Genomic DNA, 72,089 nt, shown 5'->3' with positions numbered 1-72,089 from the left:
GTTGGACGTTTTCACACCAAACTCTTGTGCAGACTTTTCATAACTTCCATATAGAATTGGTGTTCACTGTATGGTCTTGAGGGACAAATTATGAGTGTGAAATCCGTTTGATGTAAAAAAAAAAAAAATAAATAAAAAAAGTGACAGTGTCTTCACGTTCGATTTCACTTGCCGAGCTTTTTCTGGACAATGTGGGCCAGTTAACTTCTACAGAATTGACTATAGCGTACTATCTGGATCATACCGATAGCACTGTTGCTCATCACCTGTGATGATTTTGCTGAAAAAGTTTAGATCGTCTTTGAATGTATCCTTCAGTTTGTGACAGGCTCAAACGTGATGATCCTTTTGATCTGTGGTGATAATTTTCAGCACAAACTTTGCTGCCTCTTTACACCTCCCCAAATCAACAGTCAAAATGCACTGAATTGAGCTCCAGGACAACCCTAGCATGTCTTCAAATTGGTCAGTTGCCTGCATAGATCTTTGTTAATCAGATCACGCATTTTGCTCACAATGTCCTCGCTTCGAGCAGTCGAGGGGCGATTGGAATGAGGCAGATCTTCAGTGGCCATTTCTCTGATTTTGAACTGAGAAAATTGTTTATACACTTGAGTTTTACTGAGAGCATGTTGTTTGTGCGTTGTTTTAATCATCACATCTGTTTCCGTTACTTGTCAAGAACATAGCGGAAACAGCTATGATGATGCAAACAGCTCACAAACAACATGCTCTCCGTAAGACTCAAGTGGTTATGTGAATTTTGAAAATAAAATGAAAATGATAGTAATGATGAGGAAAATAATAAGAAATGATAATAGCAAGGAAAAAAATGCATATGTTTACCTTATGTATCAGGAACGTATGCCTTTTAAAAAGCAGACATAATTAACATGAAAGTTTAAGTAAAAGGAATTGAAGAAAGTATGTTTAAGGTCAGAAACTGATTATTTTCCTTGACTTCAGTAAGTGTGGTAAAACTGCAATAAGCCTGATCTAAACTATTTGTACTGACATTGTTTCACTACTTCTGTGGACTACACTGCAAAGAGAGCCAATTAGCTGTTAGCATGTCTTGCTTAATCATTAATCTATGAATATAATAGATGGAAACATTCCACGTGGGAAAAATATATCTAAAAACAAAGATGATGTGACTTACCAAACAAAAGTACTGGGAGGTCGATAGACACACAAACAAACACAAACATACACACAAAATTCAAGCTTTCGCAACCAACCGTTGCTTCATCAGGAAAGAGGGAAGGAGAGGGAAAGACGGAAGGATGTGGGTTTTAAGGGAGAGGGTAAGGAGTCATTCCAATCCCGGGAGCGGAAAGACTTACCTTAGGGGGAAAAAAGGACAGGTATACACTCACACACACACACATATCCATCCACACATACACAGACACAAGCAGACATTTGTAAAGGCAAAGAGTTTGGGCAGAGATGTCAGTCGAGGCGGAAGTACAGAGGCAAAGATGATGTTGAAAGACAGGTGAGGTATGAGCGGCGGAAAATTGAAATTAGAATTTAGAAATTAGAATTTGAAATTAGGCCTTTACAAATGTTTGCTTGTGTCTGTGTATGTGCGGATGGATATGTGTGCGTGTGCGCGAGTGTATACCCATCCTTTTTTCCCCCTAAGGTAAGTCTTTCCGCTCCCGGGATTGGAATGACTCCTTACCCTCTCCCTTAAAACCCACATCCTTCCGTCTTTCCCTCTCCTTCCCTCTTTCCTGACGAACCAACGGTTGGTTGCGAAAGTTTGAATTTTGTGTGTATGTTTGTGTTTGTTTGTGTGTCTATCGACCTGCCAGCACTTTCGTTTGGTAAGTCACATCATCTTTGTTTTTAGATATATTAATCATTAATCCTTTAGTTAAACCAGGTTAAGCAGTTAATGTAACTACGTGAAGTAAGTTAAATTAACCTCCCCCGAAAATCCATACCAATTAATATTACTGCCACCCAGTATAAAACAGTATAAACCCAGTTTTGTCATGTAGCAGATGAAATATACAAAACCCATTTTAACTTATACAACATAAGAACTTCTTATGTAATTTGTTGTTGGAGAGACCTAATCATTTATTCACATAATAACCTTAACCTACACTTGTTAAGGCACCGACATCAGTAAATTATAACTACCTCTCATAGATGACTTAGAGGATGTTCCTTTTCTTCAAGCATTTTGATTACTGTTAGCATTACCATTTCTGGAGGATACTCCCTTCTGAGCAATTCCAGCCAAAAACTAGCCAGTGTCTGTAGCAGGGGAAAAAAAGGAAAATAATTGTGTCTCTGCAGAGAAAAAAGGGTTTAATTACTATTAGATACATGGGTAAGTCAATTGTTATCCACAATTTAGTTATATTTTTGTTTATTTTGGTAGTACCGTCATTTTATGTTGATGACGCATGCTTTGTTCATTGGCTGCTCCGCTGTCTATTTGCACCAAAGAAGAGCAACATTCAGTGATGCGTTTTTTGTGGTCAGAAGGCGTATTGAGCCGAAATTCATCGAAGTCTTTCAGTGCAGTACGGGAATAGTGTTTTGCCACAACGGAGTGTCTAGGAATGGATTGAAAAAATTCTGAAATGGTCGCACAAGTGTTACACACGATGAAGGAGCCGAACAACCGTTTACCGCCACAAATGAAGAAACCACTGAGCGTTCATGTGAAATGATTCTCTTAGATGGACGATTAACTATTGATGACGTGGGACATCGTCTACAAATTAGTCACAGTTCTGCCTATGTAATCATCCACAACAGACTTCTGTTTCATAAAGTTTGTGCAAGATGGGTCCCAAATTAACTCACACAGTTGCATAAACGAATGCGCTTGGACACCTGCAAAAAATATTTGGATTGCTATGGTAATGAAGGGAACAACTTCTTAGACAAGACCATTATTGGTGATGAAACATGGATGCATCATTACAAGCCGGAAAGTAAACAGCAGAGTATGGAATGGAAACAACCAAATTCGCCATGCAAGAAAAAGTTCAAGAGACAACCGTCCGCAGGAAAACTGATGCTTACTGTTTTTTTCGACGCACAAGGCCCAATACTGGAACATTATGGGGAAAGCGGCACAACAATAAACAATGTACGTTATAGTGAGATGTTTACTGCCAGGCTAAAGCCTGCAGTTCGAAGCAAATGCCCAAATGCTGAGGACTGCTGTCAAAAGGTGTTGTGTTGTTGCACGACAAAACCCTTCTGAATACTGCTGCCCACACTGCTGAAACGCTCCAGAAACTCAAATTTGAAGTACTGGATCATCCTCCATATAATCCTGATCTTGCCTGTTCTGACTATCACTTGTTTGGTCCAATCTAACAGGCATTAAGGGGCCGTCGATTTGCCTCGGATGAAACAGTGAAAGAAGCGGTGCATTCCCGGTTCACAGCTCAACTGAGAACCTTCTTTTATGGGGGAATCAGGAGGCTTATACAACAATGGACCAAGTGTGTTGAAACGCAAGGAGGCCATGTCGAAAAATGATGTTCTTGTTAAGTTTCCTGTTTGATTACAATAAAATTTTGTAATTACTTTGTGTATAATAATTAACTTACCCTCGTAGGTTCTTCCTTGTAGCAAGGGGAGAAAGATTTCGCACTACATTAATCTACACCAGGTAGGTGCTCACCCCCTCCATCCTTTTTTAATGAAAAGGAGGAAGAAGAAACATTACTTGACCACAATACTAATGTTAAGATTCGTCATGAATTTTTACATCATTTTGTTCATCATAATAGACCCTAACAAATGGTACCTTCTAATCAGGGTACAAAGTTCTTAGGCCACCATCCAGTCACACTTATACAGGGTGTAAATGATAGAAGCTGCCATAATTATATAGCAAGTACATGTCATTGTGCTTGACAAAAAAAATCTATTGAGGTATCACTGTATCACATTCTTTATTTTTGTATTACTAAAAGGCAGATATTTGTGGGTTTGATAGTTGATGCACTTCTGTTTACATTGTCATCTAACGGCATACAGCGTTTCTTGTCTATTACAGACATTGACACAGTGGTGAGAGAAAGGTAATGGATGAACCAGAGCAATGTAAGCATTGGACGTGTACAAGAATGCTGCGTGGTGTCTAGGTATTAAAATACTACTGAAACAAGCAGTTTAAACAGTCACTGGGTGGTTGACAACGTATAATCCATTTTACATAATCAATGAATTAAGTACAACCAGATTTTTCTCTTTTACAACATTACCGTAAAGGAGGTCATGGTAGTAAAGAAAAGCTACATAAAATAAAATGTGTTTCCCGTAGTACAAAATGAACAAATTATTATTTGTTGTGCATTAATTACAATCAACTGTTTTCTCTTTTTACAATAAAACTGCAATGAAAATTAAATGCAGGTTGTTTCCCTTTGCTACAATAGTACTGTAATGAAACCCACATTACTTTGTTTAGTGTTACACCAGTGTTCAAAATGCCCGCCATTCATTTCAACACATGCTTCATGATGGTGAACCCAGTCTTGTCACACTCATTCACACGTGTGCTCATTTGCCTTCACGGTATTGGCAGCATCGAAAATCCTCTGTGTAAGTTCATCCACACTATTTACTTTCTGGACATAAGTAATTCCCTTCACAGGGCCTGAAAAGGAAAAAAATCCAGTGGATTTAAATCAGGACTGCATGCTGGCCATCAATGTGCACAAAAACATCCTATCCATTGTCCTAGAAATCGTCCATTCACAACCTCCATACTGTGTGACCAGTGTGGGGTGGAGCACCACCATGGGGGAACCATGTGTTGTGACATATGGCTAATGGAACATTTTCCAATGAAGTTGTTAGCAATGTCTCCTCTAGATAGTTTCGGTAATTGTTAGGAATCCATCATGCAGGTAAAACGTAAGGCCCAATAATTAAATCATCGATTATACCTGCCCGTACATTTACAGAAAAGTGGTACTGAAAATGTGTTGCTGCTACTTGGCATGGATTGTGTTCATTCCTCTTGTGCACATTATTAAAATTAGTTATTCTGTCGTGAGTCAAACACGGTTCAATCTGTGATGAGTATTTTGTTTACCATGTGATCTGTTGTTGCCTACCTGTTTCCGATTCACTCTTGCTATATCTTTATGCGCAGGGGCAGGGGTGATCCTAGAAGTCGGTCAAGGGGGGTTTTGGGGGAATGGAATATCACTTAACTAAACGAGAGTTGGGGTCCTCCACCTACCAATTGTTAAAATTTGGTGTTGCTTAAAGTAGTTTTTGGTAATAGTTTTTGGTAACATGTCTACAGAATGTGTGTGCTCGTGAAAATAATACGATTTGTCCCAGATGTCCGGCAATTTCGAAGTTTTTGTCTGGGGTCAGCAGTTTGTGTTGGTAGGCATACCCAGCATAGGCCTATTTAGCTTCCTTGATTATTGTAAGTGGTATTCGTACATTAATATTCATCCAGTGTATATTAATAAATAATAAGATGCCCTTTTTAAGTTAAATGATATTGATTGGTTTAGATAGTAAGCTATTTGCTACTCTTATTCTTTTGTTGAAATGTGTTTGAAATACATTGCAACCTATATTGCTATATAATCATAAAAATGGTTGAATCTGTTGAAGTTATGTATTTGCTGATTTCTGAAGCCATTTTATCCAGTGTAACATGATACCCCATCGGGGGGGGGGGCTATAGCCCCATAGCTAACCCCTTGCCACCGCCCCTGCACAGCAGTAAATAATGCGAACCGATTACTTACATAAGCATACCTGTGTTGGCGGATGTGTGGGACAGGCTCCCTTAGTTTTTGATTCTCTTTAATGGATTCTTCCAGTCTACTACGCATAATGTTTCCACAAGTCACATCTAATCCATGTGCGCTGTCCAATGTCAACTTTTCCAAAAACATTGTCCTGAGTCGAACACTTTTTTTTTTTTTTTTTCCTGGAACATTTGTAGGAAATGGACAAACATTTTACTAGATGTTTTAAATCATTTGGTTGTGATTTACTAACATGATTTTTTTTTGGCAGCTTATACCAATTACATCTTGTATGTCAGTTCGTATATGCCTAAAATACTTTTCCTTAACTTTCTGCCAGTTATCATCTTGTTCCCATTGTGATAATCTAACTACTTCTCATCTTGTAGCAGACTCTTACAGTTAATGAGACAAATGTATTGTCATCTATGAAACTTCCAAAATAAATATAATCTTAAACCATTGCAGTGCCAGATGTTTTATCTGCCAAGTGCCTAAACCTAGTCTGAAGAGCCAGTAGTTACTCAGATACCCTGAATTTTGAAACTACGTTTTGGTCAGTTGATAAGACTGTCAGGTTTTCCATGATAATAGCTTACCCTTACTCTTTGTAGGAAGGTGCTCCCACAAATTGATGTTATTTTATTCCTTATTTGTCTTCCACATGTACACTACTGGCCATTAATATTGCTACACCAAGAAGAAATGAAGATGATAAATGGGTATTCATTGGACAAATATATTATACTACAACTGACGTGATTACATTTTCACGCAATTTGGGTGCATAGATCCTGAGAAATCAGTACCCAGAACAACCACCTCTGGCTGTAATAACAGCCTTGATACGCCTGGGCATTGAGTGAAACAGAGCTTGGATGGCGTGTACAGGTACAGCTGCCCATGCAGCTTCAACATGATACCACAATTCATTAAGAGTAGTGACTGGCGAATTGTGACGAGCCAGTTGCTCGGCCAACATTGACCAGAAGTTTTCAGTTAGTGAGAGATCTGGAGAATGCGCTGGCCAGGGCAGCAGTCGAACATTTTCTGTATCCAGAAAGGCTCGTACAGGACCTGCAACATGTGGTCGTGCATTATGCTGCTGAAATGTAGCGTTTCGCAGGGATCGAATGAAGGGTAGAGCCACGGGTCGTGAAACATCTGAAATGTAACATCCACTGTTCAAAGTGCCGTCAGTGTGAACAAGAGGTGACAGACACTTGTAACCAATGGCACCCTATACCATCACGCCGGGTGATACGCCAGTATGGCGATGACGAATACATGCTTCCAATGTGCGTTCACTGCAATGTCGCCAAACACGGATGTGACCATCATGATGCTGTAAACAGAACCTGGATGCATCCGAAAAAATGACATTTTGCCATTTGTGCACCCAGGTTCGTCATTGAGTACACCATTGCAGGCGCTCCTGCTTGTGATGCAGCATCAAGGGTAACCAGAGCCGTGGTCTCCGAGCTGATAGTCCATGCTGCTGCGTCGAACTGTTTGTGCAGATGGTTGTTGTCATGGAAATATCACCATCTGTTGACTCGGGGATCGAGACGTGGCTGCACGATCCGCTACAGCCATGCGGATAAGATGCCTGTCATGTCGACTGGTAGTGATACGAGGCCGTTGGGATCCAGCACGGCGTTCTGTATTACCCTGCTGAACCAATCGATTCCATATTCTGCTAACAGTCATTGGATCTCGACCAACGCGAGCAGCAGTGTCGCGATACGATAAACAGCAATCGCGATAGGCTACAATTTGACCTTTATCAAAGCCGGAAACGTGATGGTATGTAATTCTCCTCCTTACACGAGGCATCACAACAATGTTTTACCAGGCAACGCCGGTCAACTGCTGTTTGTGTATGAGAAATCGGTTGGCGGCTTTCCTCATGTCAGCACGCTGTAGGTGTCGCCACCGTCGTCAACCTTATGTGAATGCTCTGAATAGCTAATCATTTGCGTATCACAGCATCTTCTTCCGGTTGATTAAATTTTGCGCCTGTACCACGTCATCTATGTGATGTAGCAATTTTAATGGCCAGTGGTGTAATAAAATAATCTTCAGTCTTGATAAATTTGCTACAGGATCAAAGTCCATACAGAAAAGGGTAATAAATTCCTGTAGTAATTTCTTGATGCAAATACTTAGCCTCCTCATGTATTATAAGTTTCAGTACAGTCCAGATATCTAACTCCAAGGCATGAGATGACAAAAATATAGTAAATTTTGATTACAAATATGTGTAGCAAGTTGTTAGTAATTATTTCTATTTTAACTGTCAAACCAAATTTCTTCCATTCCAGATTCATGTTACACTCCAGGACTGCCATGTGAGAGAGTCTGCTGTATGTAAAATCCATTAAAATTTTGTTACTCATAAAGTATTTTCCTTTTCACTATATTCTTTACTATTATTTATCATTATTATTTATTCCTTCATACTGGGAAATAGTTATCAACAGAATTAGATAACAGAGTACCTTGTTATATGCTACCCCTGTATATACATCAGAGCAACTTTTAGTACTCACTGTCAGCTTTTCTGTACAAGTTTTTACAGAAGCATTTTTGCGTGTAGCTTTCATTGACAGTGTTAGATATCTCTTACTCTGAGGCGCTCCTTAAGACATCCATGTAGAGTTGGAACCTCTGTCGTGTACTTGGTGTGACATAAAGGCATTTGCTGACAAATTTCTAATGCCACACATCGCCCAAGGAATACCTCAAATAAACAATAATACAACACAAACAAAATATGTGTACTAATATGTAACAATACATGCAAAATGTGGGCCTATGTGCCTTACATTATTAATAAACTGCACAATCCCTCATTTTTAGAGTTCCCTATCTCAGCTGATAAAAATGGAACCCATACAAGATCACTATGTTATCCGTCCGTCTGTCTGCCTATCCATGCGGCCATTTTTATTTTATTTATTTACGCGTCAAGTTCTGTAAAACCAAATTGAGGAGCAAATCTCCAAGGTCCTGGAACATGTCAGTACATGACATTACAACATAAAAGTAATAACAGATAAAAATAAAATGTGTATGAACCTGAGAAACGTCAAGCCATAAGTTTCAGTAAACCCAGTCAGCAATATAACGTAAGAATCAGCTTAATTTTTAAGGAACTCCTCAACATAATAGGAGGAGTGACCCATGAGGAAACTCTTTAGTTTAGATTTGAAAGCGCATGGATTACTGCTAGATTTTTGAATTCTAGTGGTAACTTCTTGAAAATGGTTGCAGCGGTATACTGCACACCTTTCTGCACTAGAGTTAAGGGAGTCCAATCCAAATGCGGGTTTGATTTCTGCCGAGTATTAACTGAGTGAAAGCTGCTTATTCTTGGAAATAAGCTAGTATTGTTAACAACAAATGATAGTAAGGAATATATATATTGAGAGGCCAATGTCGAAATACCCAGACCTGTGAACAGGGGTCTACAAGAGGTTCGTTAACTTACACGACTTATTGCTCGAACCACCTGTTTCTAAGCCAAAACTATCCTTTTAGAATGGGAATAGTTACCCCAAAAACATAATACCATACGACATAAGTGAATGAAGAGCAGAGGAGTCTAATTTTCATGTTGGGCGATGACTCAGTTCAGATTGCATTCGAATCGTAAAAATTGCAGCATTAAGTCTTTGAACAAGATCCTGAGCGTGCGCTTTCCACGACAGTTTACTATCTATGTGAACACCTAGAAATCTGAACTGTTCAGTTTCACTAATCACATTCTGTGAAATTAAAATGTCAGGTTTTGTGGAATTGTGTTAGAAACTGTTAAAACTGAGTCTTACTGTGATTTAGCGTTAGTTTATTTTCTACAGGCCAAGAACTTATGTCATGAACTGCACTATTTGAAACCAAGCCAATGTTGCGCGCAACATCCTTTACTACCAAGCTAGTGTTATCAGGTACAGAAATATTTTAGAGTTACCCGTAATTATTTATTTATTTACATAGTTTATGCCCACATTGGAGCACTAAAATCAAACATAATACAACAGAGTCTACAGTGATTAAATTTAGGTCTTAGCAGTCAGCAATTCCTTCGTTTTCCAAAACTTCTTCATTCACAGTGATCTGGCTGCTCGTTCTTCTGCAGGTATGACATATTTCTTCCATTCTGATGGTTTGAATCTCAGCCGTGTGTATTTGTTCTTCAGAAGCAGTTTCTCTTCACTTTGTTGAATTTGGTGTGTGGTGATGTTTGGTTCATCCAGATCACTTTGTACTTCTTTAAACCAGATGTTTTTGGTTTTACTGTTCCAGAAGTAGTCAAAAAGTTGCTTCAGGATTCTAGTATTTGGAAGGTGAGATATGTGGCCGAAAAATTCAATCATTGTTTTTTTCATTTTATAAAAAATGGATTCACTTTGTTTATACACTACTGAATTTGGCAAAAGTCTCCTCTGCCCATTAACTTGATGTTTCTTACTGATAATTGTTAGGAGTATTCTTATCTCAACTTTCTGCAATTTGTCAGTTGCTTGAGTATTTAGTCGGAATAGTGTTTCACTTGCATATGTGTCTTCCAGTTTAACGATGGAGGAGTAATGTCGAAATTTAGCATTTATTGAGAGAGATTGTTTTCAGTAGGTGGCCACGTTGTTCTCTGTGCTCACTGAAGTTCTAATGTTCTACTATCTACTGATGCTCTTCTGATAATCTCACCAAGATATTTAAACTTTATTTTAATTTTTTGATCATTATGGAGTATGATATGGGATGTGTCAACCGAGAAAGCTGGGCATCATTTCTGTTTTCTCAAACGAAATTTGCAATCCGATCTTTGCCGCTAGTCGTTCTATTTCTTCTGTCTGAATCTTTGCTTCATTAATATTGTTTGCTAACAGTGCCAAATCATCTGCAAATGCAAGGCAGTTAAGTCGAATCTTTCATCCAGTCTTAACAGGTGGTGGACATATCTTGTTCCATTTACACATGATTTTATCCAGCACCCAATAGAACAATAATTGAGACAATCCATTGCCTTGTCATAGGCCAGTATGGATCTCAAAAGGTTTAGAGAATTCATTTCTGAACCTTACTCTAGGTTTAGTATTTTGAAGGGTGACTGCAACGAGGTTGACACGTTTCTGATGTAAACCAAATTCTTTAAGAATTGACAGTAGAGATTCACGATGAATACTATCGTAGGCCTTTTTAAAATCGACAAACGTGATCACTAGTTTCTTGTCCCTGACCCTTCGCTGTTTCATTATCCATATGAGACTAATAATTTGATCAGGACAGCTTCGTCCTGGATCAAAGCCTCCTTGATATTCGCCTAGTTCACCATCAAGCTCTTAATGAATTCTGAAATACAGAACCTTGGCAGAAATTTTATAAGTAATATCCAGCCGGGATATACCCCTATAATTATTTAGATCCAATCTATCTCCTTTTTTGTGTAGTGGATGGATTATCCCAACATTCCATTCCTCTGGTAACTTCTCAGTATTCCAAATGTCAGTAAGATGTTTGTGTAAGTTCAGGTTAATTTGTACATTTGCATATTTCCAAAGTTCTGCCACTAGTTGGTTCTCACCTGCTGCTTTATAATTCCGAAGTGAGTTAATCACTGCTTGTACTTCATCTGGAAATGGTGGTATAAGTCTTTCTAAATGTGTTTTGTTTCTTGGATAGGGGTCAGATTCAGAATGATGTTCAGGTTCCAAACTATTTAGTAACTGTTTGAAATATTTAGCCAATATCATTGATTTGTCATAATTGTTGTGTGCTGCCTTTCCGTTTGTATCCTTCATCATGAGAGTAGGTGGAGTGTATTTCGACTGGTACTGTTTGAATGTCTGTTAGTAATGTCTGGTTTTGTGGTGATTGAAAGCACCCTCAATAGATTTTTAGCAATTCCTTATGAAATTTCCTTTTAACCCAACTGATTTCTTTGGCAGTTGATTATCTAGCATTTATTAATTCCTCCTTGGAGCTTTCAGTTCTCTTTTGTTGGTAATTTAACCAGGTCTTACATTTAGATTGAATCACTACATCGCATTCCTCATTCCACCAACCATGTTTCTTGCGTTTCCTTACAGGAGCTACTTCTTCAGCTAAGGCTTTTAATCAATTGACAGTGGCTTCTAGATTGTCACTTAAAGGTATTCTTGATCTCTCGTAATATATTTGATTATTAATATTATGACTAGGATCATATGTTCTCTTTGTATGTAACTTTTGAGGTTTGCTTTTTCTTTTAGGTGTCAGTTAGATTTTAATTTTAGAAATGTGGTGGTCTGAATAAACATCAACGCCATGCAGCACTTAAAATAGACTTCCTTATGGTATTTCTGATCCATGGCCACATCTATCTGGAACTCTACTAGCTTGACGTTAGGACATTTCCCTGTCATTAACTTATGTGATCTTCTCTTAAACCTTGTTGTCTTCAACACCAATCCATTTGTAGAATAAAATTCAATTAACCGTTCCCCATTCCTGTTCATAAGTTTATGAGCTGGCCATCGCCCCACCACACCTCGAAATTTCTTCTCTCGTCTTGTCTTCGCATTACAGTCTCCAAGCAGAATTTTAATGTTAGTTTCTAGTATGGTCCTTACTAGTTGATCAAGTTCATCCCAGAATTTTTCTGTTCCATCCTTGTCAGTTCTATTTTTAACATTAGTTGGAGCATGAATATTTATCAGTGTGTATCTTTTGTTTTCCACCTTAATAATGCCATTCTTGAGGAATTGGACGAAAGATCGTCAATGGAATCAAATATTCTATTGTGTACGAAGAAACCCACACCAAATTGGGGAAGATTTTCTATTACCCTTTCTCCTGGTGGTCCCTTATAAATTCGATATCCCCCTGATTCGATAGTGTCTCGGTTAACTCTTGAAGGGCTGTGATAACTATGTTCTGTTGATCTAAGACACCTGTTAAATGTTTCAATTTATCAACTTTCCTTAAAGAATTAATTTTAGCACCTTCTTATGTGGAATATGTTGCTTGTTTGTTCATTCAGTGCATTGCTAGGTGCTCAGACTCCCCTTTGTACGCTACGTGACACCCCACCGTATCCGAATGGTGTCTTCGCCTGGATAATCTCTACGTGACTGTCCAAACCGGTGGATTCTTTTAATAGAAGACTCCTCATATTTGTTCGATTATCTGATCAATGATTAAGTGTCTGACCAAGGTCAGGGTTTACAATTCCAGTTACCCGTAATACTAGAGGGAATATCATTTATATAAATAAGGAACAGGAGTGGCCCCAACATTGATCCATCTGTTGAGACTCCTTTTTTCTGGGAATGGGTACAGGTATCAAGTGTACCAAGTTGAAATTTTTTGTCAGCTACTATGGTTCCTTGGCAATGTAAAATATTTAAGCTTCTCCAAGTCAGTGCAGTATGGCCACTTATTTCGCATATTTGACACCCACAAACCCACTCGTCAAATCCTATAGCGTGCATTACATTGACTTACAATAGTAAAATTTAGCAAGAAGCACGGTTTCACAGTACAAGTAAAGGAATAAAATCCAGAAACTGTTGAGTTCTTACTATGTCACATAAAACAATATTTTTTTGCTATTTATTGGCCCCAGTCTGCTGTTCGCCTGCCTGTCAAGACACCTTTTCCTCAGGAGCAGGTATAGGTATGACAATGAAAGTTATGTCAAGTACTAAGCTCTATGGTTCCTTGAGTGTGTAAATAATTTAAGTTTCTAATTAATTGCAATCAAAAGATATCACCATATATGTCACATTTTATATATATATATATATATTTGCTATCTGTAGGTGAACTATCCAAGTACATGTTGGACCTGGTGGTTTAATGGTAAAGTGCATGCCTAAAAACCAAGAGGTGTGGGATCGAATCTCAGTTGAATAATGGCTTTTTCAGTCTTCATTTTAAAATAGCCTTCACCTCCCAACAATGTGAGAAGTCTCCAGAAAGCCCCATATCTAACTACAGTTGGGAATAAATCCAAGATTCAACAGTGGGACTGGATTGTGTACATAGCATACACTTATGACACCACTTCCAGCTGGTTCATACCAACTTGTGTCAAAAATATACACAAAGACAAAAATGGTGAACAGTTTAGAGTCAGAAAGGAAAAAGTTGCACAAAAATACCACACTCAGTTTCCATGAAAACAGTTGGAATTTATGGATCTGCTATGTGATATAAGGCATGCGCATATGTAGTGTATGTGTGTTCGCAAAATGACTGGACAGAATTCACACCCACACTCAGAAATACACCTCCTATTGTTGTAGTCTTTCCAGGATTGGAAGGTAACTGTTGATGGTGAATACTTTGGAACACCAGCTCCACGCCAGACAGCACTAGCCTCCTCCTGCAAACCCTACAAATGCTATCGGTCGACTCCTCGATTTCAAGAATTCCGAACTGCTTTCACCCGATCGATTTAAGCAACAGAATTCAGGCATTTCCATTGCCTGTTATTGACACCCACTAACAACACGTACTGCTCAGTAATTCGTGGAACGTATATCGAAGAGACATTGATAAGAATATTTTCTCTATTGAGTTTTAATTAGAGTGTGATGATGAAGTTGTCTCGTCCTGTATAAGGACCAGACATGCCTCGGGCATGGATGTGTGTGATGTCTTTAGGTTAGATAGTTTGACCACTGCGCGGTCCCTCATATGGAAGATACAATAACAGATACACTACTGCTAATTAATTTCAGTACACCCAAGAAATGACATCTAGATTCTGTAGATAAGGTCTAATACCTTGGGTACGGTTGATGAAGCAAACGAATAGTACAACAGTTGTACACATGTCATGATTTTTGTTTGTGGTCATAGAGATACAACAGTATCCAACAAACAATGTTGTATAAATAAATACTATGTACCTATCTGATATGTTTGTTTACCTATTTGGTGACAGATGCCGCATTTAGTGGACCTGCATTTTCCCTGTAGTGATGTGATGTCCGCAGTGAATGGCAAGCGTTGCTAAGATACATAACATGTGGTTCCTGCATTTCAGTTCCTTCGTGACATTGAAGTGTGCACACTGCTAGTATGGCTTCACGAGTGGAGATGTCCGTAGAAAAACTGGCTGGTATTGTAGCACTTAGCCAAGCAGGTTTCTCTATTCGCCAAATTGTGAAACAGTGTAGTGTGTCTGTAGGGGGAGTGCAATACACCTTTCACTGCCAGGAGACAATAGGTAGCAATAAGGACATACCATGACCAGGACGACCTCGTAAAACAACCAAAAGTGAGATAAATATATCAGAATTACCAGTAAGAGAAACAGATTCAAAACAGCACCCCAAATTCATGCAGAATTGGTAGAAGTGAACACGACAGCAATATCTGTTGCAATAGTAAAAAGGAGACTGACTGAAATGGGTTTGAAAGGATATTTCACAGTAAGGAAACCCCTTCTAAGGCCCATAGATAAACAGAAGAGATTTGAATGGACTAGAAAACACCGTAGTTGGACACTGGAAGAGTGGCTGAAGGTGTTATTCACCGATGAATCAGAGTTAGAGATTTTTGGAACCAGAAGGATAATATTTGTTCGCCAATTTGTAGGGCAAACGGTAGCCCAGAAGTGTGTTCTACCTACAGTTAAACACGGTGGAGGTTCTATTATGGTTTGGGGATGTTTTGCTGTGGATAGAGTTGGTGACGTAGTGAAAATAGAGGGGTGTATGGATCAGAAGCAGTACCACCGCATACTTCAGTATCGGGCAATATGAAGTGGATTGCACTTAATAGGGAAGGGGTTCACCTTAAAACAGGATAATGACCCAAAACATTGGTCAGCATACTGTAGAACTACATTGCATCAAGGGAAGAACAGAAAGTACTGAATGATATGGTATGTCTGTCTCAAAGCCCTGATTGTAATCCCACTGAAATAGTCTGGGATGAAGTGTACAGATATATCATGCAAGTTAATATATCCAGCAAGGAATATCTCTGGAGTACTGTTAAGGATGTGTGGAATCATATAGATCCACGATACCTACAAAAACTGATTGACCGCATGCTTCGACTTTGTGAGACATTCATTAAATCCAAAGGAGGGTACTTTAATGAAAGTAAAATATAATGATTGCGATTGTATTATATATGTGGAAGTTAATATAATAATATTTTGTGAAGAATAATGTTCGATTTGTGTTGTAAATATGAAATAGCACGGTGTATCGAAAATAATGAGCGGTAGTGTACCTCTGGCATAGAGAAACAAGGGAAACAGCTGAAAACAAGTGTCGCCAGGTTGGTTTCAAAGAGTACTCTATGGCATTGGTCCTGTACTTAGCTTGCATTTATCATGAATTCCTGCCCAACTCAAAGTCCATAGTGAGTGGAAAAAAGCGTAAAGGGCTCCTGTATGTAAGAAAGGTTGAAGAACCGGTCCACAAAATTACAGACTAATATCTTTAACATTGATTTGCTACAGAGTTCCTGAATGTATTTTCAATTCAAATGTAATAAATTTCCTGAATACTGAAATGCTTCTGTCCTTCAGTCAGCACAGTTTTAGAAAGCATCACTCATGTGTCATGTGAAACTTGGCTTTTCCTTTTCCCATATGACATCCTTTGAACTGTGGATGAAGGGCAGGATGTAGATTCCATATTCCTGGATTTCTAAAAAAACATTTGACACAGTGCCTCACTACAGACTGTTAACTGAGATACGAGCATATGGAATAGGTTCTCAAATATATGAGTGGCTCGTAAGTAACAGAACACAGTATCTTGTTCTCGATGGTGAGCGTGTCATCAGGAGTGACCCAGGGAAGTGTAATAGGAGCTATGTTATTTTCTGTATACAAAAATGATCTGGCAGATAGGGTGAGCAGCAATCTGTGGCTGTTAGCAGATGATACTGTAGTGTATGGGATAGTATCATCACTGAGTGACTGTAGGAGGATACAGTATGACTTAGACTATATTTCTAGTTGGTGTGATGAAAAGCAGCTACCTCTAAAAGTAGAAATATATGAGTTAATGTAAATGAGCAAGAAAAACAAACCTGTAATGTTTGATTATATTATTAGTAGTGCATTGCTTGACAGTCATGTTGTTTAAATATCGAGGTGTAACATTGCAAAGTGATCTGAAATAGAATGAGCATGTAAGGATTGTAGTAGGAAAGGCAAATGCTTGACTCGAGTTTATAGAGAGAATTTTGGGAAAGTGTGGTTCATCTGTAAAGGCGACAGCATATAGGACACTAGTGCGATCTGTTCTTGAGTAACCTATTCTAGAGTGCCAGGGATGTGCACCAGGGAGAATTAAATGAATACATTGGAGCAATGCAGATGTGGGCTGCTAGATTTGTTACTAGTAGGTTCGATCAGCCTGCAAGTGTTATGGAGATGTTTCGGGAACTCGAACTCAAATGGGAATCCCTGGAGGGAAGGTGACACGCTTTTCGAGGAACACTGTTGAGAATATTTAGAGGACCGGCATCTGAAGCTGACTGCAGATTGATCCTACTGCCACAAATGTACATTTCACGTAAGGACCACGAAGATAAGAGAAATTAGGACCCTTAAGGAGGCATGTGGACAGTCATTTTTCCCTCGCTCTGCTTGTACATGTAGAAGGGTTATGGATATCTCACCCCTCTCCCTGCGGAACCGTATCCCCTATCGCCAGAATACCAGAAACCTAGTGTAGCACCCACAATGGCGAACACGACAAGGACACGTATGTGGCCAGGAAATGATACGCAACAAGGCTTTTTGCTACTGCGTGTTTCTTAAATATGAAAAGGTTTTTGGAATACTGCTACCAGTCACAAAATTTGTTTGGCTACTGAAATTATTTAATTAGCAACATACTTTGAGGTTAGGCATCATCATTGAGCTGCAGTGGCAGTAGAAAAATATTTAGCGCAAGGGTGCGTAGATGTTAAAGTTTATGTGTGTAGTCTTGGCAGCTGCTGTGGGCATCCTGCAGAGAAACAGAAGGATAGCTTAATAAGAGGCGATGCCTCTTTGTTTGTTGGTCTGATGTTCACATGGAAAAATTTTAAATAACAACTCACTTTGTTCATCTGAAGTGGCTCTCTTCTTACGGTGTGTTCAGCAACCTCCATTTCTATGAACATTTCTATGAATTTGTTAGCCATCATTGACAAATTGCTGAAGGTAACTCGAAACACGATATCGCAAAAGAACTTGACTCTGGAGCAAAGCAACATGGCAGTCAGAACAGACTGTGTTTTGATCTACCTATCAGTATGTCTACCCGGCTGTTGGCAGTCACTTGCGATGCATTCTACATATTATACTGTCACATCACTGATATTTCTCGACAACATATATTACAGAATGGGAGACTGTGATAATTTTATTGTAGAAATGACACTATAAAATTTTATTTTAAAGAATTTCAAAGGTGTTGCTGGGACCTAGGTTTGTATATGATCTTAATGTGTATATGTTTTCTATTGAATTGAAGTTGGTCAAGAAATGTGAGTTCTTAAACTCCACTGTTTCATTTACGATCTTGTTTTTCAACTTTTAACGTGGATGACTCATCCATTTCCTCCGAGATTGCCATTTTCCAGCTCTTTTTGAAATTATGCTGTAGCAACACTGTGGCCTGTTTTGTCCATGTGTTTTGCTGTGGCTGACTTCTTAGGTTCATCAAGTCTGAAACGGTCAACAAGTTCTTTAAAATGGGTTTTAAAATTTCTGTCCATTTGATCATTGTAGTATTACAGTAGTTGCAATGACTGCATATAGCTCTGTAAGTTTGTAATTTGCTCAGTTCTTCTGTTGATTGTGAGATGTCATGAACCAGTTAAGTTGTTGTTGGCAGAAGTGATCCTGATACCTCTGCTTTCGAACAGGTTGGCTGTTTTGTATAAAATGGCTCTGAATTGTGGTATAGTTACACAGTTGGGTTTTTGTATGTTGGCTGATGGCCCTGTCAGTTTGTTTGCTTTTGTTTTCTGGTATGTGTTTTGATAGCGCACCTAGTTCATATTCATCATAGCCATTGTTTTGTGAAATCTATTTGATTGTGTGTGTTTGTGGGTCATTGTCGCCAGCACGAATTAGGAATTTCTGTATTCTGTTTAAGAAAGCAGTGAATGCAGATTGTTTTGCATGTGTTGGTGTGTGTGTGTGTGTGTGTGTGTTGGGGGGATTTGCAGTGACAGTGATTGTTTGTGTTGGTTTCTGTGCACATTGATGTTCAGGGTCTGCTTTGTATTTGTTATTGTCATGTGAAAGAAGTTTATATTGTTATCTTTCTAGTGTTCTCTCTGTGTGAAATGGCTGTTCTTACGAAAGCTGTTGAATCTACATAACAACATTTCTATTTGCTCTTCAATTTGATTATATGTTCTGAATGTGCCATCTACATATCTGCTGATTTTTTTACTGTTAAGTCAGGTATACGTACAGTGCTTAAGTTGCAACATAAGCAGTAACAGCATGCACTAATAAGTACCCCATGTGCATACCAAAGGAACCAACTTTACTTCCCCACCAAAGGGGTGACTGAACAACCTAATGAGTAGCAGAAAGTTCATCTACGGAGGGGAGTGGTTGTCCACCATTGCAGTTATGTCCTTAAGTGCACATTTTAATTTTAAACAAGTAGCCAATGAAATACAGTCAGTGAATTTTTAAAAAATACATTGAGTGATATATTTAAAAAGCTGGAATCAGGGCAAATCTGATGAATGTAAACAAGACTTTTGAAACACTTGATTTATTCACAATATTTCAGATTTCGAGCTCTAACACCTAGACACAGAATTCGTTGACACCAAATATAAAATGAAAGATGAGATCTTATGATATCGAGATGCTGGAACTTGTTCAATATTATAACAAGAACAAATGAAATAAGCCAAATGGCTTACAGTCTTTGGATAAACTATATATGTGAATCTAAAAAAAAAGTTAAGTCGTGCACAAAAGGATGCCATCTACTGATATCTCAGAACCACTGAACGAAACACTGATATGTTTCAGTTTGAACATTAAAACATTAACTTCCAAAATTCTTTACTCAACACTCGTGCACGAGTAGCATTTTGCTGCCTAAACAACATTACCAGATTGGCGTCCACTGACAAAAGACCCCAAAACACCTCACATGCTCTCGGCTCAGCAAGTCACCTGAGCAAACTGCCCTAGTCAGAAGTCCACTGTGGTCAACCACATTTGGTAGCAAAAAGTCATTTATGCTTAACATTTAAATTATAGACTATTGAAAATTATTAATTACAAATATTGAAACGTCCTTTCCTTTCATGCATAATTGTTATAAAACTCTCTTATTTTTTTATATCATTACACCACTGGAATACACACAGTAGACAAAACTCTTACTTTAAAAATGAATTAAAAACAGTTTCGACCGCAATAAAACATTTGTTTACAATGTTTATCAGTTTCGGTTGCAATGTGACCATCTTCAAAAGATTTATACCACGATGCTAGGTAGTGGCAGTGAATGGAGCTGGTGTTATTACTCCATGAATGTCAAAAACTCACTTTGTGGAGTCATAACACCTGTCCCATTCAGCACTGCGCCATCGCCTACCGTCGCCATATAAATGGTCTGAAGATGGTCACAATCTGACTGAAACCGGTAACACTTTTAAATAAATGTTTTATTGTGGTTGAGACAGTTTTTTATCCATTCTTGAAGCACTGTTAGCCAGTCTGATGTTTCTCCATGAGAATTGTTCTCAAAAATTTGTAGTAGTCTTTACTAAGTTTACTCCTACCATTTCCAAACTGTGTTATTCAAATATTATCTTTATCTTTATCATACCAATTTCCAAATTTTTGTTCAATAAACATACAGTCAAATCTTGTCAGGATTAGTGCAGAACTGCAACTGTTTCTTGGTGGATGACTTGTCTCGGCACTTAAATTTCGAAATCAGTTTCCTCTTCTCTTCTCGGAAAATTCTCAGTAAAATTCATGCACATTACACAGGGTCAGTGGACAGCAATGCCACAACTATGATAGCTTTGCTATCTTGTTACACTTACAGAGTCACTTTCTAAAAACAGATATTGAATTAAATTAAAATTTAGGTTCTGTAGGGAGTAATTCAACTCTTAGAAAATGGCTTTTCGTGACTGCTTCACGAATTACAGCTCTGTGGTACTGACAATGGGGAGATTGAGTCACTAATTAAATTGCCAAAGACTAAGGATTTCCGTGGATTAAAATGGGATGTGTAGCAGAATATGTAAATGCTGTGGCACATATGTTAGCCCATTAATCAGCCACATTTGTAATTTTTGCTTTGGGAATGGTCAGTTGTATGAACTGCTCTATGAGAAAAGGATAATGTAGGGAATTTTAGACCCATTCCTATGCTATCTGTGTTCTCTGAAGTTTTTAAAAAGGATGTGACAAACAGCACTTGATTTTCAGTGAGCTTTAAGAGCACGGAGGGAACTCACAGGCTGTGAGTTTGTGAATGGGTGCAGAGGCTACTATGACCATCACTAGGAGGATAGGAAATGGGGGGCTGGGTAAACATCATTGAAAATTCCAATATTATCAGGGTTGACACAGATTATGGAAATCAGTGAATATCAGGGAATTTCAAACACATGAGGGAAATATGAAAAAAACACTGGAAATATTTGGATTTTGTCTCAGAAAATGAAATGGTTTGTTTACTTAGGTGTCGTGCATCATCGCGGCTGGGTGCAGCCGAGTGTGTGCGCCGCTTCCTTACTTCCTCATTCCCACTGCTTCTTCCCTTCCTACCACTCCCCTCAGCTTGCAGTCAGTGCTGCCACCACTTCTTGCCCCTAGCCTAGCAGCTGCCAACGAGAGCCAAGGAGGCAAGAGTAGTAGTTTGTTTGGATCTGATTCTCAGAAACTGCAGATGCCGTGGCCGGAGACAGAGGTTGTGTGTGACTGAGTTGTGTCTGAGTGGAGAGAGAGAGAGAGAGAGAGAGAGAGAGTGAGTGAGTGAGTGAGTGAGTGAGTGAGTGAGTGAGTGAGTGTGTGTGTGTGTGTGTGTGTGTGTGTGTGTGTGTGTGTGTGTGCGCTCTCATTTTGTGTCAAATACTTAGGATGAACATTTAGTTGTGAGAGTGTGATTGTTTTTTCTACATGTCTGTCTGAGCCTCAGCAATCATCATTATGGTGAGTTACCGTAGTACCTATCCTCATTATTATTGATTCTCAGAGTATTTGAGCAAGTTACCTATTGCACGGATTGATCACCATGGTCTCATTTCTTCAACTAGCTGTCTGTTGCTCGTGAAGAGCTGGCCGTGCGCAGGATTTCCGAGGTGGGCCAAAAGTGCAGGCTGCTCCTGTGGGTATCTGTAACAGATCGGGCCTGCCGACCTAAAGCCATTTGGTTCCCACTGAGGTGCAGGCCCTGCCTGTCGGATCTAGTCTCACCGACCTGCCCGCAGGCTGGTTCTGTTTGTGTGTGACGTAATGCAGCAGATTTTCACGGTTTATCCGTGGGCCCAGGACTGTGGTGTTCCCCGGCAGGCCAGAGGCCGTGGGCGATGGACTTCAGGAATTACAACTGTCTCGTCATAAGTATGTTGTACAGAGTGGCATTTTATAGACATTTTATTTGTTATAGTTCATTTTGGCACTTAAAAGTACTGTATATGTTAGAAAGCGTGGAAAATAAGAAGAAAAAGATTATGCCAGTTGCTGGCGGTTTGTGCTTATATATTTCTCGAAAGAAAAATCCCTGAATACCTGTAAAATAATAGATATAGCACAGTGGGTAATAACCGACAATAATGAACATTGTAGAATCGATATTTCATTGGGGGTCCCCTGCAGTGTTGCTTTACACAATTCTTTCCCACCTTATACACTTCTTTCAAAAGGCCAGCTTTTTCCTGAGGTTATTTCTGAAATCAGTGAAGGTATTTTAAATCTGTCTTGCAACTCCAAGGAAATATGCATTTTTATCACAATGTGTGTTTTGTTTTATTGAAGTAAAATAATATCAGTGGGCCGAATGAAACACACATACTATTTGGCTTGGTTTCCCGATCTAAAAACAGTTCATTACAAAAGAGTTTGATGTTAGTACTTAAGATTTTTGCTCACATCAGGAAACCCCATCTGATTGCTAGATTTTTAAAATATTTCCTCATTTGCACTATTGTACCATACCTGCAAAGATAGATTGTCAACTTACGTCTTAACGTACCTTTGAGATCTCAAAATTTGTCATGGAAAAGTGCTAAAACTTGTCCGGAAATCAGGGAAATATCTTGGAAATTTGTGGCAACCCTGATTATTGTCTTTTAGAATTTGGGGCTGATGTATTGCACTTTTAGTTACAGGTATGGAGAATGTTCTAGAAGTGTTGAAATGTAGAAGCTTTTTTCTTTCTTTCTTTTTTTGTTTTGTGGTATTTTCTGAGAAATTGTTCATCTTCCTAAACACAAAGAGGCACAGGCAAACCTCCATTTATACTGCATCTAGTTGATACAGGGTCTGTGTTAAACAAGAAACTATAATCAAGTGGGGAAGTTGGTTTATTTGAAAAACTATATGGTGTGTCCTCAGATGGAAAACCAGTCCTAAGCAAAGAGGGGAAAGCTGAAAGGTGGAGGAGTATGTATAAGGTCTCTACAAGAGAGGTGAACTTGAAGGCAATATTACAGAAATAGAAAATGACGTAGATCAGATGAGATGGGAGATACTATACTATGAGAAGAATTCGACAGAGCACTGAAATACCTAATTCGAAACAAGGTCCTGGGAGTAGATGAGATCCAACTACTGGTAGCCTTGGGGGAGCCACACCTGACAAAACTCTATCTGGAGTGCAAGATGTATGCAACAGGCAAAATAACCTCAGACTCCAAGTAGAATGTAATAATTGCAGTTCCAAAGAATGTAGCTACTGACAGGAGCGAAAATTATCAAAATATCATTTAATAAGTAATAGTTGTAAAATGCTAACAGGAATTATTTGCAGTAGAATGGGGAATCTGGTAGAAGCCAACATCGGGGAGGATCAGTTTGGATTTCGGAGAAATGTAGGCACACACGAGGCAATACTGACCCTATAACTTATCTTAGAAGATAGGTTAAGGAAAGTCAGACATACATTTATAGCATTTGTAGATTTAGACAGTGTTGACTGGAATACTCCCTTTGAAATTCTGAAGGTAGTGGTGATAAAATACAGGCAGCAAAGGGCTATTTACAACTTATACAGAAAACCAGAGAGCAATTACAAAAGTCTAGGGGCATCAAAGGGAAGGAGTAGCTGGGAAGGGAGTGAGACAATGTTGTAGCCTACCCTTGATGTTATTTAGTCTGTACATTGAACAAGCAGTAAAGAAAACCATAGAAAAATTGGGAGTAGGAATTACAAGTCCAAGGAGAAGAAGTAAAGACCTTGAACTTTGTCAATGAGATTGCAATTCTGTCAGAAACAGGAAAGTACTTGGAAGAGGAGCTTAACGAAATGAGTGGAATATACAATGAACAGCAACAAAAGCAAAACAAGGATAGTGGAATATGATCAAATTAAATCAGGCAATTGTGAGGAAATTAAATGTAGTCAAATTAAATCAGGTGATGGTGAGAAAATTAGATTAGGAAACTGGACACTGAAAGTAGTAAATAAGTTTTGCTATTTAGGCAGAAAAATGACTGAAGATTGTCATAGTAGAGGGGATATAAAATGTTGGCTGGCAATGTCAAGAAAAGCTTTTCTGAAGAAGATTATGAAAAGAAAAGTTGCTACTCACCACATAGTGGAGATGCTGAGTCACAAATAGGCACAAAAAAAAAGACTGTCACAAGTAAATAAAGCATATCTAATATATGGTAAGTAGCAACTTTGCTTTTCATAATATTGTTACATTCCATCCTGGATTTTCCATTGTTGAATTTTCTGAAAAAGAGAAATTTGTTAACATCGAATACAGATTTAAGTGTTAGGAAATCTTTTCTGAAAATATTTGTCTCGAGTGTAGCCATGCAGGGCAGTGAAAAATGAACTGTAAACAGTTTAGACAAGTATAGAAGCTTTTGAAATGTGGTGCTACACATGAATGCTTAAGATTAGATGCGTAAATGATGTAACTAATGAGGAGGTACTGGGGAGAAAAGAAGTTTGTGGCACAACTTGACAGAAAGGCACAATTTGACTGAAAGAAGGGATCAGTTGAGGGGACTCATTCTGAGACATCAAAGGATCACTAAAGCGTGGTGGGTAAAAATCATAGAGGGAGACCGAGAGAGGAATACAGTAAGCAGGTTCAGAAAGATGTAGGCTGCAGTAGTTAGTATGAGATGAAGAGGCTTGCACAGGATAAAGTAGCATGGAGGTGTCCATCAGACCAGTGTCGAGATTGATGACTCCGAGAGCAACGTGTTGCTTCTGTAAAATTAAATTTGCCCAAAAATTTATGTATTCTTCTCCCAGAGAGGAAGCTAAAAGTACTGTTTATAGTCAGGTTTTATGTTACAGTGCATTGAGCGTGTAAAATATGTTGCTTTATAATTGGTAGACAGTACTTGTACTTTTCAAAATTTGTTTAATAGAGGACTTGCATAAATAAATAACTGTGCAGTTGTGAGTAATCAGCTGGCTTGTTATGAGAATGATAAGCCTTGCCTTAGATATGCCAGTGCCTTTATCAGAGCAACTAAAATATTCAGTCCTGTAAGTTCAGGATTTTTAGTGTAAAATGAGATGGAAGAAACCTATGCAATATAAGAAGAATATTTCAACAATTAAATGCTGCCAATCAGACTACTAGGTGTCGTACTTGTCATTGACATCTACATCAACATCTACACTCTGCATACCACTGTGAGGTGCATGACAGAGGGCATGTCCCATTGTATCAGTTGTTAGGGTTTCTTCCTGTTCCATTCACATAAGTAGCATGGGAAGAATGGCTGTTTGAATGCCTCTGTGCATGCAGTAATTATTCTAATCTTATCCTCACAATCCCTGTGTGAGCAATACATAGTGGGTTGTAGTATATCCCTAGAGTTATCATTTAAAGCTGGTTCTTGAAGCATACTTAATAGATTTTCTTGGGATAGTTGATGTATATCCTCAAGAGTCTGCCATTTCAGTTCCTTATGCCTGTGTCTCTGTGACACACTCCCGTGGATTAAACAAATCTGTGACCATTTGTGCTGCCCTTCTCTGTGCACATTCATTATCCCTCGTTAGTCCTTTCTGGTACGGGCCCCACACACTTGATCAATATTCTAGAACCAGTTGCACGAGTGATTTGCAAGCAATTTCCTTTGTAGACTGATTAACTTCCACAGGATCCTGTCATCTGCTTTACCCGTGACTGAACCTTTGTGATTATTCCATTTCATATCCGTACAAAGTGTTGCACCCAGGTATTTGTATGAGCTGGCTGATTCCCGACGGTGACTCAATGATGTTATAGTCGTAGGATTCTACATTTTTTCATTTAGTGAAGTGCAAAATTTTACACTTCTGAACCTTTAAAGCAAGTTTCCAATCTTTGCACCTCTTTGAAATCTCGTCAAGATCTCACTGAATATTTATGCAGCTTCTTTCAGACAGTACTCCAACATAGGTAACTGCAGCATCTGCAAAAGTCTGATGTTACTATTAATATTTCCTACTCACCAAATGGCGGCAGGGGAACACACACACAAAAGGATTTGACTTTTGCAAGCTTTCAGAGCCAGTGGCATTACATTGTATTATCAATAATTGATTATTTCCATTGTTATATTAATATTGTCTAAAAGGTCATTAATGTACAACACATATAGCAAGGGTCCCTACAAACTTCCCTGGGGCATACCCGAAGTTACTTTACATCTGGCGATGACTCTCCATCCAAGATCATACGCTATGTTCTCCCTACCAAAAAGTCCTCAATCCAGTCTCAAGTTTCACTTTATACACCATATGATCATACTTTTGACAATAACAACAGTCATTCTTATCCACTGTACCCATTGAACACTGTGTAAGAGAATTTGTAACTTCATGTCTAAATGCCCTTATAATATTGTGTAATGTTGATTTTTTTTTTAAAGAAAGGGGAAAAAAAAGAACAACAAAACCGTTTGTAAGATGGCTGTACGAATAAAACTAATTTAAAGGGAAAAAAAGAGGAAATAAAGAAAAGAGGATAGATAATTGAGTGACCCTTTTTTTCCGCTTTCAGATACCTGGCCAGTGAGATGGAGTTGTACCACTTCTATCAGTCCAGACATTTGTCAAAGAAGTGCAGTTTGTAAGTATTCTGAAACATTGACTGTCGAGTATGCACTGCAGTAATGTGAATATTGACTGAATTCTGTCATGTTGAGAACTTGGATGATGCAGTCTGTGTTTTGTGAGGGGGAAAAAGCTTTCATTAGCAAAGATCACATAAGTTAGTCTGTATTGTTGACAGACGGTTTCAACAGTTGGAGCTGTCGTTTTCTGGTCTTAAGAAATTTCTGTGATGAAACATGTGCCATTGTGAATTTGTAGCTTATGGATAAAACCCAGCACATAGGTTTTTCAAAAACACAACCATTTACAGTTAAAAAAGCAGCTTGTGCACACGAGCATGTTCACATACATAGCACTCACAGAGGCTCGTTAAGTCTTAAAATGTACAGTATACATCAAACTGTAGTTGCACCATATACTTCGGCTGAGGTGTGGATCCACAATGTGTGGAACATTTCTGCAAACATAAACAGATGTGCATTTTGCTGTATATCATGTGCTTCAAGAATTAACAAGCCTCTGTGAGCACTACTTATGCAAACGTGCTCGTATGTACGAGGTGCTTTTTCACTGTAAATGGTTTTATTTTTGGACAATATTATGTATAATATCCTGCATTTTAAGCAGTGTGGCATAAGGTACAAGCTCACAGTGGAACATGTTTCATAACAAACTTTTTTTGAAGACCAGAGGATGACAGAACTGTCAAAACTGGTTGTCCACAATAAAGACTAATTTATGCAATATTGGGTATTGAAAGTTTTGCTCAAGGAATAAATATTACTTCTGTTCCTTATAGCTATCGCAGAGAAGCTGTACGGATGCAGTTTCATATCATATCTGCTACAGTGAAAGACTGAAGTTGAAACAAGGCTGCTGGATAGACATGGGGTGTATATACCCCAGGCTAACTGGGAAATCTGGGGAGAACACAGGAATCTTTTAAGATTTCTGATAATTTTTCATTGTTTTAGTTTCCAGTTAAATTCTTGTAATTTTGACGAGTAAGAGCTGATATTCGTAACAAAAATTTTACTTTGGCCCACTAAAGCAGGATAATATTGCAGAAAGAAAACATAAATGAGAGAATAACACCAAAATAAAATTTTAGTTGCAAAGAAACAAAGTGCACACACAAGTGTCTGCCAACAGCAAAATGTGTTGAAGGCTTTAGGATGAAGACTGTGTTATATTTTGTAACAACAAACTGCTTTCAATGAGTATGATGTCACAAAAGATTACTTTTATAACAGGTCATGGGAAAATATTGAGGATGGCGGTTTGAGAAGCGTTATTTACGAAGTAAATTTCCTATTATGCAAGATGACTTACGTCACATGTGAGAATCTGTGATTAATTTCTTAAATCACAGAACGTTTGACTGTCACTCAAAACTTAACACTTTGAGGGACAGCCGTGTAGAAAAAATTTGGATCTAGAAGACCAGCCATTTATGCCATTATTTAAATATTTCCAGCATATTAGACTGAGTAACTCCTTACAGTGGTTAGCACACTGGTCTCCCATTCGGCAGGACGACAGTTCAGGCCTGCGTCTGGCCATTCTGATTTAGGTTTTCCATAAAAAAAAACTCTCCGAACAGGCCTCGGAAGGCTCAAGGGTACCGAACGGCCGCCGTGCCATCCTCAGCCCACAGGCGTCACTGGATGCGGATATGGAGGGGCACGTGGTCAGCACACCGCTCTCCTGGCCGTATATCAGTTTACGAGATGGAAGCCAGTACTTCTCAATCAAGTAGCTCCTCAGTTTGCCTCACAAGGGCTGAGTGCGCCTCGCTTGCCCACAGGGCTTGGCAGACCAGATGGTCACCCATCCGAGTACTAGCCAAGCCCGAAAGCGCTTAACTTCGGTGACCTGACGGGAACCGGTGTTAACGACTGCAGCAAGGCCATTGGCTAGGTTTCCCATGATTTCCCTAAATCGCTTCAGGCAGATGCTGGGATGGTTCCTTATAAAAGGGCATGGCCGACTTCCCCACCCTTCACCTATCCGATGGGACTGATGATCTCGCTGTTTGGTCCCTTCCCCCTAACCAACCAACCAGCCAACCAACCAACCAATCAACCAATCAGCGTATTTGTGTTTGATATATCTTGAAAGGTAACACACTAAAAAAGGACAAGCTTAGTTTTTCATATCTGTTTTATTTCTGTCATAGATTACAAATTATGCAATAACGGTGGCAAAAAGTAAAATTATCCTTCAAAAGCAGTTCGAGGTGAAATCTTGAGCAATTTTCCATGTAATTGGCTTTTCTATGGAAAAGTTGGAGTGCTTGTCAAAGGATCCATAGCATCCTTAAAAAAAAAAAAAATGGCAAAAAGCTTCCGATGACTGGTATATTGTAGGTGATAGCTTATCTTTTCATGTAGCTATACTGAATGGATGTTAATTTAAACCATTAACTTTTCCTATTTGCATATTCGCTCTACTTAACAGTGATGTTGCTATTGGCCGACTACAACACAAGTCCTGTGCTCTGAATATCTGCTGTCATTGGCTGGGGAGTACTGTAACTTGAGCTATGATTGGTGGCAATGGCACATCGCAATCTTGTTTTCGGTGCTTCGAAAGATACCGTGCTTTAATTGGTGGAATTCGTATTTATACTTTTGTAATTTGAAAATATGCGCTGTACATGATGCTGTGCATAAAATATTTTTCCAAAACAAGTTATTTTTTGCTGAAGTACCGGCAGATCAAAACCTGGATTTATAGCATTTGCAGATTCGGAGAATGCTTTTTACAATGTTGACTGGAATATACTCTTAGAAATTCTGTAGATAACAGGTATAAATTATAGTGACCAAACAGGTATCTGCAACTATTACAGAAATCAGACGGCAGTCACAAAGAGTTGAATGACGTGAGAGGGAGATAGTGGTTGTTAATGGAGTGAGGCAGGGTTGTAGCCTATCCTCGATGTGTTTCAATATGTACGTAGAGCATGCAGTAAAGGTAACCAAGGAGAAATTCTTAAATGAAATTAAAGTTCAGAAAGAAGAAATAAAAACTGAGGTTTGCCGAAGACACTGTAATTTTTTCAGAGTCGACAAATTAATTAGAAGAGCAGTGTGGTGTGGGATGTGTAATATCTTCATCAGAGGCTGTAAGATGAACACCATCGAAGGTAAAACAAGGTCAGTGGAAGGTAGATGAATCATGATGTTGAGGGAGTTAGATTAGGAAATGAAATGTGTTTTTCTATCTGGGCAACAAAAAGCTGATGATGCTCAGTGAAGGAGAATATAAAATGCAGACTGTTAGTAGCAAGAAAAGTGTTTTGAGAAAAGAGAAATTTGTTAATATCAAACTAAAAGTATAAGTGTTTGGAAGTCCTTTCTTAGGGTATTTGTCTTGTGTGTAGACTGGTACTGAAATAAAACATGGTTGATAAACAATTCAGATAAGAAGAGAATAGAAACATTTGAAATGTGGTGCTGTGGAATGATGCTGTAGATCAGGTGGATAGATGGAGTAACTAATCAGATTCGCGAAAAAAGAGTTTTGTGGCTCAGTTTCACTAAAAGAAGGGTATGGTTAATAATACTCATACTGAGCAATCACCAGTTTGGTAATGGGAAAGTAACTGGGGTGGGGGGGGGGAGGGGGGGTTAATAATTGGAGATAATGACCAAGGTTTGGCTACTGCTAGCAGGTTGTAATGGATGTAGGTTGCAATATCATGCATAGATGAAGAGGCTTGCTCAGCATGGACTAGCATGGAGATTTGCATCAAACCAACCTTTGGACTGAAGGCTACATCATCAACAACAACACACTTAATATTGAGGAAATTTAGAAACCACACATTATAATAACGGCAGAGTCTTCTTTTTATTTTTGTTTCACCCGACTTTGCGATATGTTAAATTAATCACTTTTTAATGTTTTGTGCCTATCTGTTAGCAGCTCAGTATTGTTTCATTCTTTTGATCTTGCTTTCCTATCTTCATCAGAGATGTGGATGTTCGTTTGGATTTGATTTTGGAACCTACCCCCCCCCCCCCCCCCCCCCGCAACCACTCCTTCCCTCCCTCTCTCCCATTGTGTTCTTCTCCTCCTCTCTCTTTTTCTCCGTTTTATTTTTGAACATAGCTCTTGTGATTTGGGGTTATCTGAAGTCCTTTTCCATTTCAGTAATCCATTTTTTTCCTGCAGAAGTAGTCATAATTTATTCAGTTGATCTATTTTCGTTCAGAATGAAGATGTATCCATAAAAATGAATTCTTTTTGTCCTAATTGTGTCTGAGAGTTTTTCGGTAGTTTGGTAAAGGGTTTCGTTTTTGGTGCGGATTAATTGTTGTGAAATCTGGGGTCAAGAAATGTTTCTAATATCTTTGTTTCTTCTATCTCCAGTCTTTCAACTAGGCCATGGTTGGTGATAGTGTTTCAGCTGCATACAGGGCTTCTGGTTTGACTACTACACTGTTACAATGCTTATTTTTGTGTGCTGTGAGAGGGACCTTTTGTTGTATGTGTTTTTTGCGAGATAGAAGACCAGATCAACTTTACTTCTAATTTCCATTGCCTTTTTCTCGAGCCCATTCCAGCCGATGGATTCTCCAAGGTATTTGAGTTCTTTGATTATCTCTACTTTTTGTTGTTCCATTTTAAAATGTTGTGATGGGTTTTTTATGTTTGTTGTTACATTGGTCTTTTTGAGGGTTTTGAGATCTGTTTTTTCTGTTCAAGGGTCTGTTCTTTGGCTATTTCCCAGGTCTAAGCTAGTAGGGTTATATCATCTGCAAAGGCTAGATAGTTGGCTTTGATGCCTTTTGTTTTGTGCTCCTAGGCAGATTCCGCTATCTCTGTGTTCCAGTCTCCAACAAGTTTTTCTTTGGAGCACTTAACTAGCAGTGGGGGATTCCATCTCCTTAGCTTATACCAGTTTTTATTTCAAAAGGGGTAGTGTTCTCCCATGAATTTGGCTTTGGAATATGTGGTGATAAGGGTCTCTGTGATTGGATTTATATTTTTTGTTATCTAGGGCTAATTCTTTTAGTATATATAAGGGATTCCTGGTGTATTGAGTTGCATGATTTTAAAAACTCAATGAAAGTCATAACATATCATTTTGCTCTTCATTTTTGGTATGTCATGAAGTTTTTGAGGTTTAGTGTTTGTTTTGGGCAGGCTCTTCCTTTCCTGAAGCCAATTTCATATACTTCAAGTTAATTGTCTAACTGGGATTTTGCTCTGTTTAGTAAGACTATGGAGAGTATCTTGTATGTTATGTCTAGGGGGAGATTCCTCCATAGTTGTGATCTGCTTGGGACACTTTCTTATGGAGTGGGTGGACGAGGGCCGTCTTCCATTCATCAGGGGTTTTTCATGTATTCATATTTCTTCAAAAAAGTTGTGGTGAGCGTCTGAGACATTTTTTCCCCAAAGTTCAGCTCGATTCGGTCTCTCTGAGACCTTGTGGTTTTTGAGATTTGAAATGACTGTAATTCCTCAGTGATGGACGGTTCAGAGTTAGGGCTGGTTGTCGAGCTCTTCAAGACCACTTTTCTGTGTTCTTCGTAGTTGAAATGGTTTTGGAAATATTGGAAATTGTTTGCACATATTTCCATTTCTGTCTTCAGTTTCCAAGTTCAGTGGGCTGTATTTGGTTATTTCTCGTTTAAAATTCGTATAAAAGTTCCTTGTGTTGTTTTTTTTTTTTTTTATGAAGATCATTGACTAATTTGTTTTCCACTTGCAGATGAATGACCAAGTGGATGAAGCGGCCACACTCTCACCGGTCCAGATATTCCTCAAAGAAGAAGAAGGTGTAAGTATTCATGAAATACTGACTGTCAGTTACACACTGAAGTAATGAGATAACTCTTAATTGTATTTCATTTACCAGTAGTAGAAAATGCATATACATAAAATTTCTTTTATACTATAGTAGAAAGTCAAACTGGAGAATACGCATTATAATAAGCCACAATTGTACTGTGTATACACACACAGATTAGGTAGATATTTCTAAGGGACTCTTTGCAAATGATACAGTTGTGTACAGTGATTTCACATAACTAGAAAATTATTGTTAAATGCTAGAGGACTTGATGATGATGATGTGCATGTGGTTCAGGGACAGGCAAGTGAAGTACTGTAGATGTGTAAACAGATGAAAAGACTGTCATTGCTCAGTTACTGGGAAAGGACACAACCAGCAATAGCTGCAGTTTCAGGATAAATCAGATGGCAGAAAATTCGTGCTGGACTGGGACTCAAACCCGGATTTCTGGGACTCAAACTCGGGTCTCCCGATTTATGTGTTAGGTCGCCATAACCACTTTGGCTATCCATACAGGAGTCATGACAAGAAACACTTCCATATGTCGTCATCTGTGCGTCACAACCTGCACTCTTGCACTTAATTTATAGGGATTGGAAAAATTTACGTTTCTGCTTCAAAATGCAAAATTACGTTTTAGATGCTATTTTGTAGTAAATTGTATCCAGATGAACTATTTTATCAGAGATAATTTGAAATAGCTTGATTCCTGCATAAAAATATTGAAAATGTAACCAGTTTTTGGTTAATGGTATTGTGCATCTTCTGGTGAAGGCCAATTTGTAAAGGTAATGTGTATAAGAACCTTTCTGCAAAATGAAAGTGTACAAATGCAACGACATATCAGTGCACTAAATGATCTGATGCCAGGCCAGTTGTGGGCGGTTGAATGGTCTATTTAAGATACGTGCTGTGTAACACAATGTAGTACTCAGCTGTGGGACCTAGTATTTTATAACAAAGAAATGTGTACATTTGTTTGTTAAAAAAGCCCAAAATATGGTTTAATATGGACATTTCTAAAGTGGCGAATTAGGTGGAGTATGTTTTGAGCAGTGGTTGTATCGAATACTGCTAGATATCAGGCCTGCACTGAGTCGTTAACAATAGTCCGCTAACATCAGCAAGCAGTTGAGCTGTAGCTTTCCCCCAAATATTTTGTGTCACGTGTTGCTTATCATTTTCTGATTTTGAAATAGGTGAAGCTACTAATCCTGATCTGTTACGGATTTCGATTACGAACCTTACAACGTTAGAGGAGATGGGTGATCCCTTTGACAATACTGTTGGCTGTTGCCATGTGAAAGGGAGGCGGGGTTTGTTTCTGCACACCACCCTTCTTCCCTCTGGCAGTCAAAATTCTAGTTTGTTTATGCTTGTGGTCATCTGTCACTATAGCCTGTAGTGTCTGCACTATGTGCCAAAATTCTTCTCCTAATGTTAACATAGCATTATGATATGTCCAGTTCTGCTTCTATGCTAGCTGCCTTGTCTGCTCTGTCTGTAGCATTGTAAAGCATGTGTCGCACACCTATGAATGCCCACAAAAGATAGAAATTAATAGTTTGTAGATTTTGTTATCATCGAATTGTGTAGAAAAGAGAGATAATGTCCAGAAACACCTTAAATTAGAGACGCATTCAGCTCACTGTCAGGAAAAAGCTGTGGCTTTTCAACAGAACAATCATTTTTAAATTCTTAAATATAGCCAAATGAAGAAAAAAAAGGCTAATTTGGAAGAAGAAGGTTTTGGAAGTTTTTGCAAAAGCAAACATTACTGTCACAAAGTTCCCAATCAGCACCTTTCTGTAGCAGCCAGTTTCAAAGAAATAAGGCTTTGTTTATTTTCACTCACGTGACAACCTTTGAGGTAGGTGCATCTAATCATTAAAAGAAATATGAATCTCAACAAAAATAGATGCGAATTTTGCCAAACGAGAGAGAGAGAGAGAGAGAGAGAGAGAGAGAGAGAGAGAGAGAGAGAGAGAGAGAGAGAGAGAATTGCAGTACGTGGGGTACATATAGAAGTTTGGGCCTGGCCAAGAGTTGTGCACAGATAGCCAAAACAGTTAAGGTGACCGCTCGTGTAAAGCAGGAAACCTAGGTTCGAGTTCCAGTATGGCACAAATTTTAGTTGTTTCCATTCCATTATACAGCTGATGGTTGTCCATATTTGCAACTGCAAATATGTTTTGTGTATTCCATGTGGGCTGTGGTCAGCACAGTGCTTATTCTTTTGGGCATGCATGTATGTCCAAAGGAACATTGCATCATACTTTTAACAACACAGGCACTGCAATATCATAAAATGTCTGTGTTTATACAGTGTCTGCATCGTCACAATATAATGCTCTTCAGACACGCATGGCTAAAAGCTGTGTATTAACATTATGAAATAAATCTACTTACTTAATATCTGCATCGATGTCAGCATTTTGTTACACACGAAAGTTTGTGCCGGACCAAGACTCGAACTCAAATTTTCCACTCGTTACGAGCGTTCACCTTAACTGCTTCGGCGATCTGAATGTTCCCCCGGGACTGATCCAGACTTCTATATATCGTGTAGTCACATCCCGTATGCCCACACAATTTGCGATTCTTGTGCAGGGAGAGAAGAGTGTTATATTGTCATTTTAGCCTCTCATTGGTGCATATTTGTAATATTTGAACTTTTTCACAACATTATATTATTGTATATAAATTAGTTGTCAGTTGACAGCTCCCACCAGCAATACACGAATGGGACCTGTGCTGGTTTTGCAGGCTCCAACCTTGTTGGCAGTTCCACTGTGCAAATCATTGTTCTTGCTGGTACTCAAGTAGCAAATGTATTTTAATGCGAAAATGTTGTCTAAATGAAGAAAAAATGTAACCTTGGCCCTAATGACAATTAACAGCACTACGGAGGTCTAAATCGTAGTCAACTTAGAGAATTTTTATGTACTTTTTGTAGGAAGTACAGACATCAAACTTAATACTTGTTACAAGTTAAATGTTGACAAAATTTCAAAACGATGTCTTCCTCGAGCATTATGCACGAGTCTCTATAGACCGTATGCTGAAGCTGTGGCGCAATCCCAACTGAGGGATGTTTGGTGAAGACTAGGGACCATATTATACGCATTTGCATGCTGCATATGCATTTGCATATTTCGCTCCTTTTCACCAGTTATTGCATATTTTAATAAAAACTGGTGACATTACATATTTCACTCTTTTTACAATATTTTAAAAATTGAGATGGGTAGTCTCTAGCTCTATCTAGTTTCTATGTCTCACACATTCACTGCACCTAAAACTGCGTGTAATAGCTAACCGAAAGCCCATTGCATGGCGAAATCATTACAGAATAGGAACAGGAAGAGGCGTACAGCGTCAGTGCTCCTGCGCCTGTGCCCCCCCGGTTAATCCCCCCCACTCTCCTGCCGTATGCGTTCACAACAAATAAATTAAATTACGCGAGCTTTTAGTCGCACATCCGTTGTTTCAGTTTAGCTTTCTGCTTACTTGTACACAGTTGAACGTGTTAATGATGTGCAGTGTATAACATGTCGTGTGCCATACCACCCGAAAAAAGAATGGTCGTTTCGTGGATAGCTGACCGTCCCGGAACATTTACATATGACGGAATTATTTTATGTTGTCAAGTCTGTGAAAAAAATGTTTTGTGCAAAAAAGAAAAAGTTTCAAGTAGATCAGCATGCCGAGACAAATCTTCCTATCACAGGAATGCAGAAGAAAGGTGATGACAAAAATTTCTGATAACAGCAAGTTGCAGTAGCAAAGACTTCTCCAGAGGTAACCAAAAAAGTCTGTTTAACATGGATCTGTGCAGAGCATTCATTGCAAGCAATATTCCTCCTCACAAACTTATAAACTCTATCCTCTAAGGCTTCCTGCAGAAATATTGCTTAAATCAAAATATACCAGATGAATCGACATTGTGTAAAAATTACATACCGACAATGTGCGTAAATGTTCTGGAAGAAATACGCAATGAACTCGAGGGCAACATGATCTGGATTTCAGTTGACGAAACTGCAGACAGTTGTGGCCTGTACTTTGCAAATTTAATTGGTGATGTTTTAAAAGAAGAGCCTTCTTCTTCCTATTTAGTGATCTGCAAAGAACTTGAAAAAGTAAATCATTCTACGATCACTAGATTTGTGATTGAGGGTATTAGAAAAATATATCCAGAATCTTCTGCAGATGCAAGTGTGTTTGTGTTTGAGATGCTGCTCCCTATATGAACAAAGCAGGAAAAGCCCTCAGAGTATTTTATCGTAATTTGATTCGTGTGATGTGCTTTGTTCACTGAGCACATCGCCTTGCTGAATGTAAGTAAACTGATTTCACCCACAGAGAAAGTGTTTCTAAAGGCTCCTGCTCGCATCAAGACCTACAAAGAAAAACTACCAAATGTGCAATGATTATAACGAGTCCGCCTCGTTTGCAAATAGAAACAGGATGTTCGCCTAGGTTTCGGTGCAGATAATGATGCCTTCTTTGGAACACACTAAAACTACAAACTGCGTAAATAGGCATCGCCCAGCATTAATACAGTTTGTACTTTTAGTGTGTTCCGAAGAAGGCACGGTTATCCGCGCCGAGACCTAGGTCAACATCTGGTTTCTATTTGCAATTGAGGCGGATTCTTAATAATCATTAAATTATTCCAGTCATAACTCATTGGGGTACGTAGGTTGAAGCTGTGTCATTTTACAATAAAAATTTCAAGGCCATTAGAGGGGTAGTAAATGAATAGTGCAGAGGCTTTGGCAGTTTGCCAATCCAAGGAAGCTTTTAATGATTCCGGTATTAAAAAAGACATTGCTGTGATTAGCACTACTTTTCCCATATGCCTGCAAGTATTAAAAAGCTTGAAACTCAATGTATGGCATTAAATGAATCTATTCAGTTAATGAATGAAATTATTCTAGTGAACTGCTCATTGCCGGAGGTATTTCCAAGAAAACTTATAGAAAAATTTGAAAACATTTTATACAATAACCCAGGCTTTGAACCCTTGTACCATATTGATAGTTTTATTAATGGGACGGGTGAACTTTTACCAGAAACGGTAAGTGCCAACATAGCATCCAAATTCAAATACTGCCCAGTCACCTCAGTTGATGTAGAACGGTCCTTTTCTACTTATAAAAATGTTTTGAGTGATCGAAGACACAATCTTACCACCAAACTTTTGGAACAGTACTTGTTTGTATGTATTTACAATACTAGAAAAATGTAAAATAAATTGTAAATGATGCTTTGGTCCAATAGTATTAATTAAAAGTTAATGATGTTAAAAAATTCATGATTATGTGTTGTTTTTTAAATAAAATATTACTGGGTTTTTGAGTGTGCCCCCCCTGCGTGCAGTATATCTCGAAGTTGGTCCTGTACGTATCGATTGTTTTGCCGTGACTCAACTCACATCGCGTCTGTTTGTTACCGACAACAATAGTGGAGAAGGAACAACTCTTGAAATACAGTATGAGTCCCCATTTTGCAAATTTTTAGAAAATAATCCCAGAAAGCCTCCCTCCCCCCCTTCCTAACCTCTACCAGAAATTATTCAGAAAGTATTATCAACATTCTAAATGTACCGATGTTTGGCATGGCTGGCACTCTTCCTCGTAATTGATATGCACAGGTTCGACTTTGAGATGTAATGCACGCAGTAACTCCTATGTTTTTTTATTATTTGATCTTGCAGATTTCTGCACTTTTTGTGCATTTTTAAGCATTTTTCATGCATATTTTAAGATTTTTATGATGCATATAATCCAGTGATGACACACCCACAAGAATAGCATTTTAGAGCAGTTTTGAAAAAATTGTAAGCTTTCATCAACCTGAAGGTGGTTTTGAGCAGCACAGTGCTCTACTAGGGACAGTCCTACTCAAGGCCATACACCATGGCCCTCCTCTGACCTTTAAACTCATTCATCTACAGTTTGTCAACTCCAAACTGTGGTTGAACTTGCCGTTTTTCACAATAACAGATCCATCAGGAGGTTAAGGAAGTGATTAACGACAAATAAAAACGTGTAGCTACCTCAGCTTTTACACCACTCTTCACCTGTCTGTCAGCAATGTTGCGAATGACCGACGGTGGAAAGATGGTGTGCTTCAGCAGTCAGTACCTCGCTACCTGCCATGGCACGAGCATCAGTGTGTGTGCAGATAATGGATGTGTGTTACTTAAAGTAACAAGTGGGATTATGATATTACGTGTGTTATCAGTTGCTTGTCTTATTACTGTGCTGACTAATAAAACATTATTATCTCAAAGTGTAGTGTTTGATTAGCTGCAAAGGTGTTACTCATACTGGCACGCTGCCAGCTTCATACTGTATTTACTTGAGTGTAAGACGCCCCTGAATATAAAATGGCCAAATTTTTAAATTTTTTTTATTTATTCATTTTTTTAATGACAGGCTCCTTGAGAGAAATTTATTTTTAACAGATTCTGATTAACTAGAATTACAAACTCTTTTATTGACATAAAGTATCTGCCAAAAAGGTAACCTTATAACTATTCTAAACTTTTGCCATTTATTGATTGCTAGTATGCAGGTCATATGTAACAACACCAACTAATATGTAAATAAAAGATTGCATTTAAGATTGCGTTCCACTCTCGAAGTTTTGCTCATCCCGCGATCTACTGATGTCTGTCGGTACTATCTCCACAACGGGTCTTGCGACTGTAATTTATTTTTGCTTTGACAATTACAGTCTGTTTAATATGATATACTTCCTTTGTTAGCCACGTCATTCTATATTAATTTTCCTTCTTGTTTCAACTGAATTTCACCAATGTGGTATACAGCTGAGTAAAATCAGGTAATGTTTTTACATGGTATTGTAATACATGAACAGTGGTCAAATTTCTCATTTGCAATCTACGTAGTAAATCATTACAGTGTCTCATAACCAAATAAAATTTTGATCTGGTTTCTGAATCAACTAATGTTCTTTGAAGGACAAAAATTTCTATATTTGAATGTTACCTTTACTTAAAAAATTGCATTAATGTTTGTGTAGAATATTTATACATGTATGAGAATGTTTATTGGAAACCTGTTAAAATACAACAAAAGCTTGTAAGTTGATAGACTTAAATTCTATTTCCTCCTGTGTTTCACCAAACTGTCAAATGTCAATCAGAGCAATAGACTGTTGTGGCTAGTTCATTATTTCTTGTGTATCTCTTGCACTAGTCAGTGTCACGTGATCGTTCGAGTAACGCCGATACTGTACCGAGCACTTCAGTGTATTGGGAACTCTCGAGCTTGTCGGAATGTATCATTTGCCGAGCCCTGCCCTTCAGAATTATTTAAAATAAAATTGCACAAAGCTTCATCTTCATGATGACCACTGTAAATGTAATACTACTACTGTGCACATTACTAAACAATGTGATAATGGTGACCTCAGAAAAGTAGTTCAATCAGCCAATTTAAGACAACCCTGTAGCTTTTGAATGACACATTTGGAAAGAAACCTCATCTTATAATTATGTAAATACTCTAGATGATGCAGGGTTTTCAATATGTTATCTGCTGATACATATTTCACCATGAGTGATCTGAAGATGATTGTGTGGTGAACTGAAATTAGTCTTCACATTTTAATGTTTTATAGTGCACGGGATCTAGACAGTAAAAAAGTTTTTACTGACGTGAGCTATTAATACCTGCTGGGTCGAAATGGAAACACAGTTTCCTTCTGTAATGTGTTTCTGTTGTTTTAGAGGAGGACACCAGACAGCGAGGTCATCGGTCTCATCGGAATAGGGAAGGACGGGGAAGGAAGTCGGCTGTGCCCTTTCAGAGGAACCGTCGTGGCAATTGCCTGGAACGATTTAGAGAAATCACAGAAAACCTAAACTGGGACGGCCGGACGTGGGATTGAACCGTCATCCTCCCGAATGCCAGTCCAGTGTCCAAACCACTGCGCCACCTCACTCGGTGTGTGTGTTTCAGTCATGGCAAGATTGACGGTGGGTCGAGTGGTTTCGCTAAATGACTGCCCCATCTGGGAGTGTGGTGGCTCATCGGTTTGCACAAGGGCCGCACTGTTTTGGAAGACTTGCAGTGTTGAGGGCTGCAATGTGGCGGGAGCTCTGTGTCTAGTGGTAGCCTGCATTGAGGTAGGCTGGCTTGCACCAGGACGTGGACAGTGCTGTGTCTACCCCTTTAATGTGGAGAGTGAGTGTGCTAGTGTTGTGTCCTGTGAATGGATTTGAGCCTCAGAAGGGCGGTTCTAGTGCTCCACACAGTGGACCGTGTCAGAGGAAAATGTGGTACGTCATTGCCAGCTCTCTGAGAACAGAAGTAGTCCGTTTTCAGTGCCGTGTTGTTCCACTCGGTAAGTAAGTGTGGAGGGTAAGAATTGTAGAGGGAAACCTATGTGTAACTACGGGAAGCAGGTCCAAAAAGATATAGATTGTGGTAGTTGTGCATGAAGAAGAGGTTTGATCGGGATACACTGATGTGGGAAGCTGCTTATCTGTTGCAAAGCCATTGTACAGCAGGCATGTGAATCGGTACTGAGGATGTTATGCCACCAGTTGTCAGACATGTGATACTTTTACCGCAATATGTTTGGGACTATGTTACCTCATTATTGAGTGCTATAAAATATGGAAACCAGTTAAGAAATCACAATACTACACATACTGACCCATATAAAAATATTTATATCTCCCTTTAATGTAACATACCATAAAGCTTCTGTGCCATTAGGCATCATCAGCAGTAAAATCCAGCAGCAAATGTGCATTGTCATACGTAAAACTCTTCTCAGAACATCTCATATTGACAGGTTACACTCTCGAGGCACAGTTTGCGTGTTAAATTGGACGACATTAGTGTCACCTTAGCGATATCTCCTCAGGGAACAGCAACAGATTTATTCGAATTAGCGGCATTAGGTTTAATGTTTTCAGTTGCCTTCCATATGGATGCACACAATGAAACACAGGTGTAGTAATTGTTTTTAGAATTTTTAGAACTTTTGATTTTCATAAATTTTACTGTAGAAAGTAACATTGTTGAGGGCTCTGACTTATGCTTTGCAGTCGAGTGCTATTTTTGGTAGGTGACAGCGGCAGTTTTAGTTTAACAACTGTGCCTTGAGAGCATAACATACTAACATGAGATGTTCGAGGAAGAGTTTTGTGTTTGACAGTGCATGTTTGCTGTTGCCTTTTGCTATTGATGATGGCGCCTAATGGCACAAGAGCTTTGAGGTACATTACACTGTGGGCCGACATAAATATTTCAGTATAGGTCAGTAGGTAGAGTGTTGTAATTTATTGGTGGGTTTCCTTGTTTTATAGCACTTGATAAATGCGTTGTGGTAAAAAGACCAGATATTTGACCACTCATGGTGTAACATACTCAGTACCATTGGGGTGCAGCGTAAAACAAAAGTCTTTTGAATGAAGACCACAGCAACATGCAGTTGATATTGATGAAGTTATAATAAGTGACAGATAATTATTACTCACGTATGGGCCCAGTAGGACCACGCGAGGTACAATCCATCAATGTCACGTTTGATGGTTGGCCTTTCTTTGTGCCCAAATTTGTTTCATCCTTTCAGAATGAAGTCTCTTTCTTTCATCAGACCACGGTGTTCCAATCTGTTTTCTAATCAGTGGCAGATTATTGACTGATTTCTCCTCTCCCCCCCCCCCCTCCCCCCTCCCCTGTTGACTTTCATCTACACTCTGAACTAATGAGATACCTATTAATTGAATGTCCTTTAGCTGTAGCAGAGAAAGCCTGTGGATGCAATTTCTTATCTACTACAGTTGATAGTGAGTGAATTGGAAAATACACATTGTATTTAGTCAAAATTCTACTGTGCAACAACCGAGCGAGGTGGTGCAGTGGTTAGACACTGGACTCGCATTCTGGAGGGCGACAGTTCAATCCCGCGTCCGACCATCCTGATTTACATTTTCCATGATTTCCCTAAATCACTCCAGGCAAATGCCGGGATGGTTCCTTTCAAAGGGCGCGGCCGACTTCCTTCTGCATCCTTCCCTAATCCGATGAGACCGCTGACCTCGGTGTCTGGTCTCCTTCCCCGAAACAACCAACCAACCTACTGTGCATAAGTGTACAGGTAGGCTAGCTTGCTAGCTCTGTGAAGCTCTTTGCAAATGTTGCCATTGTGTACAGGGATTTCATATTGTTAGGAAATTATTGTTAAATGTAGTGAGTCTTGAAGATGATTTGCACATTGTTCAAGGACTGACAAATGATGTAATATAAATTGTAAATTGCTCGATTACTAGAAACGAACACAACTGTCAATAGGTGCAGTTGAGTGTGTGTGTGTGTGTGTGTGTGTGTGTGTGTGTGTGTGTGTGTGTGTGTGTGTGTGTGTAGAACTAAAAGTACTGTCTAATTGAACTTTCCCAAAAATTTTGTAATGCAGGCTACATTCGATATTTGCTTTTCACCAGGATAATGTGTCATACTTATAGGTACAGCCCGTATTTGCGTGCTGCCTATTGTGGATAATGAAGTCATAAATATTGTTTGATATCACATACAGTTGTACTGTTGTCCATAAGCATTGGTATCATACCAACTCAAATGCTTTTTGAAAGTTTAGAAATAATCTGTTCAGCTGTTTGGCCCAATCTGTGGCTCTCACAATGTCATAAGAGAAGAATGAAAGTTGGGTTCTGCACTGCTGATCCTTCTGGAATCAGAGCTGGTTGACACAGAGAAAGTAATTCTGTTAGAGACAGCCATTGTAATTCTACAAGACATAATGTAGGGTAAGTTCATATGACTCTGTTGTGGACGTGGGCTGGTTGCCATCACGCACTCTCCTGTCAAAATTGTGTACAGTTAGTACCAATTGTTCGTTGGTAGGACTGAGGGTGTTGCTCAATGTGTAGTTGCGTATGTTGCCTAACTTTGCATTTTTTATTTTAGTTGTGATTGAATTCCCTTTTGTTTAGATTAAAGTTAATGTTAACTAGTCACTTTTAATATCTAGTGTACAGAGATACAGGTTCAATTCTTTTTTCAGGCATATTGTAAGGCAGAAGAGCCTGTGCTGGTCTCACTTGTCCCAGTGCTTCTCAAAGAAGAACATGTGGTAAGTTTTGTTATTAAGACATTTGCATTTGGTAATGAATTGGCTTAAGTTGAGACAATAATGACCCATGATGTATCTTAGAAGATAGATTGAAGCATACATTTTAGATAGATGTGTTAAATCTCTGACACTGTGGACTGGAATACACTATTTAATATATCAAAAAATTAATCAATTTTTGAAAATATAATGTAATTGAATAGGTAAAAAATCTACTCACCAAGTGGCGGCGGGAGGAAACATGTACAAAGATATTGAAATCTGCAAGCTTACAGAGCCAGTGGCTCATTCTTCTGACAGAAGAGTTGAAGGGGATGGAAAGAGGGGTGAAGGAAAAGGTCTGGTGAGCTTTAGGCACCAGAGAGGAGAAGACACTGATTCCAAAAGCCTGCGGATTTTAATACGTTTATATTTTTCTCCTGCTGCCACTGCTCGGAATGCACTATTTGGAATTCTTAAGTTGTCACGCATAAAATACAGGGAGCAAAAAGAAATGTCTTGTACAGAAACAAGACTGCAGCTGTAAGAGTCAAATTGCTGCAGCGCACCTATCACGGACTGCTGGCAGCCCAGTGTCTGCCAGCTGCACAAACCACGGCAGGGCTGAGAAGTCGGCAAGTAGATTGTGTTAAGAGGGCATTGCCAGTGGCCGCACCAAAATGACACTTGCTGCATGCTGTTAGCATTGGCGTTAGGCGATTGAGGCTGTGTTCCGCTTCTGTGACCCGGCCGAGCAGCCAGTCGAAAAGCTGTAGTACTCTGCACACTGAAGATTTAAGTTCGTGCTATGGTAGCAGCCAGTCAGGAACTGTCAAATTCACCACAGCCGCTGCCGTCCAGTTTGCCGTCCACTGCCACTCGCAACTGAGATGTCGCACGCCCTAGGAACGGTCTCCGCCAGCTTGGCGTATCAAATGCGTTGCCACAGTTGCGAGCAAATCGTTTCTGAAAAACAGAAATTTTTAATATTGAATATTAATTTAAATCTTTGGGAGTCTTTTGTGAACGTCTTTATATGAAGTATAGCCTTGTATGGAAGAGAAATTTGGACGGTCATCATTTCAGGCAAGAGGAGAAGAGCTTTTGAAATGTCATACTACAGAAGGCTGCTGAAGATAAGTGGTAATGGATAATTAGTGAAGTAGTTCTGGATCAAATTAGAAAGAAAAGAAATTTATGTCACATCTTGGCTAAAAGAGGATGTATGCTGGGGCATCAAGGGATTGTCAGTTTGGTGATGGAGGGGATAGGGTTAAAATTGTAGAGGAAGAACAAGGTTTTATTGCACTAAGCAAACTGAAGTGGATGCAGGTTGTTGTACCTATACTGTGATCAGGAAAGAGGCTTGCCAAAGATAGACTTCACGGAGAGCTGCCTCAAACCAGTCTTTGTGCTGAAGGCCACAGCAGTGTTGAGACCCTAATTTTGTGTGAAAGGTCAAATTGAATGAGTTCGCCATAATGTTCCAAGCTATAGTGTAATTAGTGGCTGCTTAGAATGTGTGAACTGTTTCAAGAAGTGTTTAGGCCATACGGTATATAGTGCCGCACTTAATGCTGGAAATGGGTACTGCACTCAAACATGGTGGCAACAGAAGTACACATTAATGGCCATACAGTAAAGGTAACACTGTTCGTAGCATCTTCCACTGTGTAAATGTAAAACAAATTGTTGGCTTGTTTTATGAAAATGAAAGTTGCTACTCACCATATAGCGGAGATGATGAGTCGCAGATAGGCGCAACAAAAAGACTGTCACAAATAAGCCTTTGACCTACAAGGCCTTTGTCAGAAACACACACACACACACACACACACACACACACACACACACACACACACACACACACACACGACTGGTGGACTTTGGCAGCTGAAGCCACACTTATTCGTAATATATCATTTGTTCTGAATTTTACATTGTTTGATGTTGGCTTACCCCCCCCCCCCCCCCACAATAGTGTTCGTAAGGAGTTGTCCTCTGGGAGAAAGCACATAAAATAAATAGCTATGGGCACCCACATGGGGTCATTCTATGCCAAACTATTCATGGGCCATCTAGAGCAATATTTCTAACTGCCCAGAGTCCAACCCCTCACCATTTCAGATTCATTGGTGTCACCCTCATGGTCTGGACTGAGGGTGAGGTCACCCTAGCCACATTCCCCCAAAACCTCAACACCTTCCTCAATGCTGACCTCCACCTCAAGGATAGCTTCATCAGTACCTCCGTCCATACCAAACCTTCCAAACACCGACAGTACCTCCACTTTGACAGCTGCCACCCATTCCGTACCGAGAAATTGCTCGCGTACAGACTAACCACCCGTGGTCATCCCATCTGCAGGGACGAGCAGTGCCAGAGCAAATATACCGAGTATCCCACCGAGACCTTCGCAGACCGAAATTACCCTCCCGACCTTTTACAGAAGCAGATCTTGTATACCTTGTCTCTCCAGCCATCTACCACCTCCTACTTACTCACCATCTGGCTACAGAGCAGCATTCATCTCGTGCCTCGGAACCACGTACGACTGGAGCAACAGTTCTGACTACCTCTCACTGTGCCCTGAAATAGACCTAGAGGTAAGACCTATCCCGTACATTCTCCCAACCACATACTCCGGTCAGACATCTTCTACCCAATCAGAGGTAGGACTACCTTGGAAGCAGTTTTTCTGAACTACGCAGGTGGGAACTCTGCCTGCAATATATCCTATATTACCGTAACCCCCCTGGCCTCAGCCTTCATTAGTCCCTGTCCTCCACTTACCTATCCCCTTCCCTGCTCTCACTCCAGCAATACACGGTCTTCTATTCCACTAACACACCCATTAGTCACTAGTCTTTTTCCCCATCTCTTCTTCTCTCCTCCTTTCCCCACTGCCTCCCCTCCCATCCCCCTCTCCCCCCCCCACTCCCCACACATACAAACCTCTCAACTGCAGCTAAATACCCTACCCTATCCCCAATGCGCCCTTGCAAGCTCCCACAAGCAGCACGACACCTTCCCCCACCCCACTCTGCACCCCATGCCGCCTCCTTACCATCACAACTGGATAGCTGCTCCTGTCGGGCGCATATACGACTCAGCTCAGCCACAGTGGTCACAGGTGGCAGAGAGAGAGAGAGAGAGAGAGAGAGAGAGAGAGGGGGGGGGGGGGGGGGGGAGAGACAGAGAGAGAGAGAGAGACAGAGAGAGAGAGAGAGAGAGAGAGAGAGAGAGAGAGAGAGTCCATCTGTCCGTCCATCCTCTAGTCCTCTGTATGGCTTTTCACAATATTGTTAAAATAAATAATGTTTTTATTCAGGAGAAATGAGCAGCAAGAATATTGTGTAAAGTAGATAGATGGTGGTGCCCCTTGCAGAGGCTGCTTTACGGATCTCGAAATTCTTACACTCACTTCCTGGTACATTTATGTCACAACGATTTTTGTTGCTTATAATAAAAATTTCCTTCAACTGAAAAGTGATTTGCACAGGTTCCTTTGGGTCTAGTATTCGGAGTTAAGTTACATACTCTGGTGCAAAGGATTTCAACATATACTACAAACAGAAAGCAAAGATATTTGGGCAGGAACATTTGGCAGTTAATAAGAAAATGGAAAACATTCCTTGTTGGCCATTCCTTCTAAAATTATCTGAATCTGCAGATTTAAGAATTGAAAATTCATATTAGCTACATGACAAATTACAATGTTCATATGAATCTACATCTACATCCAGATTCCGCAAGCCACTGTATGGTGCATGTTGGAAGGCATGCTCTACTACTACTAGTCATTTCCTTTCCTGTTCTAGCTGCAAATGGAGCGAGGGAAAAACAACTGTCTATATGCCTCCATGTGGCCCCTAATCTCTCTGAGCTTATCTTTGTGGTCGTTACAAGAACTGTACATTGGCGGCAGTAGAATCGCTCTGCAGTCAGCCACAAATGGTGGCTCTCTAAATTTTCTGGATATTGCTCCTTGAAAAGAACGCTGTCTTCCCTCAGGTGATTCCATTTGAGTTCCTGATGCATCTCCATAATACTTGATTATTGTTGAAACATATTAGTAACAAATCTAGCAGCCTGCTTCTGAATTGCTTCGATGTCTTCGTTTAGTCCGACCTAGTGTGGATCCCAAACATTCGAGCAGAGCTCGAGAAGAGGTTGCACTAGTGTCCTACATGTAGTCTCCTTTACAGATGAACCTCACTTTCCTAAAATTCTCCCAATAAACCAAAGTGGACCATTCGCCTTCCCCACTACAGTCCTTATATGCTCATTCAATTTCATATCGCTTTGCATTACGCCTAGATATTTAACTGACATGAGTGTGTCAAGCATCTCATTATTTGTAAACTGTGGGTTTGTTTTTCCTACTCATCTGCATTAACTTACACCACAGCAACATTAGCTAACAACCGCAGACTACTGTCCACCAAATCATTTACATATGTAGGAAAACAACAACTTTCCTGTCACATTTTCCCGGAGCACTCCTGTCTCTGATGAACACACACCATCAGGCGCAATGTACTGGGTTCTGTTACTCAAGAAGTCTTTGAACCACTCGCAAAATCTGGGGACCTATTCCGTATGCTCGTACCTTCATTAACAGTCGGCAGTGTGGTGCCGTGTCAGATGCTTTACAGAAATCTAGGAGTATGGAATGCTGCATGACAAACAATTTTGTGTTGTAAACAGCATTGTTGTTGACCCCTCTGGTTATCTCAGGGTGACTGATCAAAGGTGTACACTCTGGTGTTTTGCTGAGTTGTCGTTTTCATCTCGTGCACAATATTTCAACAACTGGACGAGCCTTCTTCTTTAGGTGCTGTGAGTTTTACTGTTTTGTGCACTTGCGGGGTGGACTCCACTCCACACAGTCTGGTTGGAGTCTGGGAAGTGAGTAACAGCAAAACTCATAGCATCCGTGGAAGACGGCTGCATGAGATGTCGAAATATTGTGCATAAAATGTAACTGACAACTTGGCAGAACGGCTGGTAGCACACAGTTACAGATTTTGTTCTTAGGATCTGCAGCTGTTTTCTTTTAAAACTGACAGTGTAATCAACTAAATGCACTCACAGAGACAGCAAGTGTCATATCGTGAAGCACCAGTCTAATACTTGTCAACCTTCACGGTGATGTTTATCATGTAACAGTTATTTTGTGATTAAAATTTCATTCCATTTTGAACTTATTCATCAATAAAAACTTATCTGGTTTTGATGGTGTTCCAGTAGAGTACTAAAGATTTATTCTCATAAAATAAGCCTCATGTTATTGGAAATATGTAATGCATCAACTGAGTCAAGACATTTTTCCAGAGAAACTGAAATACACCATTGTTAAACTCCTCTTTAAGAAGGTGATAGGAGAGGTCAATAACTGCTGACCTGTTTCATTGTTGACATCATTTTCCAAAATGCAGTTGAATACCAGCAGCTGCCAGTCTTGTGATGGCTTTTGTTACCACTGGAAAGTTGGCATTGGTGATGCCAAGTTTCCAGACAAGGTGTGTATGTGTGTGTGTGTGTGTGTGTGTGTGTGTGTGTGTGTGTGTGTGTGTGTGTGTGTGTGTAAAGACCTCTTTCACAGTTTTGGTAGCACTTGATTCATAGCTATTGAGTTCACAAAAGATTACCTTTCTTTTAGTGTGGATCATCCAGTAATATTCAGCAGCATTAAGACAGGAATCCAGTCATCTAAGCACAAGGTGGGGGAAGGAGGGGCAGTGAAGGTGCTCATTCCTTGGATTTCTGTACCTGTAGCAGGACGTTCACATTAATTATTATGCCACAAGTAATTAATTTTCCTACATCGGAGCAATTTGATCACACCTCTTCTGCAACTCTGCGTAACGCATGAATGAGTCAAATGACATAAACCATACTGCGGTAGAGAATTTGGAGCCCTTGGCTGCTTTAGCCGTGTATGAAGCACCATCTGTTGCCAGAAGCAAAACATTTTCTCTGCTCACAACATCTTGTCACAGTAGCTTCACAGAGTTGTGAAACAAAATGGCAACTGTTGAATTTTGTACTCTCTCTCAAGAGCTTCACGCATTAGGAGGAACATTTTTCCAGGCCTGTCAACTTTCAGAACACCCCATAACATCTGCAACATAATGTTCCCCCACATTGGTACCTTTGTATAGGGACGTTGATCTTTAGTTCAGCAACACTAATTCATTTTTTTTTTTGAGCTACTCTTCGTAGCACACTGATAAATAGTTCTTTCTCAATATAGATTAACCTGGAACAGGATGTTTTGTGTACTTCTCAAGAACTGTCTGAAATGTGGATTCTTCAGCTTCTCAGATGGGATGTTGCAAGACACCATCATTTCTCCTGTCTTTAAATGTTTGTACAATTGAAGATGAACCTGTCTGCTCAACTAACAGCATTTGTCTGCTGCCATTTTCAGCACTTCTCTTCACACAGCTGCTGTATTTGGTGGTATTACAGTGCTATTGCACATTAAAGTGCTTTTCTGCACTAACTTTGACTTCACTTAATTAACAAAATAACATTTCCCCACCAGTGCTAAAGAACTTATCATCAAACTCACGAACGAAACCTTGCAACTCCATGCTGATGGACCGCTTTTGTTGAACCACTTGAGTTTATATTCTGACTGAATAGTGTGACCACGTGTGCGATGTTTATCATGTTGGGAGGTGCCTTTGTTAGTTTTGAGAATGTTTTGTTGGCCCCACCCAACAGTGTCTTACATCAGCAAACTGACTAGTGTGTAATGCTACTTGTCTACTGTTGTTGTGATCTTCGGTACAGAGACTGGTTTGATGCAGCCCTCCATGCTACTCTATCCTGCGCAAGCTTCTTCATCTCCAAGTAACTACTGCAACTTACATCCTTCTGAATCTGCTTAGTGTATTCATCTCTTGGTCCCCCTCTACGATTTTTACCCTCCACATTGCCCTCCAATATTCAATTGGTGATCCGTTGATGCCTCAGAACATGTCCTACCAACCCAGCCCTTCTTCTTGTCAAGTTGTGCCACAAATTCCTCTTCTCCTCAATTCTACTCAGTACCTCCTCATTAGTTACATGATTTACCCATCTGATCTTCAGCATTCTTCTGTAGCACCACATTTCAAAAGCTTCTATTCTCTTGTCTAAACTAATTATTGTACTTGTTTCACATCCATACGTGGTTACACTCCATACAAATAGTTTCAGAAAAGACTTTCTGACCCTTAAACTTATACTTAATGTTAACAAAGTTCTCTGCTTCAGAAACACTTTCCTTACCATTGCCAGTCTACATTTTATAGCCCCAACCATCATCAGTTATTTTTATCCCCAAATAGTTAAACTCCTTTACTACTTTAAGTGTCTCATTTCCTAATCTAATTCCCTTAGCATCACCTGATTTAATTCGACTACATTCCATTATCCTCTTGTTTTGCTTTTGTCGATGTTCATCTTACATCCCCCTTTCAAGACACTGTTTATTCAATTCAACTTCTCTTCCAGGTCCTTTGCTGTCTCTGGCAGAACTAGTATGTCATTGGTAAACCTCAAAGTTTTTATTTCTTCTCCGTGGATTTTAATTCCTTCTCCAAATTTTTCTTTTGTTTCCTTTACTGCTTGCTCAGTATACAGACTGAATAACATTGAGGATAGGCTACAACCCTGTCTCACTCCTTTCCAACCACTGCTTCTCTTTCATGTTCCTTGACTCGTATAACTGCCGTCTGGTTTCTGTAAAAATTGTAAATAGCCATTTGGCCCCTGGCACCTTCAGAATTTGAAAGAGACTATTCCAGTCAACATTGTCAGAAACCTTCTCTAAGTCTACAGATGCTAGAAACATAAGTTTACCTTTCCTTAATCTATGTTAAGATAAATCGTGAGTCGTACGTCAGTATGCCTCACATGTTCCAACAAGAATCCAAACTGATTCTCCCCAAGGTCGGCTTCTACCAGTCTACTAAAGTCGTGATAAATAAAGCTTTGTAGTAATTGTTGTGTTTATTTGTGGCATTATAATCTGAAACATTGTCATGTGAGAAACATTTTCATGTTTTTATTCGTGTGTCCATATAAGATACAACAAATATATAAAGTTTTGCAAAAGTTGGCGGAAATATGACCTGTTACTGAAAAAAAAGATGTAAATATGGCTTTGGATGTATAATAGAAGTACATTTATCTATACTATATCACCTGAATTTATGCATAAATTGTTGTTAAATTCACCATGAAGTTCAGGAAAAAATATGACTTGTCATAAAAATGTGGGCCCTTCTTATGATTACTTGAAGTGAAAAGTGAAGTGTCAAAAGTATTCAGTAATGTACCACAAGGAAACAGAGAATTAAACCTTTTAAACATAATTTCTGTCATGTAAATTTCATACACCACGAAAACATTATAAATCTGACATCTGTTGTAAATTTTTCCAGCTTGATGAATCGCCGGAGGACTTTGAAGTTGGCAGTCACCCATTGCTAATAAATCTGGTGAGTCACTGAGTTTTATAATATTTCAGTACTTACGACTAGAATACAAGTTGCAATAAGCTCAGTAAGAAGGCCTGACTGCAACTCATTTTCTCAATGAAATTGTGGTTCTGTTGTTTGTCTTCTTCTTCTTAGTTCTTCAATCGTCAGGTTGGTTGTCGGCAGGGCACAAAGCTTTTCTTTCTTGGGCCTTCATCTTGAGAGTGGTATGTGGTGCAGTCGTTACTGTCCATGACCTAGGCAAAGTATTCCAGTCTGGGTCTGCCGCTTGTGTTCTTATCTCATTCTGTACAGCGAAACATTCCAAACATGCCTTTATGAGGTCTTTCCTGAAATGTCTGTCTATGCAGCTGGGTGTGAAAAGGTTCCGCAGTTTATAAATATTTTAGCATACAGTCACTAATATTAGGAACAAGTCGAGAGCAATGTGTTTCGAGAGTCGAGCTCTCATCATCAGGCTGTCTAAGTTAACCCTACATAAAATGCACTTCAGAAGCACTGGAGGTCAAAATATAAGATTATTCAGACATGGAGACTATCATCTTACTTTAAAACTGGAAGCACCAGATTCCCTGCATCCTTATCTGCATATTCTTCAAAACATTGTTTATGTAAGGCAGTAAACATCAGTCACACCAGCTGCCTCTCAGTGCACGTCAGAGCTGCACACGTGTTTATAAATAAGTGGTGCCTTAAAAGCAGCACTTCGAAGGATGTGTGTTAACATGGATAAGGAAGCAGGGAATCTGATGCTACCACTTTTCAAGTAAGACAAGGACTTCACAGCTTAGTAATTTCATTTGTTTTTCTGTTTTTACCTTGAATGTTTTTGAAGTGCATTTTATGTAGGATTAATTTTGAAGCCGGATGATGGCAGCTTGACCCCAAAAACATGTTGCTGTGGATTATGTTCCTAAAATTAGTGGTTGTATGCTAAAATATGTATAAAGATTGCCTTAAAAATAGCTACCTTTGGTGCTTAAAATGGACAATATTAGAAAGTTTGTTCTCTTGTTAAAATCAGTCTTTGTGTGATAGATTTGGCTTGCAATATTCTTCTTTGATCTTCCATTTGATGTAATTTTACTCCATCAGTAGGTGAAGGATTCGGTGGTTTACAGTTGCTCACTGAGCTTTGAGCAGTGATATTTTGCTTACTCACCACAAAGATCTTTTTTTTAGCTTCATTAATTTCCATGTTATAAGAAAAACTGAGTGTGGTTCCATCTGGGCCAGCATCACTTCTAATTGAAGGGACTGGTGGAAGAAAGTGCTAACTCACAATAGCATAATTTGGGTTGTTACATGTTGTTCGATTAACCCTTTTGTTACAGCAGTCTGCTTCGCTGAGCTGGTGCCACTGATCGGTGCAGCGTACCGCGAACTGTGCACATTGCGCGTCAGAAAGATGATGTGCAGGTTACTGTATTTAAGTGTTACATAACAATATATTTGGAGATTTTATAAGTATTATAAGAAAAGCCATTTAGGATCATTTGAAAGATTCTTAATAATGTAATTCAGTATGATAAATTTGAAAACAAGGTTCAACACACAAACCCACATTACAATTTTTACACTTGTACTTAGATTCTCATTTTCTGTCATTTGCACTTCAAACAACACACCTTCTATTTAAGTTTCTTCCTACTAGTTTGTAAACCGAAGAAAAGTGTCTTTCTGTTAAGCTCAGTGGATGATTATTGCCTGTTCGGTGTTGATATTTTATGCTTCGATGATACTCTTCCAGTATCTCCCTAATTAACTGCAATTGAAGTTTTGCCATGGATACCAGTTCTTTCCTTTTGTGTTTATAAAGACAATAGGCATTCCACACACAATTGTCCAGCAAGTGAAAGAAATGTTTGTGATGCCATTGCAGAGATTTGAGTGTTGATTCCACAGTGCTTATAACCGTGTCAGCTTTATCAACTGCACCCATTGAATTATTATAATCCAATACGCATACAGGTTTTTGGATAACTTTTACTGTATCAAATTCATCTGAGTGCATGGTAGAAAGCATATAGACTTCTTTTTTATCCAACCACTTTTTGAATATTAAATTTTTGCACGATTGACAGGTTGCCTGTCCTCATTTTAATCATTCACCAGTTTTAGGCATTCCTTTCCTTCTCTTTCTTATGGTCCCGCACACATTTGTGCAATTATTGTGTAGCTTTCTAAATAAAGCTGCACTGAAATACCAATTATCTATGTGAACAGTATAGCCCTTTCCTAAATAGGGCTTTACAAGTGCTTCAACTATCGCTCCTGACTTTCCAGTATCCTTATTTTTGGTATCCACCAGGGCAGATGATCCCATGTAAACAATTAAATCTTGTACAAATCCTGTCTCACAGTCACAGGGAAAAAAAGATTTTATTCCAAATCTGTTTCTTTTTGACGGGATGTATTGTTTGAAAGACAGCCACTCTTTATAAAAAAAAAGTAAACTTTCATATATGCACAGCTTTTGGAATGGCTGAAATGACTGACAAAATTTTTTTTTTTGTAATAAATCAGTGATGATGTTCTGTATTTTGTATAACAATCATTGGTAGAACCGACATCATGGTTGAAATGCAGCATTCATAGTAATTTGGAATAGTGGTCTCTAGCCATTACTTCTCCAAAAATATTGCTTCGCAGAAGTTTGTCTTTACTCCAGTACTCTACTAAATATAATTTCTTGTTCCACATCATTCAAAATCATATGGCAAAAAAACATAGTTTGGCTACTCCAGTTCCTTCTGAATTGTTTCATTTGCAATTAACTCTACGAGATCTTCAGAGATAATCACATTTCTGTTTTTCCCTTGGTCTTAAGAATGAAAGCTCTCTTCAGCTTCTATCTGTTCCTTCCACAGAAAGAACTCCGAAAATAAAATCACACTGCATAAGTAGCGCAAACGGAAGTGCAGCATTTATGTGTTATTCTGAGAAAATAATTTAGTTGAAATACATAAGATAACGTAGTAGGTGAATACGGATTGGGGCTAAGAAATGAAAGAGGAAGCTGCCTGATAGAATTTTGCACAGAGCACAACTTAATCATAGCTAACACTTGGTTCAAGAATCATAAAAGAAGGTTGTATACATGGAAGAAGCCTGGAGATACTGACAAGTTTCAGATAGATTATATAATGGTAAGACACAGACTTAGAAACCAGGTTTTAAATTGTAAGACATTTCCAGGGGCAGATGTGGACTCTGACCACAATCTGTTGGTTATGAACTGTAGATTAAAACTGAAACTGCAAAAAAGTGGGAATTTAAGGAGATGGGACCTGGATAAACTGACTAAACCAGAGGTTGTACAGAGTTTCAGGAAGAGCATAAGGGAATAATTGACAGGAATGGGGGAAAGAACTACATTAGAAAAAGAATGGGTAGTTTTGAGAGATGAAGTAGTGAAGGCAGGAGAGGATCTAGTAGGTAAAAAGATGAGGGCTAGTAGAAATCCTTGGGTAACAGAAGAAATATTGAATTTAATTGATGAAAGGAGAAAATACAAAAATGCAGTAAATGAAGCAGGCAAAAAGGAATATAAACGTCTCAAAAATGAGATCGACAGGAAGTGCAAAATGGCTAAGCAGGGATGGCTAGAGGTCAAATGTAAGGATGTAGAGGCTTATCTCACTAGGGTTAAGATAGATAAGACTGCCTGCAGGAAAATTAAAGAGACCTCTGGAGAAAAGAGAGCCACTTGTATGAATATCAAGAGCTCAGATGGAAACCCAGTTCTAAGCAAAGAAAGGAAAGCAGAAAGGTGGAAGGAGTATACAGAGGGTCTATACAAGGCGATGTAGTTGAGGACAATATTATGGAAATGGAAGAGGATGTAGATGAAGATGAAATGGGAGATATGATACTGCGTGAAGAGTTTGACAGAGCACTGAAAGACCTGAGTCGAAACAAGGCCCCGGGAGTAGAAAACATTCCATTAGAACAACTGATGGCCTTGGGAGAGCCAGTCCTGACAAAACTCTACCATCTGGTGAGCAAGATGTATGAGACAGGCGAAATAACCCCAAACTTCAAGAAGAATATAATAATTCTAATCCCAAAGAAAGCAGATGTTGACAGATGTGAAAATTACTGAACTATCAGTTTAATAAGTCACAGCTGCAAAATACTAACACGAATTATTTACAGACAAATGGAAAAACTGGTAGAAGCTGACCTCGGGGAAGATCAGTTTGGATTCCGTAGAAATGTTGGAACACATGAGGCAATACTGACCTTATGACTTATCTTAGAAGAAAGATTAATGAATGGCAAACCTATGTTTCTAGCATTTGTAGACTTAGAGAAAGCTTTTGACAATGTTGACTGGAATACTCTCTTTCAAATACTAAAGGTGGAAGGGGTAAAATACAGGGAGCGACACGCTATTTACAATTTGTACAGAAACCAGGTGGCAGTTATAAGAGTCGAGGGACATGAAAGGGATGCAGTGGTTGGGAAGAGAGTGAGACAGGGTTGTAGCCTCTCCCCGATGTTATTCAATCTGTATATTGAGCAAGCAGTAAAGGAAATGAAAGAAAAATTTGGAGTTGGTATTAAAATCCAGGGAGAAGAAATAAAAACTTTGAGGTTCGCCGATGATATTGTAATTCTCAGAGACAGCAAAGGACTTGGAAGAACAGTTGAACAGAATGGACAGTGTCTTGAAAGGAGGATATAAGATGAACATCAACAAAAGTAAAACAAGGATAAATGGAATGTAGTCAAATTAAGTCGGGTGATGCTGAGGGAATTAGATTAGGAAATGAGTCACTTAAAGTAGTAAAGGAGTTTTGCTATTTGGGGAGCAAAATAACTGATGATGGTCGAAGTAGAGAGGATATAAAATGTAGACTGGCAATGGCAAGGAAAGCGTTTCTGAAGAAGAGAAATTTGTTAACATCGAGTATAGATTTAAGTGTGAGGAAGTCGTTTCTGAGAGTATTTAAATGGAGTGAAACATGGACAATAAATAGTTTGGACAAGAAGAGAATAGAAGCTTTCGAAATGTGGTGCTACAAAAGAATGTTGAAGATTAGATGGGTATATCACGTAACTAATGAGGAGGTATTGAATAGGATTGCCAAGATCAGAAGTTTGTGGCACAACTTGACTAGAACATGGAATCGGTTGGTAGGACACGTTCTGAGGCATCAAGGGATCACCAATTTAGTATTGGAGGGCAGCGTGGAGGGTAAAAATCGTAGAGGGAGACCAAGAGATGAATGCACTAAACTGATTCAGAAGGATATAGGTTGCAGTAGGTACTGGGAGATGAAGAAGCTTGCACAGGATAGAGTAGCATGGAGAGCTGCATCAAACCAGTCTCAGGACTGAAGACCACAACAACACACACAAGATAACACCGAGCAAGTATTATCCGCTCTCTAATAATTATTATAAGCAAGGTGCTGGAGAAATTGTGGTAATGGAGACAGTCTGCCCCATTCATGTGTTGTATAATCTGAAAATGGTTGTGGTATGTAAATACAATCCATGTCAGAATGCTTTATGCCATACTTCCAACCTAACCTCAGCCTAGGGCTGCACCACAGATCAGCCTGTCACCACAATGAAATTTAGAAACATGTAGCATGCTGGGGCAAATCCAGATTAACAATTTAATAAGTCTATCTGACACTGTAGAGTTGTTTAAAGTTATATTCTGAAAATATATTGCCAGTCATGGATTACCCTAAATACTTTCTTATCTGTATTTAGATTAATAATACTCAACATAAACACTAATGATTACTGTTGTTGTTGTTGTTGTTGTTGTTGTTGTTGTGGTCTTCAGTCCTCAGACTGGTTTGATGCAGCTCTCCATCCTAATCTATCCTGTGCAAGCTCCTTCATCTCCCAGTACCTACTGCAACCTACATCCTTCTGAATCTGCTTAGTGTATTCATCTCTTGGTCTCCCTCTATGATTTTTACCCTCCACGCAGCCCTACAATGCTAAATTTGTGATCCCTTGATGCCTCAGGACATGTCCTACCAACCGATCCCTTCTTCTAGTCAAGTTGTGCCAAAAACTTCTCTTCTCCCCAACCCTATTCAATACCTCCTCATTAGTTACGATATACCCATCTTATCTTCATTAGTTACGTGATATACCCATCTTATCTTCATTAGTTACGTGATATACCCATCTTATCTTCAACATTCTTCTGTAGCACCACATTTCGAAAGCTTCTATTCTCTTCTTGTCCAAACTATTTATTGTCCATGTTTCACTCCATTTAATTACTCTCAGAAATGACTTCCTCACACTTATGTCTATACTCGATGTTAACAAATTTCTCTTCTTCAGAAACGCTTTCCTTGCCATTGCCAGTCTACATTTTATATCCTCTCTACTTCGACCATCATCAGTTATTTTGCTCCCCAAATAGCAAAACTCCTTTACTACTTTAAGTGACTCATTTCCTAATCTAATTCCCTCAGCATCACCCGACTTAATTCGACTACATTCCATTATCCTCGTTTTACTTTTGTTGATGTTCATCTTATATCCTCCTTTCAAGACACTGTCCATTCTGTTCAACTGCTCTTTCAAGTCCTTTGCTGTCTCTGAGAGAATTACAATGTTATTGGCGAACCTCAAAGTTTTTATTTCTTCTCCCTGGATTTTAATACCTACTCCAAATTTTTCTTTTGTTTCCTTTACTGCTTGCTCAATATACAGATTGAATAACATCGGGGAGAGACTACAACCCTGTCTCATTCCCTTCCCAACCGCTGCTTCCCTTTCATGTCCCTCGACTCTTATAACTGCCATCTGGTTTCTGTACAAATTGTAAATAGCGTGTCGCTTCCTGCATTTTACCCCTTCCACCTTTAGAATTTGAAAGAGAGTATTCCAGTCAACATTGTCAAAAGCTTTCTCTAAGTCTACAAATGCTAGAAATGTAGGTTTGCCTTTCCTTAATCTTTCTTCTAAGATAAGTCGTAAGGTCATTATTGCCTCATGTGTTCCAACATTTCTACAGAATCCAAACTGATCTTCCCCGAGGTCGGCTTCTACCAGTTTTTCCATTCGTCTGTAAATAATTCGTGTTAGTATTTTGCAGCTGTGACTTATTAAACTGATAGTTCGGTAATTTTCACATCTGTCAACATCTGCTTTCTTTGGGATTAGAATTATTATATTCTTCTTGAAGTCTGAGTGTATTTCGCCTGTCTCGTACATCTTGCTCACCAGATGGTAGAGTTTTTTTCAGGACTGGCTCTCCCAAGGCCGTCAGTAGTTCTAATGGAATGTTATTTATTCCCGGGGCCTTGTTTCGTCTCAGGTCTTTCAGTGCTCTGTCAAACTCTTCATGCAGTATCGTATCTCCCATTTCATCTTCATCCTCTTCAATTTCCATAATATTGTCCTCAAGTACATCGCCCTTGTACAGACCCTCTATATACTCCTTTCACCTTTCTGCTTTCCTTTCTTTGCTTAGAACTGGGTTTCCATCTGAGCTCTTGATATTCATAAAAGTGGCTCTCTTTTCTCCAAAGGTCTCTTTAATTTTCCCATAGGCAGTATCTATCTTACCCCTAGTGAGATAAGCCTCTACATCCTTACATTTGTCCTCTAGCCACCCCTGCTTAGCCATTTTACACTTCCTGTCGATCTCATTTTTGAGACGTTTGTATTCCTTTTTGCCTGCTTCATTTACTGCATTTTTGTATTTTCTCCTTTCATCAATTAAATTCAATATTTCTTCTGTTACCCAATGGGTTCTACTAGCCCTCATCTTTTTACCTACTTGATCCGCTGCTGCCTTCACTACTTCATCTCTCAAAGCTACCCATTCGTCTTCTACTGTATTTCTTTCCCCCATTCCTGTCACTTGTTCCCTTATGCTGTCCCTGAAACTCTGTGCAACCTCTGGTTTAGTCAGTTTATCCAAGTCCCATCTCCTTAAATTCCCACCTTTTTGCAATTTCTTCAGTTTTAATCTACAGTTCATAACCAATAGATTGTGGTCAGAGTCCACATCTGCCCCTGGAAATGTCTTACAATTTAAAACCTGGTTCCTAAATCTCTGTCTTACCATTATATAATCTATCTGATACCTTTTAGTATCTCCAGGATTCTTCCATGTATGCAACCTTCTTTTATGATTTTTGAACCAAGTGTTAGCTATGATTAAGTTATGCTCTGCACAAAATTCTACCAGACGGCTTCCTCTTTCATTTCTTAGCCCCAATCCATATTCACCTACTATGTATCCTTCTCTCCCTTTTCCTACTGTCGAATTCCAGTCACCCATGACTTAAATTTTCGTCTCCCTTCACTACCTGGATAATTTCTTTTCTCTCATCATACATTTCTTCAATTTCTTCGTCATCTGCAGAGCTAGTTGGCATATAAACTTGTACTACTGTAGTAGGCATGGGCTTCGTGTCTATCTTGGCCACTATAATATGTTCACTATGCTGTTTGTAGTAGCTTACCCGCACGCCTATTTTTTTATTCATTATTAAACCTACTCCTGCATTACCCCTGTTTGATTTTGTATTTATAACCCTGTATTCACCTGACCAGAAGTCTTGTTCCTCCTGCCACTGAACTTCACTAATTTCCACTATATCAAACTTTAACCTATCCATTTCCATTTTTAAATTTTCTAACCTACGTGCCTGATTAAGGGATCTGACATTCCATGCTCTGATCCGTAGAATGCCAGTTTTCTTTCTCCTGATAACGATTACTGCACCATATCATTAACTCATTGGAAAGACCTACACATACAAACAATGTACAACATTAGTTACCTGGCAAATACTTACATACAATACAGTACACTTTAGTTTCATCACCTTCCACAGAATTAAATGTGATTTCTTTGAACTCCATTTTTTGTTGTGAACACTCTCCAAGTGGTATATCAGTTCTTACCTCTGAGAGCATCAAAACATATTGCACTCAGTAAATGTCATCTAAATAGCAAAGAAAATGGGTTTTTGCTTAATATCTTAATATCATACTGTGATGGAAAAGGAACGTGTAAACAGAATTAATGCACTTATTCATCCATCATGTTTAATACTGCCAATTATGAAGCAGAATCTTCAGGGATGTGGAACAACACAGTGAAGGTGCAGTGAGAAACTAGGGCCTGCATTACTTAAATATCTAAAATAAGTTATTTGTGCTTCATGAAACTACTGTAAAAATTCAGGGGAAAGGCCGCACCTCCAACTCTTCGGAAACGCTCTATCCAGAGGGCCTACATCACAAGTGACACTTTACTTTGCTTAAGTGTACTAGTTACCTGTTAATTGTCAAAGAGTTTTACAGCAGTTCTGGCATTCGCCTCCCATGACTTGCATAGTAATTAACCCTCTCAACCCTTTCATTTATAGCCTTAGCTTGGACCCATTTGTGGGCTTTTTGTGATACATGAACGTTTCTGCTCAGTCTGCACTGCACAGAGGGTACTGCAGACGTTCACACTGGTGATATCTCCATAACATTTTTGCTAATATAGCACACTTGACTATAAACCAGCCATCTGGTTACGGCAGTTGTGTTACATTATTACATTAAGGTTAACACAGCATTTAAATGGTGACTGAGAGGTAACCAACATTTCTCCTACTTTTCCAGAAGCAGAACTGTGTCTCTTCATGTGTTTGTTTACGTCTGTCACCAGCTTATCATAAATATGTAATATTTCTTTCCTAGGCTCTACTTGTATATTCTTGTGATGCTTCACCCCCATACGTCACACAAGCCTGCCACACCACCAGTCTGTGCAACATCAGCCATGGTGTAACGTACAGTGAGAAATTAAGAAAAGCACAACACATACACACACACCAAGATAGCTCCTGGGAAAATCATAATAACGAAGCGTTCAAAGATCTACATGCCGGTAGCTACAACTAACTGGCTCTTACGGCCAACCAATGAGACATCGGTGCCAGTTGAAATAGCTATGTATAATGCCTTGTGGCTGTAGAAGGTGTAATGACAAGCGGCTCGCAAGCCCTGAGGAATCATGGGGTCAACAGAAGCGTCCGATTCCACCTGTCTGCATTGATGTAAGGGTGTTGTCGTGGATGATGTCATTACGCCACGGTGTTTATGAGTTGGTTGTGTTTGTAGATGTTGTCTTGTTGTGTTTCATGGTGCCCTCCCGTGTGTGTTTGTTTGTTTGTTTGTTTTTTTTTAAAAAAAACCTCTTATATTTAGCTTGACCTCTCCCTAAAACCCACAATTTCCCCCAGTTGTCTCATTAATTTGATGGAAGTTTTGGATGGAGATGTTATTGTCTTATTTATACATATTTTCATGTTTGTTGCCATGTGTATGTAGTAACATCACAGGTGCCATATTGGAGATGCTTAGAATAGCAATTTCTGCCATATTGATGATGTCATGGGTCAAAGCAGACGGCTGGAATCTGACACTTCTGTAATCCAGGGATCATGACGTCATCTCTCCCGCTAGTCAATATCGCTGGCAGTTTTCAAACCACGGATTTCTTTGAACCTAGCCATCCTTTGCAGAAGCAGCTCGCAGGCCCTCAGGAATCTTGACGTTATATCATGACATGAGGTCATCTCTCACGCTAGCCAGTATCGCTGGTAGTTTTTGAACCCCAGATATTCTTTGAGCCAAGCCATTCTTTGTGATGCTGAGTGGGTGTATGTACAGTGCCAGATTTAGTGTTGCATGTGCGATAAAGCATTTCTATTATGGAAAACTTTGTATCCTTCATTTTCCTTGTGTGTGCATATAGAGCCAAATATGGAAGTTACTGTGAAGTGCCTGCAGGATGACTGCAATTTTTTTCAACGTCTTGGCAAATTTGAGAACACATGCTGCAAAAGCACATGCTTGCAGAGGAGAAAGGAAAGTTTATATTCCAGACAATGGATGGTAAGTAACTTCGTATAATAATTTTATGATGTGCAAGAAAAGTAAAGTGTCTGGTAAATCTACAGAATTTCCTTCTTTGTGGCTATAGTATTCTGATGCACTGTGTTACCCTGTAAAGTTTCTTTCAGTACAACTATGAGGATTATTTGTGGTAACAGCATATTATCATAAGAAATGGCTTCGGTATTTAAGTTGCCATCTTTGTAACGTTTGTTGGTCAGAATTTGTGTAGTAACTGTATTCTAACTTCAGTATCACTCTAATATTTTGTTTCAGTAACATGTTCCTTCACACTTGAAAATTTCTGAATGTTCAAAATGACATCAGTGACCATAGTCAGTATTTTTACAGTAAAATTGCTATGAATTGCAGTGACAGAATCCAGATTTGTGAGTGATGTTACCTATTTTTGTAATGGATGTTTCAGAGTTTCTGAAGTGAAAGTCCAAAGAAGAGAAGACAGCAAGAAGTAGCTATTTGTGTTTTTCATGGTTTGTAGGCCTACTGGCGAAACTTGCTACGTAAAAAAAAAGTGAGTAACGCATCAAGCTTGGTACCTCTATGGTGATGTGGAAATCCGAGCAATGTTAATAAAGAAATTAATTTTGTGTTTTTTTTCGTTTGATTCCTTTATCGTGTTGCCTATAGTTCACAAAATTTAATTGAAGTACCAAGTTGATAATTTCAACATAAATTGGACTATGCACATAGCTGTCTCTAATGGCTTTGCTGCTTTTCACAGGTGAAGTATGATTATTCACTAGTCCTTCAGTTTGCATGTTTCTTAATCAATTGTGGCAAAAGAAATCACTGACTCAAAGCATAATTTGCTTGGTACACATAATTGGAAATTGCTTATTTAGTTGTAATTTTACATTTTTAGATTATAGTATTGTCTGAGAGTTTATCTTGCTGCCTTTCTTGGGTGTGGTTTTTCTATATTTAACAAGTTTACTGATATGGTTAATGACATGTTTCACCACCAGGTAAGGTATACAGCATTAAGCGTGCTGTGCTGTTGTCGCTGGTGGCAGCAGCATGGTAGTCAATGTGTTAAGGGGGCACTTAGGAACCTTGAGAGTAAAGTATATGCATCTATAATAGTCTTGGCTAAAAAGATACAGCTAGAATGCTAATTACTGTCTGAGCAATTATCCTTTAGACAGTTAATATCTTATGCCAAATATGCATCTAAAACTGAATTCGTAAACAACTTTCTAGTCATTTAATCGTTTTGCTTTGTAGAAATTGAAATAAAAATACTGCAGACCCAAAAATCGCCTGGAAATGGTAAGGAATATCAGATACAAGTAAGTATTTTTGCTCAGTAAGAATAAAGTGTAAAAATGCTGCTATCTGGTTATTACCATGAGACCACTGCACACAAAACAGGGCAGTGTAAGACTTTGTTCCCTAGTTCTCATTGGCTGAAGCAACTAAAATTAAATTTCTGAGAAATGCGGAAACTTTGTTATCGGTATATCCCCAGCATGATTTAAAATTTTTGCAGTGAAATGGCACTGATAGTGCATAACATATTTTGCAACTGAGACTAAGTACTTAAAAATTGATGTGGGGTACGTATTTCAAGACACACTTGAGAACCAAACCTGACATATGTATTGACACACAAGTAAACACATCTGAAAGGCACACTGGGTTACACAAGCATTAGCTGTAGGTATGGAATGGGTAATTTACTCAGAAAACTTTCTGTATGAAATTTATTGTAAAGCACACTAAAGTTAAGGGAAAGATGCAGTGCACAGATGAGATACACTTGGATGGGCATGAATTGGTTTTGCTTAGATATATGGAAAATGAACTGTAGTATTATATTGACATATTTGGTGCAGTTTCCTGTGATAACAACATGTGTGAGGTGCAAATTTGTGGACAGGAGAGATTACATTGAACCTGTCATGCATGGTGCACTTTTAGTTGCAGTGCAAGGATGATGCCATCCAGATTTGAAAATTAGGGGCCTAGAAATGAAACTCTCATCAGTTTTAATATTTAAAAATAAACATGCATGAAAATGGAAGCTTAATTAGGACTTTCAAATAAATTGCAAAAATTTTCTTGTTTTGCACAGGGTTAGTGGCTTATGTTGACATTTATAAGTGTCGGCCACAGCTAACATATTGAAGATTTTAAAGTAACAAAGTAGTTTTTGACATTCTGATATTAATGAATAACAGTAAGAACCACAGCAATGAAATGATGTAAATTACTTAAACCAGGAGTTAAACAAATGTACATAGTCATCACACCCACTTGGTAGTCACTGCATATTTGTGTGCTATAGCTAAGACAGTAACCTTTTGTTTTCTTGTCCAATCTGGGACACATGTCAGATCTTACTTGTTTTGCTAGATCAACTCCAGGTTTACAAGTTTCACATTTCAGAATTTTGGTAATTTGTAGTCCTACCTCCTGTGGAAAGTGGGGTTGATAGCTGTCTTTTCAGATATGGTCTCATCAATTGCCATTTAAGGAACTTTAAGCAAAAATGTGATTATTCAATTTTCTGTCAGTGTAGAATATACCACTAATGTATTTACCAGAGAAATACTCATGATGGCACAGAACAGTGAGAGTCCATCTTCTGGAGCACCTGCTGTGTGGAGTAAATTGTGCACTTCACATCCAGTGGTGCATCAATTTCTTCTTAAGTAGTATCACAGTACTCTACTATCTCAGGCTGTTTATTGTGATGCTCAGTGGAGCAGCATTATGCCTTGAAGGTACTAAACTAACAGCCTTCTTAAGCTTTTGGATGTAATATATCCAAAAACAAATGACTTTTACATTTAGCTGTCAGGATCTCCTTTGAAATCTTTCTTTTTATTATTATTGTGTGTGGCCGTTTTGTGTCCTCTTCCCAGTTGACATGTACATCTGATAAGCTTAATGAGGATATTTATCGCTACAAACAAAAAATAAAAAATTAAAAAATGTGGTGACTATGCAAATTTAGATAACACACAAGTTGGAATTAAATCTGCAGATATGATCCACCAATCCAAATACAGTTTCAAGATTATCCTCCAAAACTTTGCAAGCTGAGGAAGTAAGCACAAAGATTTGGACATCATAGCATGTGTTAATAAACCAGATGTTTCAGGTATTACAGAGCACAGGTATACCAAAAAAGAACCTTATTATGCACCCATTAACAAAGCATTTCTGCTCATCATTTAGCAGGGAGATCAAGCCTTAAGGTGATGTTGCAAAAGTGGCAAAAATTAGGGCCCCAAAGACGTAAGTTCTTTAAGTGTTGAAGGTGACACTGAACTTTCTGCAATTAACTGTAGTTGTGAAAGGACACACAATTTTGGATATAGACAGACCTCCATCTGCAAGTACAGATATTGTTTTAGCTAGTCTCCATCAGTTGCTTATAGAGAGAGATAGTAAACACTCAGGAAAAATTGCTGGGTAATTATGCTGATAATTGTTCAGTCTTGTTGTTGTTGTTGTGGTCTTCAGTCTTGAGACTGGTTTGATGTAGCTCTCAATGCTACTCTATCCTGTGCTAGCTTCCCAGTACCTACTGCAACCTACATCCTTCTGAATCTGTTTAGTGTATTCATCTCTTGGTCTCCCTCTACGATTTTTACCCTCCATGCTGCCCTCCAATACTAAATTGATGATCCCTTGATGCCTTAGAATATGCCCCACCAACTGATCCCTTCTCCTAGTCAAGTTGTGCCACAAGCTCCTCTTCTCCCCAATCCTATTCAATACCTCCTCATTAGTTATGTGATCTACCCATCTAATCTTCAGCATTCTTCTGTAGCACCACATTTCGAAAGCTTCTATCTCTTCTTGTCCAAACTATTTACTGTCCACATTTCACTTCCATACATGGCTACACTCCATACAAATACTTTCAGAAACAACTTCTTGACAATTAAATCTATACTGGATGTTAACAAATTTATCTTCTTGAGAAACGCTTTCCTTGCCATTGCCAGTCTACATCTTATATCTTCTTTTTAGTCTTAGAAAATCTGATCTCACAAAAATCAGTTTTCACTCTTAAGAATGATGAGTGGCACACACAGATCTGTGTGCACTGATATGTAATACAGGGTACCCTCGGCTTTGTACTTTGCTGCCTTCGTTTGTTGATTATTTTTTATGTAAATGACAAAATACTGCTCCCCAAATTCAAAACTAGTTCTGTATACTGATGCTACATCCATTGTGTGCAGGCATAAAGATCACTATGAAACTGTATTACAAATTATATAGTTCAGTATTCAAATGAAAGTACTCTCATTGTCAACTCAAGATAACAGCAGTAATGGATTTTTATCCCACAAGACATATTTTGAAATTCAGATGTGCTGTGGAACTGATATTGCCATCAAAGCAATATATATCAGAATCATGGGAGTAACAACACTGGGATACATATGTTCACTCACTGGGAAGTAAACTGGCTTAAAATGTATTTGCGATAAATATGTAGAGCCAATACCGAAACAATACCCACATAATGTCTGCTTATCATATGTCAATGTGTTCTAGTATAAAGTATCGATTAGAAGTATGGGATGCCAAACACGAGCAAATCTTCATAAGCTTGTAAAGTTGGAGTAGAAGGCTGTAAGAATAATTTTTAGTGCAGAACTAAGAGACTCGTGCTGTGTTCAATTCCCTAAAGCTGGGAAATTAACTGTTATAAATTTGTACACTGATCAGCCAGAACTTTATAGCCACCTACCTAATACCCTGTACGATCAGCTCGGGCACGGATAACAGCAGTGATGCGTCACGGCATTGGTAGGTCTATGAAGGGAGCTGACAACCCATATGGACACACAGGTCACCTAATTCTGGTAAATTCTGGGGAGAAGTGCAATGAGCTCTGATGCCACTTCCAATCAATTCCCAGATGTCTTCAATCGAGTTCAGGTTTGGCTATTTAGGGAGCCAGTATACCAATTGGAACTCGCCACTGTGTTCCTTGAACCACGCCATCACACTCCTGGTGTTGTAACATGGCACATTATCTTGTTGAAATATGGCTCTTCTAACAACCCTACCACAACAAAGGTCAAAATTTAATAATGATTGTGGTGTTGCTCACGCTGCTAAATACTGCATTTTCGGGCAACAACAAAGTTATTACGTGGCAGGTGTCATTGGAGCACAGTTAATAAAGTCATTTCATGTAATAATGAATAAACTAGGCACTTATCTTTTCGTATTTCCCACGCTGGTCTCATTGTAAAATTGTGGCTCAATTGCCGAAAATCTAGGTGGTGGTGATTCCAAGCTCGGATGCAAAAGGGCCTAGGTTTTATTCTTCTATATTCAAAAGTTTTATAGATGTGTTTCACAAACCATTCTTTGAAGATTCAACCTTTGAAAGTTAGCACAATGATGATGTAAAAAATAATCAGCACTCTGAATTTAAGTTACACTTCCTTTTTATTGCTTTTGTTGCAATATTTCTAACACACAAAACATCACTTCACAATACAAAACATACTTGAAAACATCTTCCTCACTGTTCACATTTTATACGCTGACTACAATATACGTCTTTTCAACATGACGTCCAAGATTTGACTTTCTCAATGTCTGACTCTCTAACTAACTGATAATCGCTTACGCGCCCAAAAATCAAGAGTTACAAGTACGTCAAAGATCATAGTGACAAAAGAAAGAATACACATAAGAATAATATCATTGCAACATAAACATATCAATGTATCAAAGTACCTCTACATTAATGAAATCGAATCTGAATGTTGTCTCAGAAATATGTTAACTACTTCACAGAAACACAGTAGAATAATGCTGGTATCGAGAGGTTCAGGTGAGCTGCCATAATGGTTACATAATTCAAGTACCATTACACTCTGCACAATTGTCCTGAAGGAGTGCACACGTGCAACCAGTGTACGACACTCCTCGGCCATCGTGGTGCCTCGCACGAGCTCCACTGGACCTGTGGATGCCCATACCATAATGGAGTTGCAGCCAACTTGTTGGATTCTGCAGTACAAGTATCGAGGAGCTGTTACCCTGGAGGACAACAGATTCGTGCCCATTGCAGTCACACTTGCCAATGTCGTGGTGTCAAGACTGGCATATGCCCCGATTGTCAGCTGCTGCATCCCATCATTAGAAGTGTTCTGTGCACTGTGTGTTCACACACACACACACACACACACACACACACACACACACACACACACACACACACACACACACACAGCCCAGCATTAAATTCCGATGTTCATTCCACCACAGTCTGCCCAGACTACACTGTCCGACATCCAACCCCATGATGCCTGTAGTTAGTTTCACCACCTGTTGAAGACACTCACCACAGCACTGCTTAAGCACCCAACAAGTGGTGCCGTTTCCGAAATGCTTATGTTGAGCCTGCAGGCCATCACAATCTGCCCTTGGTGAAATTCAGAAAGGTCATGGGTCTTCCCCATTCTATACACGTACAGCATATTCACTGATACTACAATGCACCATGTGTGTGTCTCACCAGCAGTCATTCCTCACCAGGTGATGCTGCTATTGCCTGGATGGGTTTATATTGATAGTAGGTTCATGATCATAATATTCTTGCTGGTCAGTGTATACTTTTAAACTGATTATGTTGCCCCAAGCTCTTAGTCTAAATGTAAACACTGACTTGAACAAGCATAATACCAGAAACATACATCAGTTTCATCTTATAAGCCACCAAACTGCACTTTATCAGAGAAACCTACTAGATGCAGGATTGATGCTTGTCAATTCAGTCAGCTCACTCTCCACTGCAAAATTTAAAGCCAAACTAGAAAGAATATTTATTGCCAATCCACATTAGTCACTGGATGAGTATCTCGGTTTTACACTGAATAAAGGCATTTTTGTATAGGCCTCATTATGTACTTTTAGCATCATTTAATAGAAACGCTTTATTATCCAGTATTAGTTTTAAGTTATTTCTTAAATAACTAATGTAATAAATTAGATCTCAGTTGAAATCAAACAGTGGAAACTTCAGGCTGGAATAACAACAATATGAGGAAAAGGCAGATCGCTGCTCACCATAAAGAAGACATGTTGAGTTGTCAACAGGCACAACAAAAGGATGTGAAGCATTACCTTTCTGCCAAAGCCTTATTCAGAAAATTAAACACACATACACAGTCATTCATTCACTGTGTGTGTGTGTGTGGGGGGGGGGGGGGGGGGGGGGAGAGGGTGTTTTTGTCTTCCTTTTTTAAAACAAAGAAGGCTTTGGTTTAAAGTGTCTTTTTATTATGCCTGTCCTGTCTGTAACTCAATGTGTTGTATTTTTAGTGACTAGTAATCTGTATTTTCCTTATATTGTTGGTACACATCTTAGCTGTTAAGGTGAAAGGCTCTCTTCCTTCAAATGAAGGCTCACCTACAAGTAAATAACTTTTAGACCTGAGCCTTATTATATCAAAGTTTGTTGTAAAAAATGTCCATATGTGTAGCCCTTTGTTATGAACTCATGAATTAAGCAAAATTATCCTTGTATCATAAGATGATGAATAAAGTTCTTGTCATTATAATTACTACTATTGTTATTATTATTTCTTTTCTTTTGTCAGACGTTATGTCTAGTTAAAAATGGAAAGTGACACAGATCTTGATCAAGCGTGACTTCCTTTTAACTGTACGGTATATGTTACATTGCATTTAGGAACTTCCGGGTAATTGAACAGGTATCAATAATTACAGATTTCTGTAGTTGTATATATAAGTTTGGATGTAGCTGTATTGTGTTGATGTACTGGTGGATATTGTGTGGTATGACTCCTGTAGTTGCTAGTATAATCGGTATAATGTCAACTTTATCCTGATTCCACATGTCCTTGACTTCCTCAGCCAGTTGGATGTATTTTTCAATTTTTTCTTCTGTTTTCTTCTGTATATTTGTTGTATTGGGTATGGATATTTCGATTAGTTGTGTTAATTTCTTCTTTTTGTTTGTAAGTATCATGTGAGGTTTGTTACGTGGTGTTGTTTTATCTGTTATAATGGTTCTGTTCCAGTATAATTTGTATTCATCATTCTCCAGTACATTTTGTGGTGCATACTTGTATGTGGGAACGTGTTGTTTTATTAGTTTATGTTGTATGGCAAGTTGTTGATGTATTATTTTTGCTACATTGTCATGTCTTCTGGGGTATTCTGTATTTACTAGTATTGTACATACACTTGTGATGTGACCTACTGTTTCTATTTGTCGTTTGCAAAGACTGCATTTATCTGTTGTGGTATTGGGATCTTTAATAATATGCTTGCTGTAATATCTGGTGTTTATTGTTTGATCCTGTATTGCAATCATGAATCCTTTTGTCTCACTGTATATATTGCGTTTTCTTAGCCATGTGTTGGATGCGTCTTGATCTATGTGTGGCTGTGTTAGATGATACGGGTGCTTGCCATGTAGTGTTTTCTTTTTCCAATTTACTTTCTTCGTATCTATTGATGTTATGTGATCTAAAGGGTTGTAGAGGTGGTTATAAAATTGTAGTGGTGTAGCTGATGTAGTTATATGAGTGATTGCTTTGTGTATTTTGCTAGTTTCTGCTTGTTGTATAAAGAATTTTCTTAAATTGTCTACCTGTCCGTAATGTAGGTTTTTTATGTCGATAAATCCCCTTCCTCCTTCCTTTCTGCTTAATGTGAATCTTTCTGTTGCTGAATGTATGTGATGTATTCTATATTTGTGGCATTGTGATCGTGTAAGTGTATTGAGTGC

General features: G+C 38.9%; 1 protein-coding gene across 2 annotated transcripts; it reads left to right on the top strand.

The window, feature by feature from the left end:
* Window positions 1-22,202: 22,202 nt before the first annotated feature.
* LOC124553909 lies at window positions 22,203-63,935 on the top strand. Of its 2 annotated transcripts, XM_047127933.1 has the most exons (7): window positions 22,203-22,335; window positions 26,952-27,020; window positions 32,733-32,801; window positions 43,887-43,955; window positions 52,376-52,432; window positions 63,221-63,325; window positions 63,753-63,935. In XM_047127933.1, the coding sequence occupies exons 3-7, from the start codon at window positions 32,733-32,735 to the stop codon at window positions 63,759-63,761; spliced, it is 309 nt and encodes a 102-aa protein (XP_046983889.1). In that variant the 5' UTR covers window positions 22,203-22,335; window positions 26,952-27,020; the 3' UTR covers window positions 63,762-63,935. The 2 variants fall into 2 exon arrangements, 1 of the variants encoding a protein (XP_046983889.1); XR_006968162.1 differs by lacking the exon at window positions 63,221-63,325.
* The last annotated feature ends 8,154 nt before the right edge of the window (window positions 63,936-72,089 follow it).

The sequence above is a fragment of the Schistocerca americana genome, chromosome 11 (assembly GCF_021461395.2).
Source record: "Schistocerca americana isolate TAMUIC-IGC-003095 chromosome 11, iqSchAmer2.1, whole genome shotgun sequence".
Lineage (NCBI taxonomy): Eukaryota > Metazoa > Arthropoda > Insecta > Orthoptera > Acrididae > Schistocerca > Schistocerca americana.
The sequence above is the reverse complement of the archived record's forward strand: the minus strand, read 5'-3'. Positions and strand labels throughout refer to the sequence as shown.

What these genes read in the sequence shown, in the direction of transcription:
- LOC124553909 (XM_047127933.1), top strand. Translation starts at nt 32,733, where the DNA reads ATGAATGACCAAGTGGATGAAGCGGCCACACTCTCACCGGTCCAGATA. An exon ending in TCCTCAAAGAAGAAGAAGGT is followed by an intron (nt 32,802 to 43,886) that starts GTAAGTATTCAT and finishes TTCTTTTTTCAG; the next exon opens with GCATATTGTAAGGCAGAAGA. An exon ending in TTCTCAAAGAAGAACATGTG is followed by an intron (nt 43,956 to 52,375) that starts GTAAGTTTTGTT and finishes AAATTTTTCCAG; the next exon opens with CTTGATGAATCGCCGGAGGA.